Source organism: Carya illinoinensis, chromosome 3, assembly GCF_018687715.1.
Source record: "Carya illinoinensis cultivar Pawnee chromosome 3, C.illinoinensisPawnee_v1, whole genome shotgun sequence".
Classification (NCBI taxonomy): Eukaryota; Viridiplantae; Streptophyta; class Magnoliopsida; order Fagales; family Juglandaceae; genus Carya; species Carya illinoinensis.
This window is the reverse complement of record NC_056754.1, coordinates 25,068,299-25,140,387: the sequence shown is the minus strand read 5'-3', so window position 1 is coordinate 25,140,387 and position 72,089 is coordinate 25,068,299. Positions and strand designations below refer to the sequence as shown.

The window sequence follows — 72,089 nt, the reverse complement described above, 5'->3', positions numbered from 1 at the left end:
ATGAGCCGTCTCCTATTTCTTCGTATTCTAAATGAGGTAGAGTCTTACGAACTGTACTTCATCCAGAGAAGAGATAATGCCGGAAGACTTAGTTTATTTTCTATGCAAAAAATAACCGCAGCACTTAGAATGCTGGCGTATGGGGTTACTGGAGATTTTATGGATGAATACATATGTATTAGTGAAAGCACTGCAATGGAAAGCCTCAAAAAATTCTCTGAGATAGTAGTAAGTGCTTTTTCAGATAAATATTTGGGGTCTCCAAATGCTAATGATATAGCTCGATTGCTTGTAGTTTGTGAACAACAGGGATTCCTAGGAATGCTGGGAAGCATTGATTACATGCATTGGAAGTGAAAAATTTGTCCCGCAGCCTGGAAAGGTATGTACTCCGACCACATCTGTGAACCAACTATTATTTTAGAAACAGTTGCTTCATATGATCTTTGGATATGACATGTATTTTTTTGTATGCCCCGGTTCACATAACGACATTAATGTGCTAGAGAGATCTTTTATTTTTAAGGAACTTGCCCAAGGGCATGCTCCTCCAATCAATTACACTATCAATGACAACAACTACACTATGAGATATTACCTTGCGGACAGTATTTATCCCAAGTGGCGAACTTTTGTGAAAACGATTACATCATCACGAGTGAATAAGAAGAAAAATTTTATGAAAGCACAAGAATCTGCAAGAAAAGATGTCGAGCATGCATTCAGGTTAATTCAACAACAATTTGCAATCATTCGTGGACCTTCTCGAATGTTCAAAGTGAAGGAACTAACAAATATAATAAAAGCATGTATTATTATACATAATATGATCATTGAAGACGAGCATGATGATAGTAAGAGTCTAAACATTGAGTATGATCAATTTGATGATGATCTCCTAGAATTATCGTGCGATCATACAATTGAGCTTATGGACTTCATCCAACGTCATCATCATATTAGAGATAGCTCGACACATCATCAGCTCCAAGAAGATCTAATTGAACATCAATGGCTATTATATTCCCAACATTAGCCATGTCGCATTAAAACAATGGGATTTCCTTCATGTTATTTACTTTTATGTTTGAGTTAATCTGCTTTGCATTTGTATTTCCTTAACGTTAGTAGTGACTGTGTTAATGGTAATCAAATTTTATTAATGTATTTCCTTGAGTATAATAGTGTTCTATATTTGAAATTTTAATTTTTAATTATTTTTGAAATTGTAATGGCCAATTTACTTACACAAAAAGATCAAGGGATACTACAAATGCTGAAAAATATTTACATTACTTTTTACACATCTATCATTGTCCGAAAAATAAAATAAGAAATACAACTAGAAATGGTAATATTATCAATCAATGTTCAATCTCCTACAGCATTGTGTCTCGCCATGATTTCCCTCTAGAGTTTCTGGAAATATAACCGCTGCATTTCTGACATGGCACTCACGTCCATCATCATAATGTGCTGATCTTGATCTTTCAACACGAGCTCCACTTTATGTGCCTCCAACCTCAACCTTTCGTCCTCTTGATGGATTTTATTTAGCTCTTTTTCCCGATCAATTACCATCTTTTCAGCCTCCAACCTTAGTCGTCCATCCTCAAGATGTAATTTTTTTCCTCTTTTTCCTTATCATACTCAATCTTCTCAGCCTTAAGGCGATAAAACTCTTTCTCCTGAGCGCGTGACTCCTCCAAAAGAGTATACTTCATCTTCCTGAGTTGGAAATTTTCCCATGCTTGCCTGCCTTGGGCCTTTCGTTTTCCTTTCTCAGCTTTCCTTTTAATTGGTCAGTCCAATTCGATAATTTCATTCTTCATCACATTATCCGCCTCGATATCAAAAATTGAATCAACTATAAGACCAGAACATCGAGTTGGGGTCAGGGATGGGGACATCGTCTTTCTTAGCTTTGGATCTTCCTTTGTGGCGCGCCAAATCCACTTAGGTTGGTCCTTCAACAGGTGCCAACAATGCTCGAACTGGAAGGAGCATTTTTCTAGCTATTGGTACATAACGTTGGCCTTGTCAAACTTGCATGGAAAAAAAAAAACCAATGTTAAACCAATGTAGGAGACAAGAAATTTTAGAGTAAAACAAGGATTTGGAAATTCTATCTTGTCTTGCTCGATCATGCCACTTTGATTTAACCCTTCAACTTGAGTTAGTTTCGCACAAAATTTTTTTGTATTCTTTTGGATAACCAACCACCAATGAATTAAAGACTTTATTATACACTCATTTGTGGTTTCTTTAAATTGCTGGAAGTACTCAAAAAATTTTTCTCAAAGTTTGGAGTATTTTTGATCTGTTCTCTGGACAGGATCAAGGTTATAATTTAGTCATGCGGAAACAAGTAACTTGTCTTCTTCAAGGGTGAAATTCGCACCCCTAACTGATTTCCTAACGCCGATAAGCTCGTTAGAAGGTAGGGGTGAAGAGTCATCAAGGGTCAACAGAGATGTTCCACTTTGCCCATCGTAAGTGGGGTCGAGTTGAGGATGTTGACTAAAGAGGTTGGTGAAATACATATGTCCAGGATCTTGCGAATCCATCTTTAAAAAAACATTTATATGTTAGAGCCCGTGTCACTTTGAAGTTTGGGTTTTGGTCGGGGCTCAAGAACCGAATGGTGACATCAAGAAAAGATGACCACCCACTCATGACTGCAACAACCAGTTGCCAATACTTGTTGACTGTCTGGGTTACCTAGTCATTGAGGAGATGGCCATAAATATCATGTATCCTCACATGCGGTTGTCATCATCACAGTCAAGGGAGTTTAGTTTACACATTATTTCTCTATCACAACATAATACAAAACACCAACCAAACAACATGCAAATCACAATAATTTATATAAGAGCATCCCCATTCGATTTATATTTATATATAAAATATATTAATAAGTGCAAAGGCTTAGAATTGTGTAAATATTGTCAGCATGCGTAAGTAAGGCACCAAACATTGAATGGCTGCAAAACCCCACCCGAATCCCGATTGCCTTTTGTGAAAAGTACTACAAACTGCAATATGGCCATCCGGATGAGGATTATCCCACCATATCGATAGGTCCTCATTAACACTTGTGAATTAACCCGCACTATAACATCATCATCATAGCCTAATAACAACTCCCATCTCCCAAGATATATGAAACATTGCAAATGATCCAACAAAATTGAACAAATATTAATTAATATCACTTATTATTATTATTATTATTATTATTATTATTATTATTATTATTATTATTATAGTATGGTTTTTATCATATTTTGTATATCTACCATTCATATCTTAATTTATAATGCAATTATATCATCTAATTGCACCAAAACAAGCACAAGATAAAACTCATTTAATTCCAAGCCACTAAATTATATTAAACCTAGACAACCAAATAATTAAATAATCCAAGTCTTTCATAGCATTTTTTACTCATACAAACTAAAACATATAGTCCCAACCACAATACTATAAAAAAACAAGATTGTATTGATCATAAGAATAGGCAAGAGCTCCAGTATATGGGACATAGTGCAAATCCCCTCTTCTTGCATTATTTTCTCAAATGTGGCCTTAGAAAGTAGCTTAAAGGCTTAAATTAGGTAAAAGTACAACCACTTTGAGCGTGCATTTTCCTTTTTTAATGATTATATTTTTTTGACTTACTCAAAAAATTGATGCTTATACAAGTGGAATTGAAGGAGGACCACAAATATACATTTATATAACTACATATGTTAACCTCGTAAAGCTGAAAATTTAATTGGCTCAAGTTCGAAAAGGGGCATATCAACTGGGAAAAAACACAAACAAGTGTAGATCCTGTCCTTAATGGGCTCAAGTCCAAAAGTGGGCATATCAAGTGGGAAAATTTAATTGGCTCAAGTCATGATTGATATTTTCTTAAAATGTTGTAAACATTAAAACTTCAATCCATCACATTTCAGAACTTCATTCTCATTGACAAGTGTAGATCCTTTTCTACACTTGTGTAGATCAGGTAAAAACCAACTCACCATTTAAAGATTTTTGTAAACACAAAACCAGTTGTTGGAAACCATGCTCAGTCGATTATATAGGCTGATATATTCGTTCTTTCACCACGTATCTCTTAGACCAGATATATATATATATATCTATATATATATATATATATGTAAAAGAAATGCACAAAACAACATGACAAAGTAACAAATATCAACCCATAAATAAGTCTAGATCTCTAAAGGAAAAAATTGAACATCAATAACAAAACAGACCAAAAATAACAATGTAAAAGAAGTAAACACATAAAATGGAAATCCAATAAAAACTGGGTTGTCACCTTTCTAACATCTCAAAAACATTTGCAACGGCATTATGCCAATTAGATCTGATCAATAACAATAAGGAAACTAACTGCATGGTTCTTTCACCACAATTTAAAAGAAAAAAAAAAACTGAACAAGAACTACAAGAAAAAGAAAAGCAATGTGAATGTTAAAAGAATCTGTAGATTCAAAAAAATAATACAAAAAAGACATTAGTTATTGATTTTACAGTAGGGAGTGTTTCAAGAATGTTATCCTTGAAACATTCTGTAGAAGACATGAGTTTTGATATGTAGAACTCATACAACCTTCAAAGAGATGAAGGAAAAAAACAGAGAGGACATAGAAAAAGAGAGCTAAGCTGGAGATTTTTTTTTCCCTTTTTGATAAGTGAGCTAAGCCTATTGTTACAAACTCACCATCTCTATTGATTAATCATTTAGAAATTATTGTAATGCATGAATACAAGTTTATGGCTAGTCAACTGCTTTACACATGCACACTGAATTTTAAAAGGATAATGTTTTCGTTTGACAAGCAGCAAACACCTGAGTAAAGAAGAAACATACATGAAGAGGTTCCACAAGCATGTGTAATTAAAACAAAAGAAACCAAGAACTACAAAAGAAACCAAATCAAATTCATGAAACCAAGAACTACAAAAAAAAAAAAAAAAAAAGAACAAGAACTACAAGGAAAAGCAACCAAAAAAGTGTAATTAAGATTCTTAACTACAAAGGTCCACAATATCTAAAATGAAGAGGTTCCACCAACATGTGCTATCAATCAATCAAACCTCCAACTCAAAACATCATCACTGCCTATTTCAACAGAGTGTTTAGTGACTATAAATCCATGCATTTTATTCATGACAAATACACCACTCAATTCATTTTTCCTCCACCACACAGCCAAGACATGAGATATATACTAAATAATCAAACAAGTAAATTAAATGATCCAATTCTGAAAAAGAAAGATATCGTATAGGATCTATTATCAGCTAACAAATTCCATGATAGTTTTATAATAGCTCCATGAACTGCTCCATGCACTCAAGTTTCCAGTTTTAAGACGTATGGATGAAGTCAATGATAATCAATTTCTCTAAACTTGGCACACATCTATACATTAGGAAGTGAATATCATTACTGGAAAATGGTATTTCGTTATCAGTAATCTTCCCACCCCATAGACCATTCAAAAAGTGAGCTTCATTTCCTTGCCCACTACTTTTCACTTAATATGCATGTTATTGTTTTAAACCTCCCCTTTTCCTCAAGTTAAGCCTTGGAAGAAAGCCAACAAAATCACAAAGTAGCGCGCACACAGAGAGAGAGAGAGAGAGAGAGAGAGAGAGAGAGAGAGAGAGAGAGAATCTGAATCAATATACCTGCAATTTGCCCCCAACACCAAGATCAGAGAATGAGAAGAGCTGCGATAAAGAAATAATCAAGACCAAGAAATTTCATCGATTACACAATTAAATTCATTAAGTCGCGTACCTTAATACGAATTTTCAACTCTCACAGCTTGATCATGGCATCAGGAGGAAGAAAAAAGAGAAGAGAGAAATAGAGAAGGAGAGAGAGAGAGAGAGAGAGAGAGAGAGAGAGAGAGAGAGAGAGAGAGAGAGAGAGAGAGAGAGAGAGAGAGAGGAAAAGAAAAATAGACCTAAAATTGAGGAAGACAAACAACTAGAGAAGATAAATTCAACATTTTTCACTTACTTATTAGGCAATTCACTCTGCAATCGATGACGCTTGAAGTGTGAGGGAGAAAGTAAACCGTTTACCCTAACGAGAGAGAAGAAGACGCAGGATGGAATGGGAGGAAATAGGAGCCAAATACACGATGTGGATGTATAGTAGATCAAAAAGATGGGTGTGATATCCCATTTTTACGTGTATTTTCACTGAATGAGTTATTTTTAATTTAATTAATATATATGTTCTTTTATTTTAAATTATTGTATTTTAATTGATTTTATTTTATTTGATGTGGTGTTTAATTTATTTTAGTCGTTTTATATTTTTAAAATCATTTTCGGCGGATCAGTTTTTGGATTCCGGAAATGAGGACTGGACCTCATTTCATTTCCCCCGTCTTTTCTTTTTCCTTTTTTTTTTCCCTTTTTTCTTTTCTTTTCTTTTTCATTTTCTTCTTTTCTTCTTTCTTTCTTTTCTTCTTCTTCTTTTCCTTTCTTTTTCCCGCACGCAGCAGCCTTCCCTTTCTCCCCGTCGCTGTCCAGCTTCCAGCCCCGACCCACTGCTGTCCAGCCTCCGTGGTCGACACCACCCCCACCGGTTGATTCTCCTCCGGCCGGCGCACCACCCCACCAAATCCCAGCCCCATCCGAGCTGTCATTAACCCCATACGCCCCATCTAAGCTGCACGGCTTTTTGCCGTTTTCGGCGCTGTCGCTCCATCTTCGGCCACCACCTTTTCACCACTTCTTCATCTACCTCTTGCCGACCTAACCCACCCATTTTCAGCCCCGATCTGTTGCCGAAGCAGCTCTCATGAGCTCAACTCCGTTCAGCCCCTTTTTGCACTTCCACCGCCATTTCCACCTCCAGCCATGGTCAAAACTCACTTCCTTTAGTTTCATAAACATCTCAAGGCCATTCCCTATCAATTTCGTGTCTTGTTTTGTCCCCGTTCGAAAGTAGGTAATTTACTACCCACGACCATAGTGTAAAATACACTATTACATTGTTTTTCTCCGCCGTTTGTAACGTCGTAAGCTTTCGAAAAATACCTTATAGCGCTGTAAGTATTTTCCAAACTCTACTTTTAGATTTAAATATATTTTGCTCTTACAATAATTATTTGACTACTAGTTGGTTGATTCCGGACTGAGTCCAAGGAGTTCGGGGGTCGGATGGATTGAGGACGGAGTTTATTGGTTTGTTGATTTGTGATTGGTTGGTTCGTTTGTGCCTTGAGGTTGCATTTACATGGTGCATTCACGTGCATTTTATTTAATTGAGAAAAACCGGTGTTATATGTGTCAATGGATTTTCGGGTGCGTGTGTATCACGACCCCAAGCCGAGATGGGGTATTATCTTATTGGAGCTCCTTTAGTCACTCGAGAGTAGATAATACTGAGTGACATCCCTTGGGTTGTCACTAGGCGACGACCGGATCACACGATACGGTAACGCTGTCGTGTCGACTCCGTGGTCCCTAGAGTGGCAGGGACTAGAGGATGGCCTGGTCCAGGGACGAGCTGGGCACGAGTACTGGGCATCGCTCGTTTAGGTGTCATACGCGTAGACGTTACCTGCGGTGTGGCAGAGCCAGAGTGTGCGATGATCCCTAGGGGAGATCATGGTGCATGCAATAATTGGATCGGTTTTATGGTTTTGGTTACGAGCCATTTTCTAGGAAAAATGGCGAGATTTGGTTTGAGGCTATGTGATCTATTTTCTGGGAAAATGGTAGTTTACTGATTTGGGCCATTATCTGGGATAATGGCGAGGAATGATTTTAAAGGTTATGTTTTTGGGCCAAATGGGTTTTTTGGCGTGCGTGGCAAAATATAGTTTTACGGGTCATGTGCATTTGCATTCTTTTATGCATATTGTTTGAGTTTTAATATGCTTTTATCTAGTGGCGTTTGGATCTTACTTACCTGCGGCACCATTTTTTGTACCGTAGATTTTGATGCAGAGATCGAGGAGGAGGAGGAGGCTGAGCCCGAGGATTAAACAATAAAAATTCTGATACTTAGTTTATGACTTTGCTATCCGCTGCGTGTTTCTTTTTGCATATTTGTTGCTTATGCACACACTTGGCACTTGGCGATAGGGTGGTGACCCGTGTTGTCATCATCCAGAAATTTCGATTTCCCCTTGTCTGTATGTGGGAATTTGGAGGCGTCACAATGGAAAATTCCTGTATAGACCGAAAACATATATCGCAAAATGGGGATCGGAATGGGGAGGGTTTTTTGAGCAAAACCCTAAATAATTTCCTAAATTATAGGAAAAACTTTCATATGCAGACCCAGATGGGGATGCTCCTATGACAGGAAGATATCTACTATTGATATGACATAAATGTGCATGCCAAAAATTTAAAGAAGAAAGCATATAAATAGAAATATCCAATGCTTTATGCTTAATGTTTAATTTAAACATATCATCACAAACACAGCCATTGCCCACAAAAACTCCATTTTTTGTTATAACAAATTTATCGGATACGATAATTTGTTTAAAACCCGCTTTGTTGAGTAAAAAACTTGACACCAAATTCTTTCTCATATATGGTGTATAAAGTACATCTTTCAACGTCAATATACCCTCGGAGGTGAATTTTAATTCAACCTCACCACTCTCAACAACTTTGGTTTTACTAGAATCACCAAGTGTAATTTCTTTATCTATTTCAAAAGGTGTATAATTTTTAAACAAACCTTTATCATAACAGATATGCCTATTACAACCGGAATCTGCTCACCACCCTTCAATAAATTGAAATAGTATATTGAGATGTCCACCGCTTTTCGTGCATTTTTTTATTATAGACTCCATCTGAATTCTCCTTAAAATTGTTAGTTAAATACAAAATAAAATAATAAAAATTACAAGAAAATTAATATTCAAACGAAATCAGTTTGGACCGAGACACGAAAATATCGCTCTCTTTAAAGAGATTCAATTCCTCTTTGGTGTACAAAATCTCAAATTAACCAGTGCAACAAAACTTCTCTTTACTTAACTCTTCCAGGATAACAACCCAACTGATCATCGTATAACTCAAACTAACTCTGTACAAGTGGTTAAACTCAAAACTCAAAAGAATACATTTCTTTTATCTGGAAATAATACTCTAAAAAAATAAAAACTTACTAAGCTTATTTTTCTTATCTCACTTATCCAAGATATATATTTTTTCTTGGTCGTACGTCCAGTAACAACCAAATAAACTAACATATATATAACTTATTGGACAAAAAACCAAACGACCTGGACTAAAACAGGAAAAACAATAAAAGCAACCAACTTAAATACCCTCTTAATAACCTTCAAAGCCAACGTTAAAGAAATAAACGGTAACATGCCGTAAAAACAACTTGAAGATATCTTTATCTTTGGCACTTAAATGCTGCCATTTATGTGAATGAGAGCAACGGTAAAAATAAATATTATTAAAAAATACCAACAATATACACACATAATATACATATATATATATGGAAAAATATACACAGCAGTCTCATATTTTTTCACACTATTGAAAAATATGAATTTATTATTTTACCTTCTTTTATTTTACACTTCAAAAATGATGATATGTTGGATGTGAGGCTGCTATGTAGCAATTTTCGTACCATTCTTTCTTGGACGAAAAAAAAAAAAAAAAAAAACATTCCTCCTTGTAATTATCGAACTCCATCTCTTTATCACTGCAAAAGGACAGCAACAGTGACAGACATCCTAAGCAATCAAATCTACCAGCCAGCCTGACCAACAAGGAAAACATAGATCTTGGCTCCAAAAAGGAATCCCCTAACGCTCCTCTAGACTCTAGTGTTCTCCGCTCGCCTCCTTGTATAAACTCTCCCCCAACCCACAAGCAAAATTCCCCACTTCCACTACAACTAGGCCTCAAGTCCTATACCTTTCCCAACACAACTACGCAGTACGAAAGCTAGTCCGAACTTTTCAACCCCCACCCAGAAACCTTCCCACCAATTTTTGAATATTTTTATCTTTCGGCTCCAGGCAACCATCACCAAACACAAACATGTCTAATTGGATAGAGGGTTACAATCCCTCAAACAATGCATGGCACTAAGTTACCAGAATTCCGGGGCTAATTGAAAATCAAGTCCTAAAAGGATTTTCCATGATTGCCATGGGCATCTCGATCTTCATAATCTGTGGCAGACTTTGTCACAAAATGGTAGGCAATGATGTCGAGGACCCTAACGAGATTGTCGAAGTTGATCTTGAGGTCATCTCGACTAGCACTGTTCATATGGGCCGGGTAAAACCTGGCCCAGTCCGGAATCCGGTTATACCGGAATCCGGTTATGGGTTTCAGCCCGGAATAAACCCGGGTCGGAACCCGCATCATCAAACCCGGGCCCATCCGGCCCGGATACGGTTTGACAAACCGGGTACCGGGTTTTAACCCGATACCCGGATTTAATAAAATCCTTTAGAAACCCTAGCGCCCCCCCCCTCCCCCCAGCGGCTGAAACTCAGACTCTCTTTCTCTCTATCTCTCTTGCGCCCCCCCTCCCCTGAATCTCACTCATCTCTCTCTCTCTCACTCTCAGAAATAGCATTCAAGAACAACATCATTTCTCTTTTTTCTTAGATGGCCACGAAGTTCTTCTCTCGGGGCTCGCCGAAGGTATTATTTCCATTTTCTTCATCCTATTTCTTGGGCTCGAAGGTCTTCTCTCCCCCTCTCTCTCTATCACACACGAAACCCTAGCCAGTGGCCACAAAGGTTTGTTATCTACAATTTGGTTCTGTTTTATTCCGATTTGGGTCTGTGTAGCTTTTGTTCTCTACTACGGATTGTGTAGCTTTTGTTTAGGTCAGATTTGTTGCATCCTTCTTCACATCTTTTAGGGTTTTTTTCTTTTATTACTTTTTTGATTTGGGTCTGTTGTGATGAGAATGTACACTCTCTCACCGATGGCTTGTGGAAGCTCAGCTTTGACATCCATATGCCATATGACATCCATCCGAGCCTTCTAGACCCGGTAATTACTTCTCATTTGTTCGGAAATTTTTGTGCTACTAAATCAGAGTTTTTGGTTGGATTCTATCTAACCCTTTTGGTTTTTTGTCTCTCTTTTGCAGCCAAAGTCCAGTAACTTCATGTGTACGAGTTCAACAAGCGCGATAGTGGAAGCCCTGCCTACCTACGATTGAGGCATAAATCGGTCAATGCCCTCAGCGATCTAGTCCCTTTCAGTAACAAGGTAATTTTGATGAGCTAGCTTTTGGGTATGTTTTGTTCTCTGTTTGTTGCTTTTGGATTTATTTTGATGTGAATGTTTGAATGGAATAATCTTTTAGGAGTGGTTTTATGGGTTAGATATGAATTTGTGAGACCTAGGAATGGTTTTATGGGTTAGTATGCATGGTGAAAAGATAAAAGCGGTCAAACTTAACATCACAGAATATCACTGGTATTTAAGAATTTGAGACAGATTCATTCAAAGCTTACTAAAATATAAGCTCTTCTCGTTTATTTTCTGGACAATGACCATCATTTCTTTACTGAAGTATTCCTATATAGTACTAATGGCTGATGATGATGGAGAGGGTAATTTCTCTTTACCACCAGAATTTTTTTTATAGGGTTTTCTTCTATATTTTCCTTGCTAAGTAATGTGGTTTTGTGATTTTAGGAGATTAAAAAAATTGTGGTCTTTGAAGGTGCATTGGAGAAGATTTTCAGCATCATCAAAGAGGAAGGAGGAGGTTATGAGGAAGGAGGTCTAGAAGATTTTTCAAAGTTGTGTTTTGTAATTTATATATTATAATTTTGTGTTTGTTAATGTAATGTAATGTATAAATACTAAATAATCTAATATGTAGTGAATTGTGATGTATGTTGCATGTAATATGGATATATTTTCTTTTACATACATTTAGTTAGATAGGTAATTAGTTTCTAACTTTAGTTTCTTTTACATGATTTTCTGAAATAAATGCTTTTAAACAAAAAAAAAAATTGTCTTTTTTTGGGTAAAAATTGAACAATGTTCAATGCTATTATGCTTTTCAACATAGTTTCTTGAAATATAGACTTTTAGGTTAAAAAAAAATGTTTTCTACATTTTGTTTTTATTAGAGAAAAATTTAACCAAAGGTTTGAGGTTTCTGAAAAAAAAAATAAAAATAAATAAATAAATAAAATAAAATCCGGGTTCAACCCGGAATCCGAAATACGGGTTTTATGAAATCCGGATCCATCCGGGTTTCGAACCAGGTCTAACCCGTGTTAATCCAGTCCGGATTCCGGCCCGGATTTGACATCCGGATTTCGGTCCGGGTATACCCGGATTCCCAGGTCGGAACCCGGATGAACAGTCATTCTCGACTGTGCTACGTTACGATGTTCGTGACGATGCATGGTTCAAATGCGCACCGATGCACACACCACAGTTCGATTTTGCATGCACGGTGTGTGATAACAAGATTTACGTGAATGGGGGACAATGCACGTTGGCTAATGCTAGGGGGATTTCATTGGCCGAGGTGTATGACCCTGCACAAAACTTGTGGACAACTTTGCCTAACATGAGCACCTCGAGGTATAAATGTGTTGGGGTGAGGTGGAAAGGGGAAGTCCACGCGGTAGGGGGTTTTATGGGCAATGGAAAATCATGGGACACCATGGAACGCTCGGCCGAGGTCTACGACTCCGAATGTGCCAAGTGGGGGGACGCAAGGTGGGGATGTGGCAACTTGAGGTGCCACCTAATCAAATAGTAGTAGGCCCTAATGGCAAGCTTTTTAGCTCCGGGGATTGCCTAAATGCTTGGAAGCGTCAAATTGAGGCCTACGATGAAGGTGTTAACATATGGAAAGGAATGGAGGGTTCACACTACCAAGCCTTATCATATCCAACATTTTCCAGAGGCAGATTCGTCAGCACTACTCCAACGACTTTCCCTTACTATGGCACCAATAGGGAACACTTTTACTTCATGGCAGGCTATTGTATGCCCGGGGACATATCGGGAATGATGTCAGTTGTTCATGTGTTTTGACATATCAGCAAATGTCCGAGAGGGATGGAGAAGTTTTTAGCCAGTGGAAAAGGATCGGGAAAAAGAACTATGCAGCCACTGTTGTACTTTTGATGGTGATCATGAGAGCAACATGCTTTCTTAGATTTAATTTGTTTGAGATTTATTTATGTATTAAATTTTATTTTTTCTTCCTTCTTTTTTTTTTTTAACTAATTAATCCTGGTGGATTCATATATATGTATCATGATCATATTAAAATATGTATATATATAGTTCTATAGGTCTACAAGAATTTTCCTGCATGCATAATCTCCTAGGAAACTTTTAAGGTTAATCGTACGTAGATGTAATGCCAGACATTAAATATAGATGTGATAGATTTGCCCATTCGGATCGATTGAAGTTGTTGCAATATCCGAGTATGATCATGAATTAATTTCCCCCTACTTTCCAAGTGGACTTTCCATTGCCACCGGAACTCAACCGGCTTCATGATCAGTACTGTGGCCATGGCCCATGTTAGTTAAAGCTGTCCACATTTCGTACCTCAACGTGCCCAACTTAGGACACCCTGACCCAGACCCAGAAGACCAAGACACAGGAGTTTTTAACTTTAGGGGATTGAACGCTTCAATCATGCATACATTGCTTTGCTAATATATTCATCATGATGATGGCTGCTGGGTCCATTCATTCCATATAAAAGCCACTAGATCTGACGAAATCAAAATCAAAGAGCCTAATTCTCGATTTTAGACTTTATTCCATTATATTATTGACTCATTTCTCATAATCAAAGATTGGATTATGCGACACAAAATCAGCGGATCAATATTCTAACTTTTAACTCTCGAGCCAAACTCCTGTTTAATTTAATCTCTTTTTTAATTAAGAAATGCATATATCAAAAGAAAAAATCTATTCTCACATCAGTTTGTAGAGAATATATAGTAAAATATTTATATGGTATAATTTAATTTAAAAAATAAATTTTAAAATTTAAATATATTAAATTTAATTCATGTTCAAAAATAATATAAATATAGGTGGTTTTGAGCCACCAATTAGGATGTCTCAAAAATTGAGCCCAGGTCTGTGGATTTACAAGAACATGTGGAGCGTAATATAAGGTTCGGTGTGGTAAGTGAGATAAAAATTTTGAGTTTTAAAATAAAATATTAAAATATTATATTTTATTATTTTATTATTTTGATATTTTAAAAAATAAATTATTTATTATATTTTATATCAAAATTTAAAAAAATTATAATAATAAGATGTAAATTTTAAATTTAAGATAAAAAAATTTTATTACAAAGCCGAACCTAAGACTATATATAAGAGGTGATTTCAGAGCACAGCTTCTAAAACATCCGTAAACACCATCAAAAGGAGAGAGGAAAGTTAAAACAATAATAGAAAAGGGGGTAGTTCACGTGAGCCCAAATAAAGCAGGCCCAGCTCTGACTCGTGGGCTGTGACCTGTGGACCACTACCTGATACTCATCTGACACGAAAAGATCTGCCCAATTGAGACACGACGAGTGGAACATAAATTTGATACTGTTTCTTACCTGAACACGCGTCGAATGTGGTCCCATCGTTTGGGGAGACCCACAAACACAGAATGCATGTGAGTGTTAGAGTGGGGACCACAACGTAGAGAGGTGCTCTGTCGGACGCGTCGTTGGTTAAATAGCTTCAGGCTTTCTTTGGGAGTTGAGTTGAGATCATCTCACACGACTTGTTATTATTCATGGACAATATATTATTATAAAAATTTAATTTATAATCACTTTTATATTTTTTTTATAATCTAATGATGTAATTAGTTTAGTATTAAAAAAAATTAATATAATTAATCACATTAATAAAATATGTAAAAGTGACTTTATATAATATTACTCATATTCAAATATATTTTAGACTCATCTTGACCTTAAGAGAAGTCACAAACCCAAAGTTCTATTTAGATGGTAAAAATATTTCCTATCGTCTAATTATTAAAAAATATTAAATTTACACATAAAATATAATAAATAATTCATCTTTTCAAATGTCAAAATAATAATAATATTAAAATTTAATATTCTAATAATATTTTCTTCAACTTACAATTTTCATCTAATATCATCTCATCTCATCTCACTCTCCAAATCTCACATAAATCTAAAATAAGAATTTGTCTTGCCTTGGTTTAAGAATAAAATGAGCCCACCAATTTATTTAATATTGGCTATTTATGAATTACATGGCCCTATTTATTTGGTTCATTTTTTTTATATTAGGAATGACATTTTTATGCCTGAAAACGTTTTTACTGTGTAGAACATATTTAATCAAATGTATTTATATGACATAATTTGATTTAAAAAATAAATTCAAAAACTAAATTATATACATATATTTAAAATCTTGAATTTTTGAAGAATTTCAAGAGATCCCTACCAATTATTTACCAATGATAAATTAGTAATTATGTAGATAGCATTCTCCTATCTCTAGAGTCAAGATGTTTCCAATTTGGTGTCAATAGGGAAAGTCCTTATTTATTCTCCTATCTCTAGAGCCAAGCATTCTCCTATCCCTAGAGTCTCTGGGTTGCAACCATATTTGCACATAAAACCAGTTATAAAAAACACATCAAGTTAATAATCACAACATCACTAAAGTATAATATTGAACATGGTTAGTTTTAAGATGTGCAAATCTTACATATTTGTTTTTTAAAACGAAAAAATAAAATAAAATGCATAGTAAAATCGTTAATTTTTTCATCTATCTCGGATTTCTTATACTTTTTTGGAAAAAAAAAAAAACATTCACAAGATATATTTTTTCTAAATAAAAAATAATGCTACTAGTCATCTTAATTCTCACCCATTAATCTACATCTTTATATTAGGTTAAACTTTAAAAAAATGTAAATTTGATTACATATATAATATGAATAATGTTACATACAGTCGTGAAGTTTGTTAGTATCTTACAATCACTTTAAAAAAAATAAAATTTACTATTAAAAATTTATTTTTTATATAAATCTTGTATTTATTTATTTATTTAAATAATTATATAATAATTACGTACTCACTATTATAACTATTATTTTTCATATAATATTATTGACAAAATACATGCATATAACGTAAGCAAAAGATGGTATTTAGTATACATCCGATATAAAAGCTGCAGCTCCACCCGAAACTTCTTTAAGCCCAATAGCCCAGAGCTCTCTCTCTAATCTCTGCTCATCCCTCTCTCGCCTTCTGTGGAAGCACCGGTCTGGGTGTTAACGTCATAAAGGCTTTGAAAAAAATAGATAATTAAAATCCCTTTTTCTCTCCTCTTCGTTGTTCTTTTTGTGGCAGTCCTGAACCTATTCTAGGTAGGCAAATATATATAAGTTCGATCCTCGGCGAGCTCACCACTAAATCATTTTGAAACAATGACTTGTTCTGGCCGGTTTCACTCACTTCTCTGCCTTTCATCTGCTTCCTCAGCTTACTGCTAATGAGACAAAGCGAGAGGTTCAGTTAAAGTAAGCCTCAGCTTCTAATGGGTGGCGACGAAGATAGATGGGGAGTGGTACCACCAACAGTGGCTCCGCTAAACGGAGAGAGAGAGGAGCAATGGAAGCACTTGTACAACTCAGTGAATGCTGTATCTTTTGGGCTCGTGGCCACTGCCATTCTCATATCAATGTTCCTTGTTATGGCTATCTATGAGAGGTTTCTGAGGGCCAGATCAACACCTTCCGCCGAAAGGCCACGTACGGATCTCGAGGCCGCCCAGACGGTTTTCCATGGAAAGCTTGATTACCCTTCTCCCAAAGTATGCTCTCTCTCTCTCTCTCTCTCTCTCTCTCTCTCTCTCTCTCTCTCTCTCTCTCTCTCTCTCTCTCCTGTGTGCGTGTGAACTGCAAAAGCAATGTGCACCTGCTAACATGATTGTGACGGTTCATGGTTCCAATACTGTTATCTTGTGCGTAATTACAGCTCATTTATGCATATTGACCGGTCATTCTTCCTGAAACTGCATGAATTGGATTATGAACTTACATGATTTCTAAAGCAGAAATTTCTGCTATCTATATCTGTCATTTATATCTATTTATTAAAGCCATTCAGCAGTTCTCTGTGTTTAAAGGAAGCATTATTACACATATATTATTACTACAAACACATAGAGATCATATCTGTGTATGTGTATTGATTACTACTTTATGCGATTGTTTTCAACGGGGGTCAGAAGAAAAGGAAAGAAAAAAAGTTGTTTTCCAGCGGGAAAATTAAACATATATATCTGAAGACACAGAAGCAATTCCAGGGCCCTCTCACTCACTGACAATCAGATGGTAGACCACCCTATATTGAATTGTCCATGTTGCAATGACCTGATGTTCTTTAACAACTGATATCTCATTTCAACATCAAACATGGGCTTTTAAATCAGTCAGTTCCTGTACTCAACCTTGTTCCTAAAGAATCGACAGTTTTTGACTTATTTGATTGGGCAAAAACTTAAATTTTGGCAAAAATCTTAACAATCAGATTTAAATAGAGAGGGTAAAGTGAAACCGACTAAAAAGGCAAGAGTATATTATAAAAATCTTTCAAAATTTACGGTGTATTTTTTTTTTAAAGATGGATGACATTTGGACTGAGAAGTGACAAGGAATGTTTGGTAAGGAAAGTTTCTAATTCTTATAATTCTTGACAACAGTTTTCTATCGAGTTTTGTGAAAGTGGATGAATAGAAATAGAAAATTTTTTAGATAAAATAATTTTGAGGAGAAGTAATTTTTGAGATTTTCTATAAACTTTATTTTGACTTTTTATTTTTTTATGCCAGGAATTTAAGCAAATAACTAGGTGAAAAAGTTTTTGAGAGAAGATTATTTTGGTGTTTAAAATATTTTTGTCATAGAAATTTTTAATAGTTAAAAATTTTCTAAAACCAAACAAAAGGATTTTCTCATTAAAGGAAAATTTATCAAAAAGAATGTAAAGTTATAATAATCTATTTATTTTCTGATGATCTCCGAATTTCCCTCCTACTTATGATGGAACTGGTCATGTCGTTCATTTGCTATTGATATATAGTTGGTCTGTTTTAAAACCAAGATAGATATGACCCTTTTCTATGAGGTAAGAGGCCCCACTTATGGCAGTAGTACATATTAATCTAATATCTCCTCGTTTAAATGGAAGATGATTCAGACTGTTTGGAGCTTCTGTAGTGGGCTGCATGTAATACTGCACTGTCTTAATATTATAATAATTACAATGGTGCTGCTCATTTGATAATCGAGATCGTGAAATCATAGGATATCCAATAGTTTATGCTATAGACACATAATATCTGTAGACTGTAGTCCCAACCCATTCTTCATAAATTACAATGCTCCCTTGTTTTGTTCTTCTATTCAATCTAGAATGTTTATATCAATCTGGCTGCAATGTCCAGAAGTTTTAGATAACACCATTCCTCACATTGCGGTTGTCACTGCAAAACAATATTCGAACTGAAAATACTGTCTCCACAAAGGGCTTAAATCCAACATAGTTGTGTATCGAACTATCCTACTCTGTTTCGTGTATGATAATTTGTCTGTCCCCTACACTGTAACTGTTAAAAACATCTATCCTATATGTTTACACACAAGGATCAGGATTTGAGGTTTGTCTTCTTGCTTAGTTACAAACAAATCACGAACTTTTGGTGCAAGGATGATCACATGCTAGGGTCCTATGTGCAAAGTTACATTATTTAGGAAACTTAAAGGATAGGGTTCAACATTTTATAAACCTAGGAAAGTCCAATTCCAACTATTATGTCATGATTCAATTGGTTATAAATGTGTTATTGGTTTAGCTTGGTAATGTGCACTTGGTGGATGTCTGCATGACGGGGTTCACCAGATCTCCACATGAGATTTTGTTGTAAGAAACCCATGGGATATGGGAACTGATGCGAAATCTGCAGACAAGGTGCTATTTTTTTTTGAAGCAGGATTGGTTTACTAAAATTATAGTACAGAAGAAGGGGTGGAGGACCTTAATCTCATAACAACAATTGCTTTGCATCATAGGAAAGTATAATGAAATGGAAATTGGAGTCCGCTTAAGATAGTTCGGTCCCATGGATTTTTTAAAGTCCAACTCAGGATAAAAGGAAAGTCTAGTTCTTAGAAATAGAATGGAAAAGACAAAAACGCCGCTGGATGGGATGGCCCATATATGTGCCTCACATGCTGGGTGGAGATGGTGAGAAAACTAGCAGTAGGATGGTTGTGGGCCGATGGTTGGCAGACAGCTAGCGACAGATCTAGCTTCTCACATCCGGAAAAAGTAGAGGAAAATGAAGGAAATCTCAGAGTGAAAGAAAGAAAGAATAAGAACAAGAAGGGAGGGGAGAGAGAAGTCTAATATTCTCCCTTTCCCGACTACTCTCATAGGTGAGAAGCTTTAAGACTGTTCATCCAAATTTCAGATTAGATATCCGATGAAAAATATCTCCAAAAGGTGAGGGATCAAGTAACTTATTGTACAATCTTCAAGAGCCTAATGGCCTAAAGGCATATGACTTAATTGTCTAAATGGAGAACTTGGATTTCAAAACGCTCACCCCTTATATAAAATTTAAAAAAGAAAACAAAAAGTAACTCAAGGGCATTCTCATCCGATTCTCTATAATTTTTCTTAAATTTTAGCTAGAAATCACGTTTTCTATAATTTTTTCTTAAATTTTACTTTTCTTTAAAAAACCTCCTACATCTTATTCCCTATCATTTCTTTAAAATAATCTTTTTCTATTCTTTCTTTATTATTATTTCTACTACTTTATTTCCACATCTTTAACTACTCCCAATAAAATATATATAAAAAGTGATTTAGGGGATGAATAGTGGCTCCCCAAATATAGGGAGACATTGTTCACATCCTAAACCTTTTTCTTAAAATAGGAAATTGGATGGAGAGATAGTTTTGTCAAAAAAGTTAAGTTCAATTCCTAAAATTTAGAGATTTTGAGAGTTTAGGGACCGGATAGGAATGCTCAATACAACACTAAAATCTAAAACACGAAATTTGGGATCATATAGAGCACCAACAACCCATTCCCTATAACCAATTATTAGCCAAATTTTAAAGAAAAATATATGAAAAGTGGAAAAATGGGAGCTACATCCCATAACCTAAAATAAGATGTGATTTTAGGATTGTTACAAGTTCCTGCCATAGCAATTCTAAATAATTCTTTATATTTTTTTATTCTAAATTTATATTTTAATAAAATATAAAGGGAAGTGAGAGAAAAATAATAATAAAGAAAGAATAGATTATTTTAATAGAATAGGAAAATAATAGAGACGTAAATGTATGAGGTTTTGAAAAAATGAGTAAAATTTAGAAAAAGATGATTTTTAACTAAAATTTATGAAAAAATTGTTTATCCAGATATGGATGCTCTTAATTGGGTCTAATTCATCCCCATATACCCTTGGTCAAATCAAGAAGGAAGCCGCCTTAAATGGCGATTTCTTTGTCAGAGACTAGAGTTGGAGATCACCACTAGTAGTACAATGCTACACTTTGTTGTTCAAGAAGATACCCACTTCCTCTTGCATTTAGATCGTATATGGGAGAAGCAATCATATGGGAGCATAGCTTGCTTTAGATGGATCAATTCTCTAATGGCAAAATGCACACACATCAGTAGGAGTGTAAAATAATTTAGAAAACCAATTGAATCAGACTAGGGGTTGCACACCGAACCACCCGAGCCAAATTTAGGTTCGACTCGACCTGCAGAGATTTCTAAATAATCTTGACCCAACCCGACCGCCAAAAGGTCGGATCGGGTCGAACCTGTTCTTCTTCTCCTCGTTCGTTCTACCATACACATTGGAGATTTGGATGGGAAAAAGTAAAAAGACCCATTCTGGATCTCATGCCTTGTCTTTTTGGTAGATCACCAAGCCTTGCTTTACTTGGTCAACAACCCATGTTTGATGGAATTTGATTGAACGATTGTGACGAGAAGAAGCTTTGTTCGATAAATGCGCAGTGGACACAAGAGAACAAGTTTTGGAATTCTTCAACAGACAGACAAAGAGAAAGAGAAAGGCTCTTCTGGGCTTTTAGGTAGGCTACTCCAGAAACCATCACTGTCTGAAAAGAAAATAAAGGGAAAATTGATGAAAAAATAATAATAGTAATAATAATAACATGAGAAAAATAAAGAAACTGTTAGTTTTAATTAACTAAAAAAAAGCAAGAAAAGAAAAGTAAACAAGTCACCTGTGGAGAGGAAGAAAACCCATTAGAATAATCTCCTTGCCCTTTGTTTTGCTCAAATTCACTTGTTGTTGGGATTTGTTTCAAATCCTCAATAGGAAACAAGAGCCTTGCACCAGTATCACTCTCTTTCACCCCTTGATGAAGAGCATTATTCCCAAACCCACTTTTGAACCCCTCAAGAGAAATCTAACTGTTATTACAGATGGTACCGGCCTGCTGAGAATAAGTCTTGGAACCTCTAGTGTCGGCCTTGGACTTGAAATGATGCTCCTCACTGTTAGACATGGCTCTCTGCGCTAAGGAGCACGAAGAGATTCAAAGACTCTGTGTTTGGAGAGAGGTTAGGGTTTGAGGAAAATAGCTGAGTAATGAGCGCTTGTTGTTTTCCTTAGGTGATCAGTTTTAACCGATATTAGGTGTATTAAACCCATGACCCAATGAACCTGACTTTAGTCGAGTGGGCCCATGTCGGGCCTTTCGAATTGATCAGGTCTGGGCCTTACATGCACAGCCCTATGGACAGGACCAAATCAGTGAGTTCGATCCGGTTTGTAATCAGTCTAGTGCAATATCGGTTCTTAAGAATTGAAACTAGTTCTAAACCAGTGAGGTACCAATTTTTATATTTTAAAAATTGGTTTAAACCGAATTGGACCAGCATATATATATTTTTAATTTTATAATTATAAAAAGTATATATATTTAATTTTTATATTATATATATTGTATGCTAAATTGTTAATTAATAAAATATAAAATTCTAATCTTATTATTCAAGTCTATAAATCTTATAACATTAAATTAATATAACATTTAATGTAAGTTAGACACTACTTATAACAGTATAATTAGACACTACTTATAATATTTTAATATTATTATTCAAATTTTTTAATCTCACTAATAAGTTAGACACTAATCATATTATACTAATTAGTGAATGTTAATAGTAAATACTAAATTCTACCAATCAAAAATAGTAAATACTAAATTCTAACAATGAAGTTTAGTATTAAAAAAGAGAATTGTCACAAACACAAAGAGATTAAACAAAAATAAACCCACAAATTGATGTGATTTCATGTGATGTGTTAGATCTATATGGGTTGATCTCTTAGATTTGTTGTCCAAATTGTAGACCTTTAAATGGAAGAAAGTAGACATATAAAATATATATCGTAATATTTATTGAACAAAGAATCTTCTTCAAAAAATTTATTCAGACAGTTAAAAATATTGTAAGATTCATTTCATATGTTTATCTCTCTTCGAATATTGTTTTAAAATAAGAAAATTAAATAAACAATTAGCACCAAGAGTTTTGCATTGAGGCTTTTTATAACCATTGCACCTCCACGCTTTATGAACCAATGCTCATTTACCACAATAAAATATCATAGAAATTTTTTATGCTCCTTAATATGGCTGAGTGATGGTCATAATATTTTATGATGTAAAAAAAGTGTTAAAACTCTTGAGTACACTTCCTATACTACATTTATTGTGTAGGCGTTTCAGTCTTGCAGTAATGGAATTGGTTATGGCCTTGTGACATGGGGATGACTATCCATTATTACATCACTATACTTTGTACATGTCAAAGGGTGTTTTATCATTTCTGTCTACTGTTTTCATGTTACTTTTTCTCCTTTCTTTCCACAAAATCCTAAGTCTATGGATAATAATGTGGCCTTCATGTTGACTCTTTACCCCCCATTTTGCTTTGATTTACTAGAGGATAAGTGAAAGAGAAGATATAGCTCCTTTCCATATCATTAGATGTTGTTCTTAGGTTTCCTATTTTGTGGTTTAGTTATGCATATTCACCTTCATTTCCATATTTTCTATAAAATGTCTACATGTTTGTGTTAAATCTATTTGTCAACGTTTTGTGCAGATGACAGTATATGAGAAAGGTGTATCAGTTTTGATGCCTGGTGAGGAAATGCCCACTTTCATTGCACACCCTGCTCCGGCACCACGTCCTCCTGAGCACATCCCACTGTCTCTTCATCAACACAAACCATGATTCGGTTCTTTCCCAGACTCATTATCAATCTTAGATCACAATGAGACATGAAATAAGATAACCAACTAGAACATTAGGGATTTCATAATACTCGAATCAAGTTCACATTCTTGTGAAAATTCTGAATCTGTAGCACTGTTGGCTAAAATCGCAATCACTTAATGGAAGGCTGGGATAAACCCAATTTCATCATACAATAACCATTTAGATTATGCAAAATAGGCTTTGCTTCTGTAAACCATGTTGTATAAACAAAACCTTATTTCCAAATTATCTCCCAATAAATATATGACTTTGCTCTATAGCTTTTCCTAAATAAATTTGAGCATAATTTCTTACAAGCTTTAAAATATTGAGATTTTTTTTAAACAATTTAAGGAAGAGAATAGTATCTCAATTTTGTTGATTACCCTTACCTATGGCAAAGAAATGTCTTACAATGAGAAGCAAATTTATAAAAGGCTCTAAAAACAAGTTCCTAGAAAATATAAAGACCTTAAAAAATCATATTACAATGATCCGAACGAATAAAAGAGAAAACTAGTACGGAATAAAAGGAAGACATGCACGATCCATAGAGAATAAAGTAATCATATGCTTAAGAAAATGAAGAAGAGATGAAAAACTTGTTGTATGTCCCATGACACCATATTGGGTTAGGTTGTCAATTAACGCATTACCTTCTTTGTAAACATGGTAAATATACTTAAAGGTTAGACATTAGTGCCTTACCTAAGGCCCAAGCATAACTCCTAGCTGTAATGCTAGGCATTATACACCCGAGAGCCGAATGGAGAGGGGCATGCCCATATAGGCTCCCCTCATTTTCTTACATCTCCCACGTGCACATAATGAGCATAGTTTTAGGTTAATAGCTCACACTTTATTCTCAATCTTATTCATACAAGTGAATAGGTCGTGTGACCACCGAGTACACTTGAAAAAAATATGTGAGCATATTATACCAAATCTCTCCTAGAGAAGATCAACACAACGACATTCCTAAAATGTCTTGTATGCCCTATACTCATTCGATCGCATCTAATCAAGTATATTTGATCCCTCTCGAGTTCCAAAACAAACTTAGAACTATGCTTGATTACTTATAGACCATCATGATGTGTTCATAAATTTGGTCACTACCACATTGTAGCACCTAAGTTTGACGTTAGCAAACACAACTAATGATGTGTTGTCGAATAGTTTTTCCTTCACCCTCATGTCAATCAACTTTAGTTCATCCACTTTTCCAGCAATGTCTCTTTAAACCGTATCAATCATTGCCATAAACAACATGCTAAAGTAGCAAACATTAGAACCCTCATCTAATAACATAGTCAAGGGTCAAGAAGGGCACTCAAAAGTAAGAATAGGACTCCCACAGTGAAGAAATAGAAAACCATTTACTCACTTCTACATCTAGTTGATTAAGCACATGTAGTATGAAATACATGCTATGATCGATTTCTATTTCTTAAAGAGTGTATGTCCATATCAGGTACAGTATAGATCTTAGTCCAAACACCATTTATACGTCTAATCCAAGTCTCTATTTGCTCACCTCCAAAGTGCCAAAGGGGATCTTGCATCTGGCTAGCTACAAGCTACATGGATTCTAGTGTGTCTATATACGATCTTCTTAAATATAATAAACCTTGTCTTAGCTACAAGTTATATTTTGTGTCATGCAACTTATCACAAGTGTCAAGAGACAAAATGTCTCATCTTTGCTTTCTATCTCTTTGCAGCGCTAAAAGTGATCGCTCTTGTGAGTAAGCCAATCTAAACATGTTGAAATACCTTGTGTGTTAGAAGTCATGTCATATGATAAAGAGAAAAAATATCATATTGCATTAATATCTCAAAGAAAAGTTTACATTACTTTGTCAATTGGAAAAAAATTATAACTACAATCTAGGCTATCCTAAACTATTTACATGAGTCATAAAAGTGTTTTTTGATATGGGCTTTGTCAAGAGATTAGTAACCATCTGACTTGTAGAAAGTTTTTTCAAAACCAATTCCTTATACACCAACATATCTCTGATGCAGTAGTATCAGATATTAATTTGTTTGGTTCTTCCATAATACTTTGGGTTCCTAGTATATACGAGAGTATGTTACAAAAAATTGTCACCAGATCATAGGTATTCACACTTATGTCTAGGTGTTAAAGGAACCTCCTCAACCAAACAGCTCCCGAAACTTCTATTGAACATGCTATGTAATCTGCATCCTTAGTGGATAAGACTATACAAGGTTGTTTCTTTCTCCTACATGTAATGGTGCAATTCTTCAGCAAGAAAACATACTCAATTATCGATTTATGCTTGTCTAGGTCATTACCTCAATCATCATCACTGTAACATTTCAGTTGAAAATCTGAACCTTGATAGCACGATACATTGTCTGCAGTCCTTTTGAGGTATCTCAAAATCCTCTTGACTATTTTCCATAGGTCAGTTCGGGTTAGACTAGAATCTACTGATCAAATCAACTGCATAGCTTATGTTTGGTTTGGTCAAATTGCATACACCAAGCTACCAATAATTCTAGCATAAGGAATACGGGTCATCTTCTCTATTTCAATTGGAGTTTTGGAACACATTTCTAGGCAGAGCTCTCTCCTTTGGCAATAAGGGTGTCAATGGGTTTACAATCACTCATTTAGAAGAGCGCAAGAACCTTCCTTATGTAAGTCTGTTAAGACAAACACACAAGTTCTCTAATAGGTCTCTATAAATCTTAACATTCGTAATGTATTCAGCTTCACCCATGTCCTTCATCTCAAAATTGAGGAATAACCACTTCTTAGTGGCAACAATCGTCATCTTGTCATTTCCAGCCAATACAATGTAGTCAACATACAATGACAACAGTACAAAACACTTCTTGGACATTTTTACATGGACACAATAGTCTTATATGATTATTGTAAACTCATTCGAGAAAATGGCTCAATGGAATATGAGATACCATTGTCTAAATGATTGTTTTAGATTATATATAAATCGCTTGAGTTTGCACACTTTGCGCTCTTGACTTTTTACCACAAATCTCTTCATTTAGTTCTCCATTTAGAAAATCCATCCTAACATCCATCTGGTAGAGTTCTAAATCTATATTGCTACTATGGCCAGAATTAGGAGGGTTGAGGCAAATCTTACTACTGGAAAAAAAAAAAAAAAAAAAAGGTTTCCTTATAGTCTACACCCGCTTATTAGGTATATTCTTTCGCCAAGAGGCGAGCTTTGTACCTCTTTAATGACCCATCCGCTTTGCATTTAACTTTTGAACCAATTTGTTCATAATGGCCTTCTGCCTTGGCAGAAGGTCTATTAGGTCCTAGACCTTATTGATTCATGTAGATTCCAATTCATCATTTAATGCTTTTATCTATTCATATTTTAGTAGAAGATGAGAAAACCTCTTGAATAGACATGGGGTCATCGTCATCTTATGGAGCCACTATAAAAGTTTTCCCTTCAATTTTAAATCAACGATAGAAAACATTTTCTCGTGAGATTTTTACGTGGTTAAGGCCATTGTAGATGACCCTTAAGTGGTTTGCTACAACTCGGAGCCAAGTCACTTACATTGTTCCTATGAGCTCGATAATGTTTTCTCATTTTTAATTAGATATTTGGAGTGACTTCCTCTTGATCCACACTCTTAGAGTTCATCTCTTTTTAGAAAGTCATCATTGATGAAATTCACATCTCATGACTCAATTTTAGACACATTTTCATCATGTTGTTCACCAATCAATACATATAACTTAGAATGGTCAATGTACCTTATAGTGATATACTACTTTTCTCTACCGTCCAACTTTTCATATTTACAAAAAAAATCATAGACATAGTCTGTTGAAACCCATAGCCACAAGTTACTCAAGTTGGCTTGCTGATCCAAAGTTCATACAAAGTAGAATGTATTGATTTGGAAGGCATTCGTTTAAGGATGTAAGCTGCAGTCAAAAGTGCATCTCCATTATGAGTTTGACAGGCTTTATGGGATGATTTCTTTGGAAGAATGGAGTTGGCCTAGGTTATGCCTACTAGTGTGGTCGAGTTTCTAGCTAGCTAGAGGAGTATTTGTTGTACTCCACAAATTGCAGCTTTGTGGAAGATGGTTCCTATTTATATTCTTAGGCACATATGGGAGGAACTCAATAATCGGAATTTGAAAACAAGGAAAGCTCGCAGCTCACTGGAGGAGATTAAATTGTTCTTTACTAATACATTATTCCCATAAGCTAAAGCTATTGACTTCAACAGACTACATGATTTTCTTGTATCTATTTCTTCCTCCTAACTAGGTGTTTCCTCTTGTATACTTCCTAGGTTCTTGGGTTATGCCCATTTCAATATTATTAGCTTTACTTGTGCTATCATCGACCTAACCATTTCAAGCAGTATCTTATCTCTCCTTTCTTTCATGCCATTTTGTTGTGGCGTATACAACATTATCAACTATCTTTTGATTTTCATCACAGACCCTTTTTAAACTACTCGTATAGATATTAACGTCCATGCTAAGTTCTCTGAGCCTTTACACTCTTGTCTAATTGATTTTCAACAAAACTTCGTATTGTTTGAAGCAGACTAATTCTTCAAACTTGTGGGAGATCAAATAGACATGAACATATCGTGAAAAATCATTTTTAAATGTGATGAGATAGATAGCCATGTGTCTTGCCCTCACGTGAAACACAAATATCTGAGTGAACTAATTGCAATGGAAAAGATGCCCACATTGATTTTTCAAATGGTTTTCTCTTTATTTTTTTCATCAAACAATATTCACATATAGGCAATGTGATTTTAGAGAGATTGCCTATTAGGCCTTCTCTAAATAACCTAGTAATCCTTTCTTGCCCAATATGGCTAAGTCAAGCATTCCATTATTTAGATATAGATTATTATATGTAGTAAGAAAAATAGTAAATTCATTTACATTTGAATAATCCAAATCCAATATCATTAAGTTTTCTTAAAATAAAGTATAACCATAAAAAAGCATTGTCCAAATATATAAAAGCACCATTGTTTTTAAATAAAATACAGAAACCAAGTCCAACTAAAGTAACTACGAAAAGTAAATTTTGTCATATTCCGAGAGTGTATAGCACATTGTGGAGTAATAAAGTGCGACCATGTCACAAGTCTAGCTTGTAGGTGCCAACTCCCATCATCTCCATGCTAGCTTCATTTCTCACCTTGATATCTTTACTCTTAAATGGGATTCGATGATACTCCACAAATTCGACTCTATCTTGTGCTATGTGTTCAGTCTCTCCTGAATCAACAGTCCACATGGGATAGGAGTTAGCAATCATCACATGACTTGTTAAGTAAATAAAAAAGAATATTCATATTGTACCTTCTTCAGCTCAACTCGATCATGAGTGAAGTGGCATTTCTTTTCATTGTTGAAATAGTCTAACTTAGACTTGTTCTTCCCTTACTTGCCTCTCTTACCATGCTTAAAAGGTCCTAGCCCCTTCCGCACACTTCTAGTAGCTACCTTGATCTTGGTATTCTTGAGTTTGGTCTTAAATGACTTATGCGAGCCAAATTCAACCACATAGGATGAATGTTTGGGCATAGTCTAGGTGCTCAGCCTCAAATCTCAAGTCGCAACACATCAGCAAAGGTGTAGTGACCGCTTAGGGTAGGTCATTGTGTATTCAGAGCGCATCTTATAAGAATCAAATCCAATATTTTGAAATTTGTTTTGTTTCTACTGGAATGGCCAAAATAGTGACCGCATGGGGTAGGTCATTGTTCTGTACCAGATCAAATTCCGGCTGGTTTCGGTCCATTCCAGCTGGATTTTAGTATTCTGGCCAGAATGAAGATTTCGGTTCAAAATTGAAAGGAACGGATAAATAAAGTTAAATCAATGATTTTTGTGTAAAGTAACTCAACAATAGGGACAAATTGGTATTTGTATAGCCCAACTACCCCCATTTTCTCCACCCCTACATGATTACCATGTGAAATCTCCCAAATACCCCCAGAAAGGCAAAAAGCCTATTAGCTTATAAGCAAGGCAATCATGCCTCTTGCTTTTTATTTATTTTCATTAACATTTATGCATTGTCTTTTCTTTTCTGCAAACTTCTGACATTCTATTACATTATTTACACGCAAGTTTTTGACATTTTGTTGTATATAACATTAACGTAATATTAGGGTGTGTATTAGATGTGTCTATTAAATGTGCACACTCTACATTTTATTCAATTCTATTTAGCTTTGTATTTTTAATTTTTGAGTTTCTCACTATGTATATTTTTAAGATGTTATTTTGAAATATAGTTTCTATGTATATTTATATATATATATATATATATATATATATATCTATCTTATCCATTTAATGTCTATCCTGAAATATACCAGTACCAAAATATTCTGTTCCAGTACCTCAACCAAAACACTCACCAGAATGGATTTCAAAACTTTGATCAAACCTAATGGTCAAACCGTGCAACTTCATGGCAGAAGTTCTCCTAAGCTTCATTTTAGTAGTAATTGTCACATATTTTGAATAGTATTGTACTCCTCAAACTCATTGATAAGGTCATTGTGCATGCTGCTTAACATAGTAAATCACACACATCGATTCTTCTTGAGCTAATTCTCAAAGGCCTCGTGATCATTCATGTATTGTTCAAAGTTCCCTTTCTCAAGCTCAATCAGTGAGTGAGTTAAAGTCTCCAAAACCTCTTGCTCGTTCCAGACATATTAGATCTTGTGATGCCAAATTTCATAGTTCTCCCCTTTTCAATTTCTTCCATTTCTTCAAGTTTGCAACAATACTCTTGGATTCCATTTTAATACAAAATGGCACAAATATGATATTATACACATATCTTAAGAAATTTGTCGTGTCAATCTATGTTAAAGAAAAATAATTTAGACATGTTGCAAGATCGAAAATTCATTAAACTTTCTAATTATCTATTGCGCCACAATGTTTTATTATTTAACTTTCAAATTAACTTTTGTGCAAATTTAAATTGTATGAGAGATAAACCAATTTAATCTCAACCACACTCTCACTATTTATCACTTCTTAAAAAAATTTGTAGCCCATAATAAATAAATAACCTAACAAATCTTGCGATAAAACAATTCCATAAATCATATGTTATAAAAAAAATAATTATTATTGGATTTTTTTCACAAAATTAATAATAAGTAAATAAAAAATAGCCCACTTTTAAAATATGGCTGCAACCAAATGTGCACCCACCTCTTGCTTTCAAAACCCATGGATGTCATTTGTTTGTTATTCTTGTTTTGAAAACTATTGGACTTCACAGATTAGGCTATAAATGAGTCCAAGCTCAAACAATGGGCTTTGCAGCTTGAGCTAGAAAATAAGTCCAAACTCAGGTAATGGCCTCACAACTTTGGCCAAAAAAATGGGTCCAAACCTTTTAATCGGTCTCACATCTTGGGCAAAGAGAAAAGCAGGTCCAAACTCAAGTAAAGGGCCTCACAGTTTAGGCTAAAAACAAAAGTCTAAGTTAGGGGATGAAACCAGTCTGGTTGGATCCACTTTTAGACATATTTTATAACCAAACTGATATATACCAGTTTTGAGATTTGAATAATTGATATCACACCGGTTACACTTCTAAATCGGTATTTTTGGTTTTATCAGTTTGGGTTCGATTTTTTTGATACATTATATAGTATATATAATATAATGGTAATATATTGTAGTATATTATAATATATATTATAATTGTATTATAGAATATAAGGATATATTATAATATATAATGATATAGTATTAGTATAACTATTAATACAATAAACTATAGTGATAATATATAGTTATTCATATAAGATTTTAAAATTTAATATTATATTAATTAGTAATTTATAATATAATAAAAAATTATTTTATATATAATTATATATATTATTTATAAAAAAAATTATGCAATATAAAAATATTTTATATAATATAAAAAATTAAAATATATATATATATATATATATATATATGAATTAGTCCGGTATTAGAAAAAGAAAAACAAGAACTGGAACAATTTCGACCGATTTCAAGAAAAATTGAACAAGTACCAGACAAGACCAAACCCACCTATTTGGTCTGGTTCAGTCCAGTTTACCGGTTCACCAATTTTTACTAGCCTAAGTCCATATTTATTCTTTAAAAAACATAGGAATAGGCTGGTTTTAATTAAACAAGCCGGCCCATGAGCTGTTTAAACACAGATGACCTGAAAGGTCATCTTCTTCTGTCAATTTTGGATATGAACAATAACCGAAACAAAAAAAGACAATTCAACAACGCCAGAAGCCACCATTGTAGCCACTGCATCTAGACGATGCACCGAGTGGACAGAGCACCCATTGATGTGCAATGAACTCAATGGTGTTAGCTCGACCTCCATAGTGCATTGTAACACACAGGCATGCAATGCACCACAATTGCTTAGTGAGCATTTGCATTTCCTTTTCTTATTATAAACAAAAGCTACAAAGGCAAGGACATCTGTAACTATGGTAGTTCTTATCAAAACAAACATTTAGCCATGATTAGAATGTCAAACATAAAAACACGGTCATCTTTTCTATTGCTCGACAAACAGAGACTCAAAAGCATAAGAAAAGCATGGGCATCCAACATGTAACCAAATACAAGCCAATAATAACATATTCATGTTTATATTATGAAAAAAACATAGGCATGCTTGGTAATAAAAAAGAGTCAACCTTTGCTTGAATAGAGGCGCAAGTTTCACTAGGAACAACATTTAGATGTACTATGATATCAATGTTGGAGTTCATAGAAATCATTCACAACGAAGATAATGTAGTTGTTTCACGAGTGAGTCTAGTGTACTAGTCTCCAATTGATCCGAGTTCTTCACCCTATAGGTGAGTGTGCTACGTAGACAAACTAGAGACACACTTGAACCACCCCCCAACCTAGATGTATCTTTCAGGCGAGAATGCTGCTTTGGACAAATGATGCTTTTTACCCTAGTTCAGAGCACCAGAAGAGAGTTCCTCTAAAATCCTTTAAACAAAGAAATTTTATTTGGCAACATACGACTAGCCTTAAAGACTAGCCATTAGTGCTCTAATGCCAAGCGTTGCGCTTGGCCATAATGTTAGGCGCCATACACCTAGGAGCCAAATGGGGAAAGTCATGCCGATATGGGTGCCCCTTCCTTTTCTTATAAATTCTAAACAAAACTCGATGTAGCAGGTCTCAAAAAAGTTTCAAGCAAATTTAGAAAAAAACTTACCATCATGAGTATGTTTCTAGACTCTTATATCACAACCATGCTTAAGAATGAGACAATAATGAGTAACCTTTCGAAAGAGAGAGAGTGGTCACCCAAGGTATGGGTAAACTTAATTTATGTTGGCTGGAATGGGAAGTAAACAACATATATAATTTTTTTTCCTAATTCCAAAAATTGCACAATAGGCCAGAAATAGAAGAAATAATCATTCCTGGCCTACGGTGAAGAAAGAATCATTCCTGGCCTACGGTGATGATTCGGGCCTTGATTAGTGTGGTTAGAGCCCCTAGTAGTAGTCCGGAGTAGTTTTTCTGTGTCTGTATATACATCCATAGCAATGAATAGAAAATAAATATAAGAAATATAAAAAGAGATAGAGACACATATTTACGTGGGTAAACAGGTAATTTAGAGGGCAAGTCTCCTATAATATGAGTATTTTACAATCTCTTATGGCCTCTCATTTCTCACTTTATAATGGAGGTCGAAGACCCATTTTCTGGAGAAGATCCACTATCTAGAGCTCTCATAGTGAGGTTGAAGAAGTTTAAGGAGTCTGGAAGAAGTCCCTTTTCTCATAAGGTCTGATCATTTTTTATCCTGGCCTTGGAAGTGGTGTGGAATGACAGTTTTATCCCACTTGTGTGTCTGACTTGCTCTTCCCCTTCTTTCTCCTTTTTCTCTTTTTTTCCCTAACGCTTGCCTTCCCCTTTTCTGAAATTTGTTTTACTTGCCTCCTCCTTATCTCTTCCCACTTGCCACCTAATGATGGTGGCTCTTTGATGGGCTGGGTTTATGGCCTAGGAGGATTTTACTCCCTAACAGATGCCCGCGATTTTTAAGGCCATCTTGTTCAACAAGAAGGCTTCGAGAGTCTTTAAGTTAAATTTTGATAGAGATAATTTGTAGAAATCCATAGAAAAATAAATTCCGAGAGCGGGTTTTCAATTTTCTATTTTGTTTGTGTTTAAGTGATAAAGATTTCCCAGTGTGAAACTAGACAGGAGATGTATTCGACCACATTAAGTGCAAGGGTGAAGCTTGGCTTGGGCAAGAGATGTACTCGACCGCATTAGTTGCGAGTACGGTGCTTGGCTTAGGAAGGTAAGTGGGAGATGTGCTCGACCACATTAGTTGCTTAAGAGAAACTCAGCTTTTATGTGGGCGAGAGAGCTCGGGCCGTTAAGTGACTTGTCCCATCTTTTGAGCGCGAGAAAGATTGGGTAGTCAAATGGCTTGTCCACCTATTAGTCTGCGGTGAGTCCAGTGACTTGGTTTTGCTTGTACAAAGGCCAGGCAATCAAGAGACCGTCATTGACCATTTTTCATGACAAGTTTAATGACTTAGTTTTGAGTTCATTTGTATTAATATTTCTTTTGATAGGTTGCATAATACTTTTTATCGTTAGCAAAGAGTATTTATTCTTCCGATATTTTTGTTCTTGATAGCATTAGCATATTTTCACCCCTTTATGTGAATTGTTGTTGGTGTTTCCATTTTATTGTTTAAAGTTTGTTTGTAGTAACCCACACTAAGTGGCCAGGTAGCATGTTGACTTGTTCTCGAATGTAGCCCGCGCGAGGCGATTGTGGAGCTCAGAGGCTCGTTCCGAAGGTTGTCAATTGGCGATGGTTATGGCACGAGTCTAAACACTCGGTGTTTTCTAAAGAAGATGTTGTGCTAACATTACTATCTAGGTGAGAGAGGTCAGGCAATTAAGTCCCCCATGTTGAATTGTTATAAGGGAGGTTCGGTAACCAAGTGATTGGTCCCACCTGTTGACTCTTGGTGAGACACAAGTGAGGTCGAGCATTCAAGTGACTTGTCCCACCTGTTGACTCATTACAATGTAGGTCAGACAGTCGAGTGACTTGTCCTACCTGTGGACTCATCACGAGAGAGGTGGCCAATTAAGTGACTGGTCCCGCATGTTGACTCACAACAAGATATAAGTGACGTCGGGCAATCGAGTGACTTGTCCCTCCTACTGATTAGTCACAACAAAGATCAAGCAATCAAATGACTTGTCCCACCTGTTGACTATCAACAAGGTGTAAGTGAGGTTGGCAGTCTGATGATCTGTCGCACCTGTTGACTTGTCATAAGGAGGTTGGGCAGTCGAGCAACTTGTCCTGCCTGTTGACTCTCAGCGATGAGTGAGTGAGGTCAAGCAGCCTAATGACTTATCACACCTATTGACTCATCACAGGGGAAGTTGGGCAATCAAGTAACTTGTCCTGCATGTTGTCTCTCGACGAGGTATGATTGGGGTCGAGCAATCTGATAACCTGTCTCATATATTCACTTGTCATGAGGGAGGTCGGGCAGTCGAGTGACTTGTCTAGTTTGTTGACTCTAAGCGGTCAAGTATATTCATAAGAACCAAACTGGTTAGCTTAGATAATCCAAATCACAAGTGTGGAGTTTGCAAACCTGAATCATTTTGCTTGAGCATGGCAAGGGTTTGAGCTGTGACAACAAGGCTTGCGAGCAACCATGTTTTGGTAATAATGAAGACCTTGGATGCCCGCGAGATAGGGTATTCTATTCTAATAAAGACATATCAAGATGTCCGAGTGGTGCCAGTGTGGGGCTAAGTAGCCGACGTCTCGTGTCATGGGAGTGATTTCAGCAAAATTTGTTCCAGGGGTGTGCTGACACTAGAATTCCTGTGGAACCTCAAGGGATTTTTGTGGAAAAAGTCTCCAAATATCAAATTCATTAGTAAAAATAAAATTTAAATGGCAAGTGTGAGACAGATAATACCAAAGCGATGAAACCGTTGTTTTTTGCTTGGCTGAGTTTGTCCATTGTCGAATGATTTTTTTTTTTTTTGGCAACTTCTATAGGGTTGGGGAGCTCGTGGTAGTTGATCATCACTGTGGGAAAATATAGATATGAAACGTTACATTGTGGTTACCCACGAGAACATGCAACTGCTGTAGTGGTTATCCGCTAAAAGATTTGCATAGGAGGTACCAACGTCTCATCGAGGTGGGCAAAAATTTACTTGCTCATGTCAAGATGGTAGCCCGCCATGGGTGAGGAAATTTCATGCCAGGCAAGAGGTGGCAAGCATCGTGCCCCCCATGCATGTTCACGTGCACCCTTTGCCTCGCCACTTCCAAGCCGAGGAATGTGAGCATGTTGCATGTTCCTATGCACGGTGCATGTGACTGAGAAACACGTGGTTGGGAAACTTGTAGTTGGGCAGCATATGGTTGTGACCAGTGATGCATGTGGTCGAGCAACTCCAGGTGGCTGGGGAACTCCAGCAAGCTCGAGCAATGTATGTGGTGGCTAAGCAAGCTGTTTATGCTAAGCTACCTGCAGCTTGTGTCTAGGAAAGTTTGTGGCTGGGGAATTTCCAATCAATGGAAAAGTATGTTGGGCCGAGCAAGAGGGGAGGACCTACCCAGTGGGTAGAGATGGAGCTTTTGGGCGAGTAGATTGCCCTCCTATGTGGCTGGATGGATGCCCACCTGTGTGGTGGGGAGGTTGTCTACCAAAGTAACAAGATGGATCCTTAGGCCGAGCAAGCGCTCAAGCCATGTATGTTGACGGGTGGCTACCCGCGTGCATGGCTAAGCAAGGATTGTGGTCGAGTGGGCTCATGGAACCCCATCGACAATAGATATTGTTGGCAGTGCTTGTGATGGCTGATGGTGGCCTCATCGGCCCACATACACCATAAGAAGGGCTCCTCTAGGCACACAACAATGTGCATCCTTTGCCCGTTGTACTGTCTCGACAGACGAAGACACCTTGACTAGGACAAATGACACCAGCGACCCACCATCAGCCCACATGGTGGGCCTCCAGTACCCCTAACGTGCCACAACTGGGCCAAGCTAAGTGGTTTCGACCACATGCAATCCTATGCATGTGGTTCGTATGGTGGACGCCGCCTCCGTTGGGAGTGGCTCATGGGCAAAGACAGACAACATCAGATGTTCACATGGTGGCCACTAATCCTCCCTATCATGCCATGGCTCGGTTGTGACCAAGTAACCTCGACCACGTGCAGTCTTGTACATGTGATTTTCATTGCCAACGCCGTCTCCATGGGGGCTGGTCAATGACTACTCGTTGGGTGGCCATCAATCCTACAAATTGGGCTCACAGTGGGCTGTTGTGACTCCCTATGCATGGCAACATGCACCAGTTGTACAGTGTTTAGCACTATGCACTTAAGTGCATGGTGTCTACCCGCCTGTGTATGTGTATGTGCGTAGTGTATTTACGTGCACAGTACTTACACTGTGCATTTAAGTGCACAAAGCACTTACAGCTCAAGTGGTCGGGTAACTTATCTCCTCGAGCATTACATGTTGGGTGCATGCATTTTATGCATTGTGCACTTAAGTGCATAGTTCACTTAACTGCATGGGCAAGGAAAGGTTTACTCGCCCAATTTTTTGCAACAATGTTGTTAATAAAAATAATAGATGAAAGGCTGAGAATACTTACCTAGTAAAAAATTTATCTTCTCATTCAAAGATTATTTCGCATGCTGAAAAACATCATCCTTCCACTTCTATTGTAAAAAGTAAATCGATCCCACAGACGACGTCAAATATTAATGCCAAAAATCAAACTACAAATCGAAAAGATGAGAAACAATTATTCCCAACCCACGGTAACAATTTGGGCCTCGATCGGTGTGATTTGGAACCCCTGGCGGTAGTCTAGAGCAATTGTACAATGTCTACATATATTCATAATAGTGAATAGAAAATAAATATCAAAAATATAAAAAAAGATAGAGACAAATAGATTTATGTGATTCGGCACCATGCTTATGTATACAGGTCGTTTGGAGGGCAAATCTATTAGAATATGAGCATTTTACTGTCTCTCATGGCCACTTATTTCTAATTGTACAATGGAGGTCAGAGACTCTTTTTTTGAAAAAGATCTACTCTCTGGAACTCTCGTCATAAGGTTGAAGAAGCCTTGTTCTCATACGATCTGATCCCTTTCTATCCTGGCCTTGAAAGTTGTGTGGAATGGCAGTTTTATCCCACTTGCATGTCTGACTTGCTATTCCGCTCCTTTTTCCTTTTTCTCCTTTTTTTTATTTGACGTTCGCCTTCCCTTCACCTAACATCTACTTTCCTTGTCCCATACTTAATTCTTCTTACTTACCTCCTAAAAATAATTGCCCTTTAATGGGTTGGGCTAGTATGGGCTTGGGGTTTTTACTCCCTAACAGTTTTGTTTCATGTTGTTTCTTCTTTAAAATATCACATCTCAAATACATATAGAGACGTGAATAGAAATTTATGACTTTAGAAATTCTACAACTCAATATTTTCAAACCCTCATAGATCAATGAACATCAAAATAAATAAAATAAAATAAATAATCACAGATAAATTTTGTTTGACAAAGTGAGAACTCCTTTGAAAAACTTTTCAAAACTTAAATTTACTTGGGATTCTTAACCACCAAACATCAGTTTAGACTATGTCAACCTACAATAATATCTTACCACTTTTCTCCAATTTAGGACGTACTTTTCTATCTTTAAGGAAGAACATGGACTCATCTAAAGATATTTTCAAGACAACTTACAAAAGCATACACTTTCCGTAATAGTATTCCATCAAGCAAATCAAATCAGCCTGTTGTGAATAAAATATACACGATTCAAAAAGCCTATTAGGTCCAACCCAAGGGGAGGTCCCCCACTAGAAGACAAAAAAAGGGAGAGGAAAAGGGGACAAGCAGCAGAAAGGAAATGTCACAATGAGAGAAAAACAAAGTGAAAAGTAAAGGAGATATCAGACACGCAAGGGAATGCAACAATTTTCATTACTCCTTAGGGGCACGCAAAAAGAGGGAGCATATAAAAGAAAGCAAGCAAACAACTTGAAAGAGATTTTGACTTCTACTTTAGCTTCTTCAGCCTCAAGAGAGGAGCTCTAACAAGAAGATATTTTCCAGTAAATATATTCAAGATATCTATTGTACTGTGAGAAATGAGAGGCTATGAGAGACTATAAATAAGCATATGATAGTAAACTCTCCTCCCCAAAAACCCCCTTATGGACGTAGATAATATGCCGAACCACATAAATCTATGTGTCCATCTCTATTTTATATTCTTAATATTTATTTTCCATTCACTGTCATAGACGAATGCACAGTCGCACCGGATCAGGCCGATGGCTCCTGACTACATCGAATGATCCCCAGATCGTCATAGTGGCCTAAGAATAACTCTTTCTCTACTTTTGAACTGTTGTACGATTTTTGGTATTAACACAGCCATAACTTACTTTATGTACAACTGAATCAACTACCTTTATAGCAACCATTTTATTGGCACTTAATCGACCAAAGAAACTTGGGACCGAAGCATTAACTTGCCTCCATCTAACACTTTTTTTCTTTATTTTTAGTATTTGTAGTTAGAGTAGTATTATATATATTTACATTTTTATTTATAAAACTCATTTTGTTAGTTTTGTTTTGAAATTCAAATTTTGAGTTTTAAATTTCATAATTTTCAACAAATCAATAATTGATATGTGAAGAAATAAGTTTATTGTAAATTTTTTTTAAGTATATTTAACATTTTCTTTGTAGTTATGATATGTTTAGAGCACTGGCATTGGCCTAGCCAATTGCCAATACATCTTCAAATTTTGCTTAATTATTGTTGAAATGTTCTGCATTAAACTAATCAAAAGTCCTTAGCTCCACTTTTGAGCTACAGTAATTTCAAAATTTTCTTCAAGTTTGGCTCAACACTGTTCATCTCTTTTTTTATTCTAAAATTTCTTTATCCCCACCATAACACGTCTTCACAAGACTTTGTCTGTAGAGTCGTGTAGACCATCATCTGGACTTCTTATTTTATATTCTTTAGCCCGATTACATGTATCTTTATCTTCTATAGTCGAACGTAGTTTTGTTTAATATTCTATGTTTCATGTGAAAAAAAAAAGAACTTATAAAAAGAATTTCCATTGGACAGTTTTATGCATATATTAGACAGAATTGTGAAGATAATTTCAGATTTTTCAATAGTAGTTTTAGGTAAGATAAATTAATGTCCCTTTTGCAAAAGAGTAGTGCTACAGGAAACCGCCGCGCGCACCCTTTGGGGAATCGGCTGACGTGGTATTATGCCACGTCAGCCGATTTATTAAAAAAAAAAAAAAAAAAGGGAAGAAAATCGAACCGAATGGAAAGGAGGGAAAATTTGTGATTTCAGAAGCCAAAAACCAAAAGAAACGGGTCTGGAGGGAAACGTTTGTCACCGTCGGCTTCAAGTCTGGAGGAAAATTTTTGGTTGCCATCGTCTTCGGGTTTGGAAGAAGGAAGAGCTCTACCTCGTCACCTTGTCCTCGTCATCTTGTCTTCAAATCTCTGTTCGTTACCTTCTTGTCTTAGTGGCTAGCTTCAGGTAAGATCTTGGTTTTCCTTTTCTGAAATCTGAAGGTGAAATCTTGGTAAGATCTTGGTTAGAATTCCTTTTCCTTGATTTTTAGCTTTTGAAATATGAACAATAAGACACGCAGACTCGAACAACATGATACAAGCAAAAGCATGCATTTTTAATTTTTTAAAAACTTCAGTGGTACTGCTTGGAAGGTATGGGTATGTTAGTAGAACTTTTAAAATGGGCTCGTGTTGCCCATGTCTTTAAGATGAAGGTGTTATGGTATTTAGTTGTATCTTGTTGTTTGGTAAGTGATTGAAGTTCTATATCTGGTTTATTGGATTGGATGGAAATGGGCTTTTTAACTCCATTAATGTTGCTTGGATACGTAGAAGGCACATTTGCAAGTCCTGTTATTGGAGATGCTCCCGTAATGGTTGGCCTGGCCAGTTGTGCGACAGCTAGGAATATATATGGTCTGACCTTTTGGATCTATTGGGTAATAATATTTTAGTCCTGCAGTCCAAATGTATGATTAAAAACACAGCTATGCACCGAGTGACATGAATAGATGAAAATGAGAAAAGATAAAGAGTAAATTAATGAAGTACTGAGGGTGTTGATCAAGGTTTCTGATTAGAAATTAAGTGGGTCATGTAATGCATCATGTCTTGTTCAAAATTTCACAACATGCAGAAAAATAGTAGTGTTCATTATAAAGACCCTCATTTCTCATCTCTTGGAAAAATATAGGTGGTACAATGGATGTTTTATACAATGGATTTCATGCCACGTAACTATTTAGATCATGTGGTAGATAATCCTTGATAACCTTCTTTTAATTAAAATTAATAAATAAATAAAAATTTTTAATTTCAAATGTCATTTAGGATGTGATTAGGATCAAAGTTACAACTTCCAAATAAAGCAGCTAAGCTTGCTAAATATATATTATTTCCATATTAATAGTGCAATAATTTCTTTTCTAGTAATTGCAATAATTTATGTCTCTACACAGACCCCACAACAAACATGAAATGGTTACTTTCCATAATAGTGTTCATTGATAACTACTAAACTTCCATGTCTAAACTTTTACACGGCTTCCACTTATGTTTCACATTAATTATTCTTTTACTGTTTGTATATATAGTTTTTCTTGGGATTGTTAGCATGGAAAAAGGAGAAGATCACTCATCTCGGCTAACACAAGTGGGCTCATTTGTTGGTATTTTGTATATTGGAAATGGAAGCCATTTGTTGGTATTTGTTGGTATTTTGTATATTAGAAAGGGAAGCCATTTGTTGGTATTTTGTGTATTGGGAAGCCATTTGTTGGTATTTTGTATATTGGAAATGGAAGCCATTTGTTGGTATTTTGTATATTGGAAAGGGAAGCCATTTGTTGGTATTTTGTGTATCGGGAAGCCATTTGTTGGTATTTTATATATTGGGAAGAGTGTTCATTTGTTGGTATTTTGTATATTAGCAAGTCTATTGGCAGGGCTAATATTGCAACAAATATTTTTAGTTGTAATACTAGAAACTAACTTGATGTACCATTTTTTTGGTTGCAAGGCAGACTTGTACATTAGGAGTCAAGTTGTTGTTTGTATTTATGTATGGGCATTTCAGTTGTTAATATTTCTGTGTTTTAATCTAATGTTGGTATTTATGTATTGGCAAGCCATTACATTAACCTGCTACTCAAGACCCTATAAAGCCCTTACAAACTGCTCAATACATTAAAATACAAACTGCCTCTCAAATTACAAACTGCTCAATACATTAAAGCAGCTTCTCAAATTACAAACTGTTTAATACATTAATACTGCTTCAATGTAATTACAAACTGCTCAATACATTAAATTACAAACTGCCTCTCAAATTACAAACTGCTTAATATATTAAATTACAAACTGGTTCTCAAATTACAAACTGCTCAATACATTAAAACTGCTTCTCAAATTGCAAATTGTTCAATACATTAAAAGTGTTTCAATGTAATTACAAACTGCTCAATACATTACAAACTGTTTCTCAACAACAAACTGCTTCTCAACAGCAAACTGCAAACTGCTTTTCAACAACAAACTGCTTCTCAACAGCAAACTGCAAACTGCAAACTGCTTCTCAACAACAAACTGCTGCTCAATACATTACAAACTGCTTCTCAACAACAAACTGCTTCTCAACAGCAAACTGCAAACTGCTTCTCAACAACAAACTGCAAACTACTTCTCAACAACAAACTGCAAACTGCTTCTCAACAATTCTCACATTTCCAACCAGAATTATAAAATGACAATTCTCACATTTTCAACCAGAATTTACAGAGCACATCTCACATTTCATTGAAATTTCATTGTTGCAAGCAAGATAAATTATGATCTTTATTATAATATCATGTCTTTTCTCTTTTGGAATTGTTCAATCTTTATTATAATTTCATTGGAACATTCACAGTACTGCATGCAGATTTAGGGACAATTTGAAGTACATCATGAGTCAGAATCAGACACTATAACAGTAGTACTATTAGTACCACATCTGATCCAATTTTGATGTTTTTATTAGAATTTCTATTGGTGGATATTGCACAAGTCCAAAATCAAGATTTCCTACTATTGAAGTACAATACAAAATTGGTCACAGCTCTTTTTTTCCTCATTTTACACAAATAGATGCATAGACTTAGTCATACAGGTATACAAGCACAAATGCTCCTGAGGTACACAACTAATCCAGTAAAGAAACATGCAATTCACTCTTACCATCCCCAAAAAGTCATAAGATGGCTATTATCATTTGCTTAGGAAAGATCATGAAATACATATAAACACCTCATCGTGAAAGGAGCAAATAGGGTGAGATGAATTTGGATATTATGCCAAATTATTATCCAATATTGATTGAATAAGAGTATACACCCAGTCAACAAATATGGCTGCCGCCATATGTAAAGACATATCTAGATAAAAATAAAACAGAAGGAACAAGGCTACCACTAGAAAACAAAAGCTTGCCTGAAGAGCTTCGTGGACATCAGTCACTATAGGAATGTGATACGCTAGTCTTACCTTCTCAAATATCTGCAGATAAAGAGTAGAAATAAAAATAATTTTAATCTTGGAATTTTACTAGGTAAATCTCACTGTAATTAATCCATGTACAATAAATAAGAATAATTTCCTTATTAATTGCACTATTTGCTACAAGATGTACACAAACTTGCATGAAACGAACCTTTACTAGAAGATAATGACTTGGGTCTGCTCGATAGGATGAATAGGATGTTGCAGAGCAGAAAATCAGCACGGCAAACAAAAATAAAGAAGGAATTAAAAATCTATGAAGATTAGAAAAACGCCGTGGATCACAAAGTGTTAAAAATATTGTTCAAGAACTGAGTTGAGTTATAATGAAAAGCACATACCAAGCCAAACAATTGAAATCCCCCTCTCTCTTAAACCAAAATAAGCTTTCGACTTATTGAACACCAAAGTTCCTCCATTCAGCATCCGAGATATCCTGCACCAAGGAAAATTTCTATGAAAAATAAGGAAGGGGGAGGGAGAAACACAGAGCTTGGTTAGGGTTTCTTTCGGTGTCAAAGGGGGAGGCAGAGCTTCAGTGTCTTTCAGCTTCAAAGGGGGAGCGAGAGCTTCGGTGACTTCGGCTTCGAAGGGGGAGGCAGAGGATTGAAGGGAAGTTCGGAGTATCTCGGTTTCATGGGAAGAGAAAAATCGGCTAAAGAAGGTCCTTCATCGTCGGTTTTCGTGTGGGGATGGTGGAAGACGAATGCTTGAAGATGAATGGGAGATCTAGAAATGGGGGAAAGGGGAAGACGAAGGGAAGATGAAGAAGATGGGGGAAAACTTTCAAATGGAAATGAAAAGGGGAAGACTGACGAAGGAGGGAAAACGGCGTCGTATTCATTTTGCCACGTGGGACGTGGTTTCCCCACGGTTCCCCACGCCGGTTTCCTATAGAATTTTCCTTTGCAAAATATGGAAATTAACATTGGAATGTATTTACAAAATATTAAAAAAAATTATTATATTATTATTTTAATTTTAAGATAAATAATCTACGTGGATTAATATCTTAAATAGCTTTAAATTTTGCCAAAAACTCTAATTTTAACCAAATTTTATCTTTGACGATGACTAAACATAATGACTAGTGTGACGCCCCCAAATCCCCACGCCCGAACACGGGAAAATCGAGACGTCCGGATGGTGACAACCCGGGTCACCATCCCATCGACGGGTGACAAGTGTGTGCAAAGGCAACAAGTGTGCACGAAAGAACATGCAGCGGATAACGAAAGTCATTACTAAGTACCAGAATTTTCTTAACGTAATACAAGCTGTTTAAAACGTACATAGATAAAATATTACAAGAAACACAAATACAGTTTTAAACAAATATAAAACATAGCATCAGCAACCCGGCGGAGCCGCATCCTCGGGCTCAGCCTCCTCCTCTTCGTCCTCTAACTCTGCACCAAAAGCTACGGAACCAAAAATGGTACCGCAGGTAAGTAAAACCCAAACACTACCAAATAATAACACATATAGAACTCAAACAATATGCATGAACCATGCCCAATGCACAAAACCCAAAGACACCGTTTTCCACACACGCCAAAAACCCATTTGGCCCAAAAACACATCCTTTCCAGAAAACACGCCAAAGTCACATTTTATCCGTATGCACCATGACCTCCCCTATGTGTCATCTGCACACCCTGGCTCCAGTGCCACACCGCAGAGTATCACCACGCATGTGACACCTAACGAGCGATGCCCAGTTCCGTGCCCCGCACGTTCGTAGCCAAGCATCCTCTAGCCCTCACCAGCGAAGGGCCACGGAGTCGGTGCGTAGAGCGATGCCCGGTTCCGCGCCCGGCGCGTTCGTAGCCAAGCAACCCCTAGCCCCCGCTCCCGTCGTCTAGCGACAACTCAGGGGACATCACTCAGTTTATTCCGCTCTCGAGTGACCAGAGGAGCTCCACCGGGATAATACCCCATCCCGGCTTGGGGTCATGAGACACACGCACCCGTAAGACCACTTACGCCAATACACAGACTTTTCACACATAAACAAAAACACACGTGCATGGACCATGTAATGTCATAACAATGCATAATAAATTAATCCAACAACATAAAACAATAAAACAAGCAACTTCATCCTCCATCCATCCGACCCCCGAACTCCTCGGACTCAGTCCGGAATCAACCAACCAGCAGAAATAATAATTGAATGAGCAATATATATTTAAATCTGAAAATAGGGTTTGAAAAATACTTACAGCGCTATATGGCAATTTTAGAAAACACGCGGCGTTGCAAACGGCGCCGGAAAAGCAACGTCACAGTGAAAATTCACTGTGGCTGTGGGTTGTGAAAAACCCACTTTTGAACGGGGACAAACTAGGACACGAAATTGATAGGGAATGGTCTAGGGATGATTGTGAAGCTATTGGAAGTGGTGGTTGGCCATGGGTGGCGGCGGAATCGCCGGAAATAGGCTGGAAGACGCAAATCGAAGATCAAGCTCGTAGGAGCTGTTCCGGTGGTCGTTGGAGGCCGAAAATGGGTGGGTTAGGACGGCAAGGGACCGGTGATGAAGTGGTGAAAAAATGGTGGTCGGAGGTGGAGCGACGGCGGCGGATCGGACGAAAAACTGTGGGGCTTTGAGGAGGATTTCCTGCCAAACGGCCGGCCAGCAGGGGGAGATATTTGGTGGGAATGTGCACCGGAGGGAGGGGGTTCGAACGAGACCGGCGGTGAGCCAAACGGTGGCCGGACGACGGCGGTCTGGGCTGAAGAAGATTCCGGCTGTGGGTGAGGAGAGAGAAGAGAGAGAAACCAGGGGGATGCTCGAGCGGGAAGAGGAAAAAGAAAAAAAGAAAAGAAAGAAAAAGAAAAGAAAGAAAAAAAAAAAAGAAAGAAGGAAAAAGAAAAAAGAAAAAGGAAAAAGAAGAGAAAAAGGAAAAGAGACGTAGGAAAGAGATGATGTCCAATCCTCACTCCGGGAAAACAAAACAAACCGCCGAAAAGGGATTAAAAACTACAAAACATCTAAAAGAAATAAAACACAACATCAAATAAATTAAAAAACTAAATTTTAAAATGCAAATAAATTAAAGTAAAAAACTAATATATTAATTAAAATAAAAATAATTATTTCAGCAAAAATATACTCAAAAGCGGGTCATCACAACTAGAATATTGCTCGTGCTCTTACAGCAATGTTTCCTTGCAAGTCCTATTGCACAATGCGGCATGGTTATGGATTTTATTTGTTTTCGTAAATGAAATGAAATTAATGGAGATAAAAATTAAAAATTGAATAAAATATATTATTTTTATTTTAAAATTTAAAAAATAAATTATTTATTTTATTTTATATAAAAATTTACAAAAATTATAATATGAAGATGAGATAAAAAATTTTATAAAAATCAACCACAAATTGTTTAAAAAAACAACTTCATGCGTCTCTCTCTGGAAGCCCGCCTTTGCAAAGAATGGGGGTAAAATGGAAGTGCCTAGTAGGTCATCGTGACCAATGCCAGCAGTGTGAAGCCCAGTTTTCCAGGTATCCAAACAGCAAGTAATGCCGACAAAAAAGAAAAAACTGCAGGAAATGAGACGAAATTTCCGACAAACTTTCTCTAAAAGAATGGAGAGTAGTACCATTTTACACCCACGCTCTTAAAGTCCAGCCCCCACCACAAGACACTAGCCCTCGTATATGTACAGTTCGCAGCATAACCGAGAACAGAAATGGGGAAAGAAAGAAGTCTATGTACTGCCCATCCCCGAGAGAAAAACTAAAGTAAAAGACCCCCAATCTAGGACCATTTCAATTGCATATATCCCCGTGACATTGTGACAATGTACAGTCTTAAGAAATACTTAGCGAAAGGCTTAAGAGTTAAGAGAGTATTTCCATCCTTTTTTATCTTCAACCAAAAACAGTGATTTTATCATAAAATTTACATGATTACATTGATGATTTACAGAAGAAATTTTGAAAGCCAGGATGAGCCACAAAGACCAAATTCAGAACACACGTTTTATGAAGCAAGAGAAGTAGTTCCAGAATCAATATCAAAACCAAAATCAAAAATCAAAACTAAACTGTGCCAAAGGCTTCCTGAAACATGAACAGAGTTCTACAGAAAGATGAAGCACTCTAACGAAACTAGTGGGTTCTCGAGGGACTCATTCCCCAGCTGCAAATTGCCCTCCTTTAACTCCTCTTCAGCACCAGTGTCCTGCTTACTCTGCACCCCTGATTCCAGTGACTGGCCACAGGTTCTTCCCGTCCCCTTCCCCGGACTCCTCCCCACTCCACTCGTTGTCCTCGTCGCCGGTGACCTCGACCTCCGGCCGGGACCCTCGCCTGGATTTCTACGTGCTCCGGCTGTCCTTACGTCAAGCCTCCTGGTTCTAACCTCACTCGATCCCTTCGTCGGGATAACTCTCCGGCTGGCGAGATCGGTGGTGTTTGGACGCTTTCTGGGGCCCCTCGTTTGAGCTCTTTGAAGCACATTTTGACCCATTTCTATGCTCCTCTTACTAATTGCCTCGTCTTCTTCTTTCTTGTCTGTGATAGTAGTGGTGGTGGTAGTCGATAAGGAGAAACTCTCTGATATCTGAGAGAATTCAGACACCTCCTCCCTTTCTGCTTCGTGAATCAGACACAGACCCTTAGTTTCAATGGGAAATTGGGTCTCTTTCTCCTCTGCTGGAATTGGGTTTTGCCGCTTGGAGACAACGGGTGTTTCGGAAAGGACCTCTTTGACGAATTCTTCCTCTACTGGGGGTTGTGGTGGAGACCTGTCATCTCTGACATGAGACTGGTCGGAAACCGGAACCGGAGACTTCTCCTGGAATTTCTGCTGGAACAACCCGGTTTTTTGCTCCGGTTGGCTTCTGGTGGTGCTCGTACAGCAACCCATTTGTTTGTGGACGAAAGATTCAGCCCTTTTGGATCGTATGTACGAATATTACAACATCCAAAATTTTGAAAATTTTGAGTTCAACGGTTACAAACTTAAAAAATAATAAAATTGTACGCTAGCGGTGATGGAGATGTTGGAGTAGTTGACAAGGTGGGTAGAGAGAGAGAGAGAGAGAGAGAGGTGGCTGAGGCGGAGATATTGATGATAGGCTTAATATAGCGAGTGTATGGAATTGATTGGGGACAAAGTACTGTAGCTGCGGCTGTTTGTGGGTCTCCTTTTTCTCTGTTTTGGTGACTACATGAATTTTAATGGGTTCCCCAAAAGCTTACAGCAATTGCACGTTTTGTGTTCATTGTCCCCGGGGGTGGCTTCTAAACAGTAGTAGTCCCATCCATTTAATTTCACATCTCCCACTTCATATTATGTCCTCAGTTAAAAGGGACCAACAAACATCTCGGACTACCTATGTGTCCTCAAATAATATGGGATTCCTACTTCAGATACTACTGCTCCTACACTTTCAGCTTTTACACTTCATGTTGAGTTTCAATTACTATATTACCAACTTGAAAGTTTTAAGATTAGACTCACTCGAAATGGAACTGGAACTTCGGGAGGGAGGGAGAACAGAAGCAAACCTTATGCATGATCATAACCAGGAAAGTTCCACCAAACAATTCTAGAGAAGAGAAGGTGAGAGGGACCCATCAAACCACTTTAAAATTATATAGGGAAGCCTAATGATGCAAGCAAACCACTGCAAAAGTAGAGAAAACTTGGTGGTGATCCAAGGACCATCATCGTCCCGTATGCCTGAAACGAGGGAACCTAGAGGTCCTAGACACGGACCACCTGATTTTTCAAGATTATAAATGCGCAGGGCTTATAGCCCTCACAGTGCAGAATCTTAGAATCTGCCCGTGGGTAGTCGAGGGAAGGACCCCAACCAGTCTGGCAACACCTTAAAGCTAATAAACACTGCCCACCTAGGATGATTACAACACACAAAGTTATGGACGAAGTACTTTATGCCAGCCGAGCTATACGCTTTTGGCATGCTATGTATTACCATCATAGATTGACGACACATTTCACAACATATTTCATAATATATAATATAAAATAAAATTTCACTATATACAAACGAATTTATATACCAATTTACATACCAATATTACTATCTTCATATTTAAAATTTAAATTGATACTATTTTTAATAAAATATACTTTTTAACTAATCACATAAAATGAATACGTGCGCAAAATTGCTTGCAACTATATTTTTCCTATAAAATAAGAGTGTTTTGATTAAATAATGTTACTTTGATAAGATAGTTTACAAAAATACCCCTCCTTTTAAAACATTATTGTGTAAAATGTTATGAAAACTGATGTGTATATCTCATTTTTCATTACCATCAACTACACCAAAATGCAAGGTACAAACATATATATATATTCTTTTATAAGTACAAGGTTTTAGACAATGAGCAGAAATTTATTTTTAAACAAAATAAATATATTGAAAATCAATCAAAATATAGAAGGGGAAATGGGGGCTTCGAGCCTTCGACAATCATCCCGTATTAGCAAGTACAGTACAAGATAATTTAAAGAAATTGAAAAAAGAAGTATAAGGGAGGGGTAATGGGACCACAGGTATGATCTGTTCTCATGGTTTCTAGAGATAGAGGTTTCTTGAAAAATTTGTGCTAGTACGAACTAAATCTACAGCAACTATAAAAATCGAAATCGGCAAAGAAAGAGCAGCAGAACAAAATTGAATAATTACAATAAATTGGGTGCACAACAACACCAGGTTGAGACTTCAGTGTGACTTGAGTGTCCACACAATCCAATACTTTTACACAAAGAATTTGGCACCCAGGAGAAAAGCCTTCTCGTCTAATTTATTCCCGTCTATTCCACTTTATATGGGTACTAAGCAGATTGAGCTTAAGCCAGGTAAATCATCACTTAAATCATACACCGGAAGTGATGAATTTACGATATTCAACGTAATGAAGGAAAAAACACTCAACATGAAACAGACTGTGAAGCAGCAGCAGCACGATCGGATTCAATCATAGATTTGATGTAGAATTCACCTGCTTTGTAGGAAGATCTGACCATCGGACCAGATGCAACATATCGAAACCCCTGTCCATCCAAAGCATACATTTTATTATAACTATACAATCACAGTAAAAGACATCAGTCAACTTTTATGCATGAAAAAGAGAGGGATGATGCTTGATAATATATATAACACACGACCAATAGGAAATCTATATATATTTTATGCAATCAGAAGGTATAAACATGGAGTCAGATGTCTTAATAGTTTCAGGAGCATACCAAAAGGGATGCATGTTAGTCATTACTCGAGTATAAATAATGCTGTCGGATCATATTGAAAATTTGAACGAGGGTACATTTCTCCATAAAATAAATGTTTACATCCTGCCCATTTGGAACAACAACAGAAGAGCATATAGATGTAGGATTGCACAATCACAATAGAACTATTCAGAATATACTGCTAATAATAATCATGGCCACCATAAAATTTCTATATCGGCCGCTCCATTTAAAGATACTGAAAGGTTTTATTTGGTGCAGGGGGGAAAAACTATGGCAGCCTAATGCGATCCGATCACAACATAGAGATAGAATCACGTCAATGCCAAAGGTGAAATTTGGGTTCAACTAAACCTGCCAAGCGAACATACCTACAAACACATGCACAGGCATATATTGGGGGGCCATTTACTAAAAAGCCTGAGAAGCTATTTGGCTAAACAGTTGAAAAAATAGACTTGTATATGGACCAGAAGTAAGAAAAATTATGTGAAAGATCCCTTGGAAGGAGTGGAGGGAGGATTGAGAAGGATGTAAGTCAGCTAATTGCCAATCTTTCTGATGATAATACAATTGAGTTGCAGAATGGGTGGCATGAATTCTGTAGCCAAACCCAATCACGTTTAGGATGGAGAAAGTGCATCTTCTGCCCAATGGACAGTGACCAAGATTACAGACTTCTATTAGATTCAAGCCAGCTAAAGAAAGGTTGGAGTAACAATCTTTTTCATCTAGGGCTGTAAGTAAGCAAAACTACTCAATAGGTTGTTCAGGAATGGTTCAACCAAACTTGAATCTGGCTCCGTTAGTTTATTAAATAAGCCTTTTTTTTTTTTTAATGTCGGAAAACTTCTCCAAAGCAGAACCCTTTGTGCCCATATAAAAAACATAATTCTTAAAAACTCGATTCAATTTGCAAAAAGCTCATATAAACTTGTTAACTTTGTATTTATTATTCTTATGGTATTATTTTTAACTGTAGATTGAGAATATCTCAAGTATTTAAAAAATAAGAGGAAATCATATCCCTTTAGGCCTCGTTTGCTTACACGGATGAGATGAGATGAAATGAGAAATATGTGAATAGTAGTGAAATGATTTGAGTTAAGATGTTTTATGAGGTTTTGAAAAATAAGTGAGAAAAAGTTAAATAAAAATGTTATAAAATTAAAATATTGTTAGCACATAATTTTTTAATATTATTTTTATTTTGGCATTTGAAAAAATTTAATTGTTTTTTGTGTTTTGTTTGGAAGTTTGGGAAAGTTGTACTGATTAGATGAAAAAATTGAAAATTTAAAAATTTGAAATTGAAAAATATTTGTGTTTGAATTGTGTTTGGATGTTGAGATGAAACGGGACAAAATGAGATGGGTTGAGACCATTTGTAAAACCAAACGAGGCCTACTACAATACATGTTGTCTGAAGATAATCGTTGATATGTAAACCCTGAGGAGTAGCTCAGTTGGTCAGGCCTTAGGTTTGCTCCCTAATGGTCACCAATTCAAGTCCCCTTAGGGCCGCTAGAGGTTTAATTGGCCGTTAACTTCAATTCTCCGTGGGATTAGTCGAGGTGCGCGCAAATTGGCCCAGACACCCACATATGCTACAAAGCATTACGATCCTGTAGTTCTTAATGAAAATCAAGAAACTGGAAAATTCAAAGCATCCTAACAAACTGCTACAATTATCATCACATTAAAGGGGCTGTTGTAAGGGGGACGGCTGAAGTGTTTTTTTTTTAATTGGTACCAGGTGTATGCAGAAGTCCCAACTAATTCAGGGGATGCACAGATTCTCGGCAAAGAGTTTCTAGCAAGTGCACCTCGGGTAATTCAAAAAGGATATTCTCCCAAATTCAACTCTAGACGTCTAGTTTATACAACTCACCCCAGCACCACTATGCAAATGAGGGAGAGAGAAGAGCAAATGGTGTAGCACTTGCCAATCCCAATTCCACTTATCACAATCACTTGCATGAGAAGTATAACACAACAAAATATAAAAATTACGAACTTCAAAGACAGATTGTCAAGCAAAACTACAATGAAGTTGACCAAACAAGTCATGCATATATACATAGAATGAAATAAATTTTCCATCACCAAAGTTTTCAAGGGAAAAAATGGAAGCATACCATCTCCATGCCAAGAGTCTGATACTTCTCAAAAGCCTCAGGTGTAATGTATTCAGACACTGGCATATGTCGCTTTGACGGTCTCATATATTGACCAAATGTCATCACATCAACACCTGCTGCTCTCACCTTCTCCATAGTTCTCACAACCTGATCGGGTGTCTCTCCACAGCCTAACATTATTGAGGTCTTGGTAAGTGTCCCAGCAGGAGCGCTGTACTTGGCCGTCACTAAGACATCCAAAGATTGTTTGAAGTTAGCACGGCGATCCCTCACAGAACTCTGAAGCTCTTCAACTGTCTCAATGTTATGAGCAAAGACATCTAGCCCTGATTTTGCAACCTTCTCTACACAGCCAGGATCTCCTCGAAAATCCGGAACTACAGAACCAAAATAGAGCAAGCAACATTACAGAACGAACAAATACATTAAAAACGGCTAGAGACATAAAAGAACTTAAAGATACCTTCATAATCTAACCAAACCTTCTAAATATAAGCAGAATCAAATCACATATAATCCAAATACAACCACCTATTACACGGATATGTATGATATATACAAAGCTTCTAAACAGGGTACTCATACGCCTCTCTATAAACCAGCAACTAGGGTAAATGAGCTGCCATATGCACAAATTTAAACATATAAAAAAAAAAATTGATAGGTAATTTAAACATAAAAATTAAGCGACCAACTAGTAGAAGCTCTGGAACCATCAATGGAGATAGCACAACAAGCTAATTAAAGAGCTTGCATGGCTTATGAACCACATTTTCCCTCGCACCGAATTATTCCAACTGCTGAACAAAAGACAGTCACTAAATTAAAGTTTAGAAAAACGTTACTAAATTAAAGTCATGCCAGTTCTTGCCATCCGGGCAGACTTCGATAGCAATCACAGAAACGGGCAAAACATCACCAAGCTTGTGCTGCATTACCCTTGATGTCTATTAAAACTGTAGACTTACATTAAATGAAGAACAATTTATTGCTTTTCTTGCTAACATCTTTTTTTTTTTTTTTTATAGGTATTTCTTCTTCTTCTTTTTTATAGGTATTAAATGAAGAACAATTTTTTTCTTCTTGCTAACATCTAGCAATACTTTATCACAATTTGAATTCTGGCGTCTATAAACTCATTCATTAATTCTCACACAATGAAAAATCCAATAGGTCCCATACCCAAAGCCTCTATCAACATACTCGGCTTCAGCGCCTTCAACTTTTGCACCGTCTCAGAAAAATGCCCACTACCTTGGTCGGGCAAATCGTCCCGGTCCACACTCGTGATTACCACATAATCCAAACCCCACGACGCAATCGCCTCGGCCACATTGCCCGGCTCATCCGGGTCAGGAGGCGGAGGCGTACGCGACGTCTTCACGTTGCAAAACCTGAAAAATATTCAACGAGTTCACCAAACCCGTCAGAATTTAGTCACAACACCAAAAAAATATGACATTCTTTCTTTATCAAGTCCCGCCCTTTGCAATCAATGAATTCAATCATGAAAACAATTAATAAATTAATGTTTATTGATCACTTCACCGGCAACCGCGAGTGCAGGTATCGCCGAGGATCATGATGGTGGCGGTGGCGGTGCCAGTTTCGCCGCCGGACCAGCACTCGCCGAGATTTGGGCAGCGGGCCTCCTCACAGACAGTGTGGAGGTTGAGCTCGCGGAGCTTCTTCTTAATCTGAACATACTTTTGACCACCGGGGACGGACTCCTTCATCCACTTGGGCTTGGGGAGGGGTTTCTTCTTGGTGCCAACCTCAACGGAGTAGGCGAAGTCAGAGAGGGTCGGGGATTCGAGCGCGAGGCGGGCCCGGAGACCCTCAAGGGTCTTGGGGAATTCGGTGGCGGTGGTGGAGAAGAGTCTACCGATCGTGGCAATGGCTTTGAAGCGGGTCTGCATGGTTCTCTACTTTCCCTCTCCCTCCTCTGCGAGCGTGAGATCGAGAAGTGAGAGGGCGAGATGAGGTTGGTGGATTTGATTTCGGTGGTTGTCGATGACTCGATGGCTCGATGGATCTGGATCCTCTCTATTTTGGGCCTTCAAGTCCAAGTTCAGGACATGGCAAAATTATTTGATTTTTTAGTTTCGAACAACATGAAATTCTTTAATATATTTCTTCATATTTCGAAATTATATAATAATTATTATTTACTATTAAGATGTGATAAAAGGAGTATTAAAAACTTTTCAATTATTACATATAATTCTAAAGTATATAAGTCTTGTGTAATCTATTTAAAATTAAGATCCATCATAAAAAAAATAATTTTTTTTGCATAAATTCAACGTATATCCTTCTTTTATGAAAGACTGTATAAATAATTTTCTTATATTTTGTTTTAAGTATTCTTACAATCCGCAATATCCCATGATAATTTTTTAAAGATATTTTAGTACGTAAAGTTTTGCCGTTGCGTAAGGATTCTCCTCTTGTGGGTGTAGTAGTATCACCCTTATTTTACTAATGAAATTTTTATTGATAGATACAATTTTATGGCACGGTAGCATTAAAAAGAAAAGTGAGGCTTAATATTAAAATAAATAAATTTTTTCATAAAGATTTTAGGTGGATGGAGGGACTATTCGGATCAAAATGTTCGAGACATCAAAAGAAGCCCATTATATTACAAAAATCCAGAGGGCAGATCCAGGGGCCGCAATGAAATAAGTAAGAAGAGTTTAAGAGAAAATGCGTCTCTCACTATCTTTTACGGAAAGATAACGACATCAGGAAGTAATATGATTGTTCAAAATATCAAGTAATGATCTGCACCGATAAATCTTAGATAAGATAAGTATCGCAAGTAGGTCTATATATACAAGGTAATTTTTGATAATTGAGGAAGATAATTTGACTGTTGTTTCCTTTCACTGACTTGCATCAGAGTGTTTTTAGATGAAGCCCCACCAACCTTCTTGAGGATTTTTTAGGAGTGGCAATATTTTACATTACCCGTTAACCCAATACGAACACGACACGATAATAGCAGGTTAGGGTTGAGTCTTAATGGGTTCGGGTCAAAACAGATTGACCCGTTAAGATACGATTACTTAACGGGTTGATAACGAGTCAACCCGTTATGACACGTTATAACCCATTATGACACGTTAAGAAAGTTAAAGTTATAATTATACCCTGATACTTAAAAGTAAAGTTGTTAGAAATTTAATTTCAATATTTTTATTATTTGAATTGTAATTTTAGACTTGTATTTAACTTTATAATTTTTATAAATATTGTGATTTTAAAATTTATATACAATTATGATAAATTTAATCGGGTCAAACTGGTTAATTTCGAACCTATTCAGCACATTTACATAAATAATTTGAAATGGATCGTATTATGTGGTGTTGTTCACGAATGTGTATTCTCTTTGTACAAAAAGAAAAACAAAAGTGTAAAAATAAAAGTGTGTCTAAATATTTAGATAAACAAAAATTAAAGTAATAATTGCTACAAAAGAAGTTAACAACAAGAAGATATGGTTTTATCTTAATTTAGCATGAAATTTTATAATTATTAACGTATATATATTAGGCAATGAGGCACGAGATCTGAAACTGATCATAGTATTTTGGTCATTATTTATTTATATTTTTTTAAAATTACAATAATCAATGTAATATTCCTTTTTTACGTGTATTTTTACTGAAAGAGTTTTTTAATTAATATATTAGTTCTTTTATTTTAAATTATAGTATTTTAATTGGTTTTATTTTAGTTTGATGTGGTGTTTAATTTGTTTTAGTCATTTTATGGTTTTTAAAATTGTTTTCGTCGGATCAGTTTTTGAACTCTGGAAGTGAAGATTGGACCTCATTTCTTTCTCCATCTTTTCTTTTCTCTTTTTCTTTTACCCTTTTCCTTTTTTCTTTCTCTTTTTCTTCTTTTCTTTTTTCTTTCTTTTCTTTCTTCTTCTTTTTCCTCTCCTCCCCGCGTGCGCTACGTCTCTCTTTCTCTCTCCTCTAACGCCATCAGACTTGTGCAGCCCAAACCACCACCGTCTGACCGCCGTGACCTGCACCGCCCCCACCGGTCAACTCCCCTCCGGCCGGCCCACCTCTCCACCAAAAATCAGCCCCTCCCGTGCCGTCGTTAGCCACCTAGAGCCCATCTAAGCCACACGGCTTTTGGCCATTTTCGCCGCTATCGCTCCACCTTCGGCCACCATCTTTTCACCATTTCATCCCCTACCTCTTGCCATCCTAACCCACCCATTTCCGACCTCGATCCGTTGCCGAAGCAGCTCCCACGAGCTCAACTCCGATTTGTCCTTTTCTCGCTTCCACCGCCATTTCCACAACCACCCACGGCTAAAACTCACTTCCATTAACTTCATAAACATCTCTAGGTCATTCCCTATCAATTTCAAATCTTGGTTTTTCTCCGTTCAAAAGTGGGTATTTTACAACCCACGACCACAGTGTATTTTACACTGTTACTTTGCTTTTTCTCGGCCGTTTGCAACGTCGTGATCCTTCGAAAAATACCTTATAGCGCTGTAAGTATTGTTTTAAACTCTATTTTAGATTTAAATATATTATTTCTCTTACAATTAATTATTTGACTGGTTGGTTAATTCTGGACTGAGTCCAAGGAGTCGGGGGTCGGATGGATTGAGGATGGAGTTGTTTGTTATTGTTGATTTTGTGATTGGTTGGATGATTTGTATCTTGGGGTGTGTATTTCATGATGCATTCATGTGCATTTATTAAATTGAGAAAAATCGGTGTTATTTGTATAAAAAGATTTTCGGGTGCGTGTGTATCACAACCCCAAGCCGAGATGGGGTATTATCTCGGTGGAGCTCCTCTAGTCACTTGGGAGCATAATATACTGAATAACGTTCCCTGGGTTGTCGTTGGGCGACAACGGGAGCAGGCGGGATGGTAACGCTCTCGTACCGACTCCGTGACCCTTCGCTGGCGAGGGCTAGAGGATGCTTGGCTACATAAGCGCGGGACGCAGAACTAGGCATCGCTCATTACAAAGTCACACACATGGTCATTACTCGTGGTGTGACGATGGGAGCCAGGGTGTGCGAATGACCCCTAGGGGAGGTCATGGTGCATTCGAATTAATTGGTTATTGAATTGAGTTGGATTTGGGCCAAATGAGACTTTTGGCCTGAGTTGGAAAGTAATACGTTTTTTGGGCCAAATGGAATTTTTAGCGTGCGTGGAAAAAATGTGATATTATAGAATATGTGCATTTGGTATTCTTTCATGCATATTGTTGAGTTTAATATGTTTTTATCTTGTGGCGTTTGGATCTTTACTTACCTGCAGCACCATTTTGGTACCGTAGATTTTGATGCAGAGGTCGAGGAGGAGGAGGAGGCTGAGCCCGAGGAGGCGGCTCTGCCGGAGTATTGATTTGGAGTTTATGCCTTGTAGTTTGGTTTGAAAAGATATTCGTGGCTTGTAATATTTTATTATGTATGTTTTGAATAGGTTTGTATTAAACAAAGAAAAATTCTGGTACTTAGTTATGAAACTTTTGTTATCTGCTGCGTGTTTTTAATTGCACACTTGTTGCATATACACACACTTGGCACTTGACGATAGGATGGTGACCCATGTTATCATCATCCCGAAGTCTCGATTTTTACGTGTCCGTACGTGAAATTTGGGGACATCACAATCAATATATATATGATGCCTAGATGACTAACATAAAAGAGTGGTGAATTACGTTGTATTTAAAAAATAAAAATTATAAATCAAATACACAATATAAAATATAAACAAAATAAGAAGTAGGGGAGTTCATTTGGATCAGATTTTTTTCTGGTCCAGTCTGAAAATCCAGAATCTGGGTGAATCTAGGCAGATAACCACCCGAATTACGCATCCGCTTTTTTTTTCCTCCCTCGAAAACGATACCGTTGCTAGATTGAATCCATCGCTATCGAGAGACGTCTCAAATCCTCTTCACTTTTCATTCCCCCTCTTAACTACGTCTCAGTGTCTCTCATCTCTCGCCGCTCATCTCTCAACTCTCAAGTCTCTCGAATCCTCTTTAGTCAATCAATCTTCTTTCAGCTCTCGTCTCTCGTCTCAACTCTCGTCTATCTTATTTCAACTCTCAAGTTTCTTGAATCCAAAACCGTAGCCGTGACATTGCAATTGTGAAACCTACTGTATGTTACTCTCTCTCTCTCTCGGTTTAGTTGGATTTCTTTTTTCTAGATTTGTGTTTGATTTTCGCTTGGGCCTGTCTGAGTTTGTGTTTGATTTTCGCTTGGATCTGTCTGGGTTTGTGTTTGATATTCTGGGTTTAGTATTTTGTGGTTCATATTATGATTTTTTCTGCTTTTGGTCTCGCACCCATCATTTGATAAAGTAAAATACCTACTGGTATAATGAACCCGTTTGTAATAGGTGATGTGATGTAGTAAATCCTTTTATGTGTGCGAATAAATCACAAAACACCTGCGAATAAATCTACTTCCTTTAAGATGCGAAATCTCCTCAATTTATCATTTCCACTTGTAGTATAAGACTGACTTTCTTCCCAACTTGAGGTGATGATGAAGGGTGATACTAAGGAAACTTTGTTTGCCTAATTAACCTCGCACAAACCCAAGGACCCAGAGCCTGGCCTGCTCGACAAAATATGTCCAAACACGTACTGGTGAAGTATTTTGCTAAATGAATGATGGGCATTTCATATACAAAGAAAATCTAAAGAAGAGCTCATTAATACTCGTTGGACTTTTGTGGGTTTGGAGCATGATCAGGTTTAATTTTCTATTGAAATTAAATACAAAGAGTACTGCTCAGCAAAAGAAAAACAATAAATATATATATATATATATATATTGTACACAAATCCATGAACATTACATAGGAATTAAAGTTGCATAATTTGACCGATTTAATTATGACCCTCATACAAACAGAGACCTGTCAAAGCTACTCTGTAATTAAAACACTTCAATACAAAATTTGTTACAAGCCTATAACAGCTTACTGCTTAGCCACCCATTCACATCACACGTACCAAGTAGTTTTTAATCTTCACATGATGAGTTAGTACAGTGTTTATATACAGTGCTTATGGGGTGTGCAATCACAACCTGTAAGTGCAATTTAATCTTATGCACATATTCTATCATCTTTTCATTTCCAAGCTGCCTTTGGTTAATTCATATCATTTTTTGTATTTGTTTGGATATATATATATATATATATATATATATATATATATATAAATATATATATTTCTATTGTTGTTGATTTAATTTTTATTATATATTTTTTTTCTTATGCTTAAAACAGATGAAATGTAATTTTAGTAATAGTGTTGGTGGTTCTAATTCAGCTCATATTTCATTAGACATGGAGGAAGACATCAGTCCTTTAGTGCCTTCCTTCATGAATACCCCAAACCCCAGGCCAGCACCATCTCTCCCCGCAAAGTCAAATAGAGCTAAGAAAGCTACCAACCAATCTCATGTATGAAATCATTTTATAAAGATTAAACATGTTGATCTCATTACACCTAAAGCTCAATGCAATTATTGTTTAAAGGTTTATGGATGCCATTATAAAAATAGTACTTCATCAATGTCACACCATCCAAGATATTATTGTCCAGAGTCTCCCATTAGACAGGATAAAAATCTTGAGAAGAATAAATTACCATCACACACTAGAGTTAGAATGGATAGTAGAAGATCTAGTTCTCAAATGTTAGAATGGATAGTAGAAGATCTAGTTCTCAAATGTAAGGACAATATGATCATGAAAAATTAATGACAATGAATTCTAATTTGTTTATACAGTGTGAATTGTCAGTGAAGGTTATAGAGCATCTAGCATTTGTTAAACTCTTGGGTTATTTAGAGCCTAGACACAACTTGTCATCCCGAACCACCTTCCAAAAACAGCGTATTGGTTTATACAAGGAGGAGAAGCAAAAGTTGAAAACTTTGTTGTGCAATCAAAGAGTTTGTTTGACCACCGATATATGAACATCGGTGCAAAACAAGAATTATATTTGTGTCACGTGTCATTATGTTGATCAAAGTTGGGTATTACACAACAAAATCATAATGTTTTCCAAGATTCCTAATCATAGAGGTGAGACCATTGCTTGAATGTTAGAGTCTTGCTTGATGGATTGGGAGATTAACCGCTTTTGTACAATCACTGTGGATAACCTCTAATGATGTCGCTATTGATCATGTGAGGAGAAATATAAGAGAAAATGAGTTTACAATTTTGGAAGGCGAGTTTATACATGTGTGATGTGCTGCACATATTTTAAATCTCATTGTATGTGATGGTTTAAAAATTATATATAATGCTATAAATAAGATTAGAGAAACAATAAGATTTGTGAGGTCATCACCAGCAAGGCTTGATATGTTTAAAACATGTGCAAATGAGCTGAATATTGTATGTGAAAAAATTGTGTGTCTAGATGTTCTCACTAGATGGAACTCCACATATCTAATGCTTAGTATTGCTGAAAAATATGAAAAAACTTTTGTGCTAATGAGAGTGAGGGAGTCACAGCTTGCAGCGCCTCCATTTAAAGATTGGCAAGGGGCTCGTGTTTTTATTAAGTTTCTAAAAGTTTTTTATGATGCCATTTTGAAAATTTCCGGCTTATCTTACATAACATCTAATATGCTATTTCAACAAATTTTTACAATTAAGCACAATTTGAACAAAATTGATTAAAGTGGGGATGATATGTTGAGGAAGATGACGTATAATATGAAACTTAAGTTTGATAAATATTGGGAGAGCATGAATAAGATTAACATGATTGTTTATGTAACTTTTGTCCTTGACCTTCAATATAAGATTACAACCTTATCATATTGATTAAAAAAGTGCAAAGGGGATGAATGCGGAGATAGAATTGAGGCCAATATAATATTGCTCATGAATCGTTTAATTGAGCAATACCACAAGTTTTATAGGCTAGATAGTGTAAGATCAAATATGCCACAAGTTTCAAGTTCCTCAAGTATTATTGGTGACGACTTGGAATATGAAGATTTTGATATATCTCTAGATCGATATCTTGAGGGGCAAAACAATTCTGTATTTAGCTCAGACTTAGATAAGTATTTATCAGATGTAATTGAACCAAAAGTATCTGGGTTTGAGATTTTGGATTAGTGGAAGAGGAACTCATTTAGATATCTATCCTTGAGGAGATCGCACGTGATATATTGGTCATCCTTATTTCCATCATTGCATCCGAGTCTGCATTCAGTATCGGTAGACGTGTAATAGATCCATACCAAAACTCATTAGCGCCAGAGACTATCCAAACACTAATCTGCACGCAAAATTGGTTGAGTTGTGAACTGCTTAGTTCTTGGGAGGTGAAGGAGCATGTAGAAGATGTTGACATCGAAGATAAATGCTTTTATTTGTTAATTTATGATTTTTTATTTCTAGTTTATCCATTTAACTTAACCTCTACATTTTTTTCTTCTTAAGGTAACCATTTTCCTTCAATTTCAGCAACTTAATTTTTTGTTCTTGATGGTGTGAACTTTGGAGCTTCTGACAAACCATCTGTAACTGTAAGTATATTATTCTGTTTTGGCTTGTCTGGGCATTCTTAGATCTTTTTATTCTACAAGTTTTCAATGCCATCACTTATTGATATTACTTGCAACTTAATTCTGAAGTTCATTATTTATTAGACCACATATTGCCAATGCTTTTGTCTCATTTAAATTTGTGAACCAGGTATGCCTGTCAAAGGGTCTGGGTGTTGCAGTTGGATATGTTATTATGGGCTATAGCCCAATACTTCTACAAAGGTCAGAAGCTATATAAACAGAAAAATATTTCTATATTTTTTAGAATGTTGATTACTCTATATATATATATTGAAAGCCACGAGATGTCTTTATGGTGGGTGTTAATTCTTTCAGTCTGTTGTGTTATGTAACTATTGAACCCAAAATTTCAAATTTTATGTAATTATATATTTACACATGGATTTTGATGATAACAAATGAATTCAAAGAATAAAGAAGTCTCAAGCTCAAGTTGTCTACACAATGGAGTCAAGCACATCAAGAAAACAAGCATGAGCAAGAAAGGAACAAATTCACATTAAAATTATAGAGTAATATTGTAAATCTCTACAAAATTCAAAATTAGGATTAATGCTCAAAATTAATATTTTATCATAAAGCATTAAAATACATTTTCCACATGTGCATGAATATTTTTGAAAATTTTGAAAGATGATTGATTTGCATCTTTTGCATGTGCATGCCTTGATTAAAGGGTTGAATTTTGAAAATATTAAAGATGATTGATTGTCATCTTTCACATGTGCATGTTTTATTTGAATATTTTCAAAAGTGATTGATGCTTTTTTAGATTTATACAAAAGGTAGATGATTTTGTTTGAAAAATTTGAAAAGTAAAGTGTGCTCATTTTGTCATATACAAAAAGTAAAAGATTAGGTTTGAATTTTTCAAAAAGGAAAGTGTGCTCACTTTATCATATGCCAAAAGTAAAAGATTAGGTTTGATTTTTTTTAAAAAGTGAATGATGTTGTCTTTGACAATTGAAAAAGAAGAACCTTTTATTTGAATTTTTTGAAAAAATGAATGATGTTGTCTTTGACATGTAAATCTTTTTAAATTTGAATATGAAGTCTCATATACCTATAAATAGATCATTTGAGAGCTTCACATTCACAACATCAAGAGCATACAACATTCATTCAAAGCTTTCATTCTCTCTTCTCTAAGCATTGAGCCTTAATCCTTGTTCATTTTGAGATATATAGTTTGCACTGTATTGTTCTTATTTCACTCATTGAGGAGTGTTTTCTGATAACCTACTCACTATCAACTTTTGTATCAGAAAAATGGTGTGTATAACCTTTGTGTGTGTAGAAAGTATTCTACACTGGGAATAGTTGAATCACCATGTGTAAGGTGATTGCAAGTGTAGAGGGTGTTCTACACGGATCCTTTATAGCGGTGTTGTTCAAAAGTCTAATAGGTTTCTATCTCCACCTGAAGGAAGTTGAATAGTGAATTTGGATATCCTCAAGGGGTAGCTTCAGGCGAGGACGTAGGTAGTGGGGCCAAACCTCGTTAACATACTGAGTTTGCTTCTCTCTTACCCTTACTCTTTATATTTATTATTATTTCATATTTTGTTTATATTTTATATTATATATTTGATTTATAATTGTTATTTTTTTTAATACAAATCAATTCAACCCCCTCTTGTGTTAGTCATCTGGGCAACAATTGGTATCAGAGCTGAGAGCTTTATTATAAGACTAACTATCTTTTGAGTTAAGATTTTATGGCTAACATTTCAGCTTCGTTTGGTGAAGATCAATCTAGCAGTCGGCCTCCACTCTTTTGTGGAGATAATTACTTATTCTGGAAAGTTAGAATAAGAATATTCTTTCAGCCTCAAGGTCGAGAAATCTGGAAATGTATTGTAAATGGACCTTATATTCCAAAAGTGGTTGATGGAGTAAAGGTCAAAAAGGAAGAAGAAGAGTTTGATCGTGAAGACGATAGACTTTATACTTTGAATTTAACTGCTATGAATTTATTATTTAATGCTCTCAATGGAAATGAGTTTAATAGAATAATGACTTGTGCTACGGCAAAAGAAATTTGGGATAACTTGGAAGTTACTTATGAAGGAACTTCGCAAGTTAAGGAATCAAAAATTTATATTCTTACTCATGAATATGAAATGTTTAAGATGAATGATGATGAATCTATTTCTAGTATGCACACTCGTTTTACTAACATCATAAAAAGCTTGACAGCTCTTGGCAAAGTTTATTCCAAGGTGGAGATAGTAAGAAAAATTCTCAACTCTCTACCAAAACGCTGGGAATCAAAAGTGACAGCGATTCTTGAAAGTAGAGACCTCAAGAAGCTCGAAGTTAATGAACTCATCGGGTCACTTATCACCCATGAGTACACATTGAAAAGAGGAGAAGAAGAAGGAAAGCCAAAGAAGAGCTTAGCACTTAAATCTGTTCCTCATGAAAGTGAAAGTGATGAAGATGAGGAAAATGAAGATAAAGATGAAGAAGTTGCGATGATAACAAGAAGAATTTAGAGGTTCTTGAACAAAAATAGAACTCCTCCAAGGAAATCTTTCAAAAAGTTTTCCAAGAAAGATTCAGGTAAAAATGACACTTTAATTTGTTATAAATGCAATAAACCTGATCATATCAAACCAAATTGTCCTCTGCTAAAGAAAGATCGAAACAAGGGCAAGAAAGCAATGAAAACTACATGGGATGATGATTCAAGTAGTTCAGATAGTGAAGCAAGCAATGGAGAATCAGCAAATCTTTGTCTTATGGCTAAAGATGACATTGAGGTAACAAATTTTGATAACATTGAAGATCCTTCATATGAAGAATTGCAAAATATTTTAGAAGAGGTATATGAGGAATTTGAAAATTTGGGTATCAAGTATACTGCTTTGAAAAAGAAAAATTCTTTTTTAACAAACGAAATTGAAATTTTAAGAAAAGAAAGTATCATTTTGAAAGATGAAAATCTTGAATTAAATAAGAAGAAAACCGATTTAGAAAATATTGTTGAAAACTTTACAAATGGAAAAAGAAATTTTGAAAAACTTCTTGATAGTCAAAGATGTGTTTTTGACAAGGCAGGTTTGGAATATATGCCAAAACAAAAATACAAACCTTATAAAAATTTCTTTGATAATCATTCTACATCAAAGACTAATATTCAAAATTCTTTTCATAAAAATAATTTTGTCAAAAAGGATATTATTATAATCATTCAAGTTTTTCATATATGTCACATGCTATTTGCAATTTTTGTAATAGAAATGGTCATAATTATCATACTTGTCCTATTAGAAGAAATCATACAATGACTATTAGGGCTATATGGGTACCTAAAAATCTTGTTTCTTCTAATACTAATAAATAAATGACCCAAAGAACTTGGGTACCAAGAAAAATCATTTTAATTGTTTTTATAGGTATGCATGAAGTCTTCCACAAGTAAAAACAAATGGTTTTTAGATAGTGGATGTTCAAGACATATGACGGGAGACAAGACTAAGTTCTTTGATCTTAGATCTAAAAAATAAGGACACGTGACATTTGGAGACAACTCGAAAGGGAAGATCATGGGAATAGGTAAAATTGGTAATGAATCTTCTCTCATAATTGAAGATGTTTTACTTGTTTAAGGTCTAAAACATAATCTTTTGAGTATAAGTCAATTATGTGATAAAGGACTTACAGTTACTTTCAAAATGGATAAGTGCATTATTTTGAATGATCATGATTGTAATATTTGTTTTATTTCTTTTAGAAACAATAATGTTTATACAATTGATTTTGAAGAAATTACCTCACAAGATGCTATTTGCTTTTCAGTTCAAAATGAAACTAGTTGGTTATGGCATAGAAGATTAGGTCATACCAACATGGAACTTATTTCCAAACTTTCAAAAAATGATCTTGTGAAAGGTTTACCAAAAACATATTTTCTTAAAGACAAAATTTGTGATGCATGTCAATTTGGTAAACAAACAAAAACTTCTTTTAAAACTAAGAAACATATTTCCACTACTAGACCATTGCAACTGATACACATGGATCTTTTTGGACCAAATAGAGTTGCAAGTCTAGAAGGAAAATATTATGCATTTGTTATTGTTGATGATTTCTCTAGATATACTTGGGTCATCTTTCTTGCTCATAAAGATGAGGCACATAATGCCTTTACCAAGTTATGCAAGAGAATTCAAAATGAAAAGGGCTATACTATTTCAAGTATCCGAAGTGATAGGGGAAAAGAGTTTGTTAATAAAAATATTGAAACATTTTGTGATGAAAACGGTTTTGTGCATAATTTTTCTGCTCCTCGAACTTCTCAATAAAATGGAGTAGTAGAGAGGAAAAATAGATCTCTTCAAGAGATGGCAAGAACAATGCTCAATGAGAATAACTTGCCTAGTTATTTTTGGGTCGAAGCGGTAAGTACTGCATGTTATGTTATAAATAGAGTTATGCTAAAGTCTAAGTTAGATAAAACCCCCTATGAGCTTTGGAATGAGAAAAAGTCCAGCATTGGTTACTTTCATGTACTTGGATGCAAATGTTTTATTTTGAATGACAGGGATAATTTAGGCAAATTTGATACAAAATCTGATGAAGGTATCTTTCTCGGGTATTCTACTAATAATAAAGCTTATAAAGTATTCAATAAAAAGATTTTGACTGTACAAGAATCTATGCATGTAGTATTTGATAAATCTAATTCTTCACTCTCCAAGAAATCTATTGATGAAGAAACAGGAGGTATAAATAATACGGAAAGTCTCAATCTCAATAAAGAGAAAACAATAGAGGAAGTTCAACATGGAGCCATCAGGAAAGATCATCAAAATTTAATACAAGATGCAACCAAACAATGAAAATTTGTGAAAGATCATCCAGTGGAACAAATTTTGGGAGAACCTTCACAAGGTGTAAGTACTCGATCATCTCTTAGAAATATTTGCAATCATACTGTTTTTCTATCTCAAATTGAACCCAAAAATATTGATGACGCACTTCTTGATGAATCTTGGATTCTAGCTATGCAATAAGAGTTAAATCAATTTGAAAGAAATGATGTTTGGACACTTGTTCCTAGACCCAAAAATCATACTATTATTGGAACAAAATGGGTTTTTAGAAACAAGAAAGATGAGTCCAGAGTCATTACTAGAAATAAGGCTTGACTTGTAGCCCAAGGTTTTAATCAAGAAGAATGAATCGATTATGATGAGATATATGCACCTGTCGCAAGATTAGAAGCTACTCGAATGCTACTTGCATATACTTGTTATAAAGATTTCAAACATTTTCAAATGGATGTTAAAAGTGCTTTCTTAAATGGTTTTATAAATGAAGAGGTATATGTTGAGCAACCTCCAAGTTTTGAAAATCATATTTCTCCAAATCATGTTTTTAAACTCACAAAAGCACTATATGGACTTAAACAAGCTCTTAGAGCTTGGTACGAAAGACTTAGTGGTTTCTTGATTGAAAAAGGTTTTTCAAGAGGAAAAATCGACACAACTCTTTTCATTAAATATGAAAATGATGATATTCTTTTGATTCAGATTTATGTTGATGATATAATATTCGGTGCTACTAATGAAAATATGTGTCAAGTTTTTGCTAAGACTATGCAGGAAGAATTTGAGATGAGCATGATGGGAGAACTTACATTCTTTCTCGGATTGCAAATTAAGCAAGCAAAAAGTGGGACATTCATCAATCAATCAAAATATATTAAGGAATTATTGAAAAAGTTTGGGATGGAAAATGCTAAGGAAATTGGAACACCAATGAGCCCATCAACTAAACTTGATAAAGATGAATCCGGTAAGTCAGTTGACTCGAAGATATATCAAGATATGATTGGTAGCTTATTATATTTAACAGCCAGTGGACCAGATATTATGTTTAGTGTGTGTTTATGTGCACCCTTTCAATCATCTCCAAAAGAATCACATTTAATTGCAGTTAAGCGCATTCTTAGATATCTTAGTGGTACAATTAACCTAGGGTTATGGTACCCTAAGCACACATCTTTCGATCTAATCAGTTACACAGATGCATATTATGCTGGCTGTAAAATAGATCGAAAAAGCACTAGTGGAGCATGCCATTTCTTAGGTCATGCATTAGTTTCCTGGTTTAGTAAAAAACAAAATTCTGTTGCACTATCTACTGCTGAGGCAGAATATGTTGCTGCGGGTAGTTGTTGTGCTCAAGTTCTCTACATGAAGCAACAACTTGAAGATTTTAAACTCAAGTATAATCACATTCCAATCAAATGTGATAATACAAGTGCTATAAATCTTTCAAAGAACCCAATACAACATTCTAGAACTAAGCATATTGAAATAAGGTATCATTTTCTTCGAGATCATGTGCAGAAAGGCGATATAATATTAGAGTTCACAAACACACACAATCAGTTAGTAGATATTTTCACAAAACCTTTACCAGAAGATAGATTATGTATGATCAGAAGAGAAATAGGTATGATGCATGCTATGAATATCTCTTAAAAGATAGACCAGAGTCAATAAAAATAGAGATAGATTTTTTAAATACTTTTACATAAACTTGAGATTCTTAGCCTCATGTTTGAGACGCTCATTCTCTTCATACAATATCATGTCATTCTTATCCATGGGAACCGGCAAGCGGAATGAAGAATCTAATAAAGATTTCAACTGTTTATTCTTCTGTCGAATGATTCCTTCCCTTGTATGAGACTCTTGAACAATTCGTTGAAGTACAACAATTTGTTCTTTGAGCTTTTCAACTTCATGATTTTTGGCTTGTAGCCGCTGAGAAAAAGCAACAATAGAGGAAGAGTAGCGAGTCTCAAAACTCACCAAGTCATAAATAGCATCAGAATCTGACTTATTAGTTAGATTATTATTTTCCTGCTGCAACATGGCACCAATGGCAACTGCAGAAAGAACAGGAGGTTTAGATGCATAATGCCTCATGGATGGATCTAGAGAAATGTTAGAAGAATGAGCCATTGAGAAAAGAATAGAAGGCTTAAAACGAGAATGTTGAAGGAATGCAGATGAGTTATAGAGATTAGATGAAAACTTGATGCGGATTGGATGAATTTCAGGATTGATTTTATAGAGATAGCATAAAGAATAAGACAAGCTATCATCCAAGTCAAAGAGCAATGTATTTTTTTCCCGATAAGTGAAAATGACATTTTTTAGAAACTCGGAGCCTTCAATCTCGTTTGTCAACAACATCAGACGATTTTTTCAAATCTCTAGCCACACTTGTCGGGTCACGAACAGATGAAATTTATTTATTTATCTACAGTGTCTACTAACGCACCGTTTTCTTCAGATCCATTTACTTGTTGCGGATCCTTTTTAATAATGCCAAAAGGGGGAGAAGTGTTAGACTAGAACATTAACATTGTTTGAATCGCTAAACTTATTATATATATTTGGAATTATATTTATACTTTTACTTGAAAAACTAACGCACATTCTCAGGGTGAGCTTAAGTATTAATACAGGTTTCAGGTTCTATCAAGTATTTGTCATCATCAAAAAGGGGGAGATTGTTGAACCTAAGATTTCAAGTTTTATGTAATTATATATTTACACATGGATTTTGATGATAACAAATGAATTCAAAGAATAAAGAAGTCTCAAGCTGAAGTTGTCTACACAATGGAGTCAAGCACATCAAGAAAACAAGCATGAGCAAGAAGGGAACAAATTCATATTAAAATTATAGAATAATGTTGTAAATCTCTTCAAAATTCGAAATTAGGATTAATGTTCAAAATTAATATTTTATCATAAAGCATTAAAATACATTTTCCACATGTGCATGAATATTTTTGAAAATTAAATTTGAAAATTTTGAAAGATGATTTATTGTCATTTTTTGCATGTGCATGCCTTGATTAAAGGGTTGAACTTTGAAAATATTAAAGATGATTGATTGTCATCTTTCACATGTGCATGTTTTATTTGAATATTTTCAAAAGTGATTGATACTTTTTTAGATTTATACAAAAGGTAGATGATTTTGTTTGAAAATTTTGAAAAGTAAAGTGTGTTCATTTTGTCATATACAAAAAGTAAAAGATTAGGTTTGAATTTTTTAAAAAGGAAAGTGTGCTCACTTTATCATATGCCAAAAGTAAAAGATTAGGTTTGATTTTTTTGAAAAAGTGAATGATGTTATCTTTGACAATTGAAAAAGAAGAACCTTTTATTTGAATTTTTTGAAAAAATGAATGATGTTGTCTTTGACACGTGAATCTTTTTAAATTTGAATATGAAGTCTCATATGCTTATAAATAGATCATTTGAGAGCTTCACATTCACAACACCAAGAGCATACAACATTCATTCAAAGCTTTCATTCTCTCTTCTCTAAGTATTGAGCCTTAATTCTTGTTCATTTTGAGAGATATAGTTTGTACTGAATTGTTCTTATTTCACTCATTGATGAGTGTTTTCTGATAACCTACCCACTATCAGCTCTTGTATCAGAAAAAGGGTGTGTATAACATTTGTGGGTATAGAAAGTATTCTACACAGGGAATAGTTGAATCACCACGTGTAAGGTGATTGCAAGTGTAGAGTGTGTTCTACACGGATCCTTTGTAGCGGTGTTGTTCAAAGGTGTAATAGGTTTCTATCTCCACCTGAATGAGGTTGAATAGTGAATTTGGGAATCCTCAAGGGGTAGTTTGAGACGAGGACGTAGGCAGTGGGGCCGAACCTCGTTAACATACTGAGTTTGCTTCTCTCTTACCCTTACTCTTTATATTTATTGTTATTTCATATTTTGTTTATATTTTATATTATATATTTGATTTATAATTGTTATTTTTTTTAATACAAATCAATTCACTCCCCCTCTTGTGTTAGTCATCTGGGCAACAGTAACTTATGTTGATTTTGTACCCTTTGCATTTGCTTGAGGTAAAAATGTTGCTCAATTGGGATATTATGATATATCAAGTGATTAATGCTCTTTATTGGTGATATAAAGTAATTAATGCAAGTTGTTGTTCTGATAACATTTTTATCCTATCCTTCTAATTATTGGTAGGATTATCAAACTGATGTCGAAGATGATGGCCTGGAAGATATGTGGAAGGAGATGTCAATGGTGTTAGAATGTTCAAAGGTATTTAAAGTTTAGTCATTGTCAAGACAGACATGGTTCTTAATTTTCAATCTGTTCATTCTGTCTTATTTTTCTCTAAGATGAGATAGACTGAAGAAAATGATGAATACTTTCAACAAAAAAGTGACTGCCAAGTGATTCTGCTAGATGGACTGCATTAGTGTATCTAAAATGTACGTTACTTGCTGGTAGTTTAAACATAAGCTCTTTTCTCATTTTTCATATTTTATGTTTATCTCCTGTCCTTAAAACTAGAAGTTATGTGTTTTTGTAATGAGCACTAACGACAAAATTTTGCTTATTTATTGTTCAAAGTTACATAAGCATTGTTAATATGAATCATACTCAATACTCAATCCTGAAAATCTAGGTTCCAATTTAAGGCTTTTGTTTGGTATTACCAAAAAACTAGAAAATGGTCATGGTTGCTCAACCTTACTAAGGATGATGCTGCTTTTGTTTGATATTATTGACTATATTAACTTAATTTTATGCTGCTTTCACTAGGATGATGTTGTAGATCCTCCATCTGAAGAACAAGTAAGAGGTGGGGAAGACTGTGATCATTCTTTTGTCTTGAAGGATGATCTTGGTTATTATTTATTAGTTGTAAATAATTAGTTGTATTAGTTTAATTAATTGTGATGTATTATTATTTATTTTTTTCTTTGTAAATTTATGTTTTGCATTGTGATGTAACAACAATATTACATATTTTGTATTTTTTTTAATTTTGTTTTTCAATTTATTTAAAAAAAATTT

General features: G+C 35.7%; 3 protein-coding genes and 3 long non-coding RNA genes across 7 annotated transcripts; 2 read left to right on the top strand and 4 right to left on the bottom strand.

The window, feature by feature from the left end:
* The first annotated feature begins 10,735 nt into the window (after positions 1–10,735).
* Positions 10,736–11,797, top strand: LOC122302939. Its single transcript, XR_006240555.1, has 3 exons — positions 10,736–11,062; positions 11,163–11,284; positions 11,745–11,797. It is a non-coding gene; the product is annotated as an uncharacterized LOC122302939 (long non-coding RNA).
* Positions 11,798–16,261: 4,464 nt separating this feature from the next.
* LOC122303941 lies at positions 16,262–23,700 on the top strand. The gene is made up of 3 exons (XM_043115936.1): positions 16,262–16,454; positions 16,570–16,900; positions 23,267–23,700. The coding sequence occupies exons 2-3, from the start codon at positions 16,625–16,627 to the stop codon at positions 23,396–23,398; spliced, it is 408 nt and encodes a 135-aa protein (XP_042971870.1). The 5' UTR covers positions 16,262–16,454; positions 16,570–16,624; the 3' UTR covers positions 23,399–23,700.
* On the bottom strand, positions 20,586–21,765 carry LOC122303942. Its single transcript, XR_006240862.1, has 2 exons — positions 21,370–21,765; positions 20,586–21,240 (listed from the first exon to the last, which is right to left on the bottom strand). It is a non-coding gene; the product is annotated as an uncharacterized LOC122303942 (long non-coding RNA).
* An 18,313-nt stretch (positions 23,701–42,013) lies between the features above and the next one.
* Positions 42,014–43,995, bottom strand: LOC122303940. Its single transcript, XR_006240861.1, has 3 exons — positions 43,530–43,995; positions 43,340–43,365; positions 42,014–43,185 (listed from the first exon to the last, which is right to left on the bottom strand). It is a non-coding gene; the product is annotated as an uncharacterized LOC122303940 (long non-coding RNA).
* Positions 43,996–47,285: 3,290 nt separating this feature from the next.
* LOC122304655 lies at positions 47,286–48,074 on the bottom strand. The gene has a single exon (XM_043116912.1). It carries the CDS (start codon positions 48,072–48,074, stop codon positions 47,286–47,288), a length of 789 nt encoding a protein of 262 aa, XP_042972846.1.
* Positions 48,075–49,860: 1,786 nt separating this feature from the next.
* On the bottom strand, positions 49,861–54,602 carry LOC122303939 (lipoyl synthase 2, mitochondrial). Of its 2 annotated transcripts, none has more exons than XM_043115935.1 (4): positions 54,131–54,602; positions 53,786–53,976; positions 52,580–52,959; positions 49,861–50,240 (listed from the first exon to the last, which is right to left on the bottom strand). In XM_043115935.1, the coding sequence occupies exons 1-4, from the start codon at positions 54,499–54,501 to the stop codon at positions 50,118–50,120; spliced, it is 1,065 nt and encodes a 354-aa protein (XP_042971869.1). In that variant the 5' UTR covers positions 54,502–54,602; the 3' UTR covers positions 49,861–50,117. The 2 variants fall into 2 exon arrangements, with proteins under 2 accessions (XP_042971869.1, XP_042971868.1); XM_043115934.1 differs by having other exon boundaries at positions 53,765–53,976; positions 54,131–54,598.
* Between the last annotated feature and the right edge of the window lie 17,487 nt (positions 54,603–72,089).

What these genes read in the sequence shown, in the direction of transcription:
- LOC122303939 (XM_043115934.1), bottom strand. Translation starts at nt 54,501, where the DNA reads ATGCAGACCCGCTTCAAAGCCATTGCCACGATCGGTAGACTCTTCTCC. An exon ending in TATGTTGATAGAGGCTTTGG is followed by an intron (nt 52,960 to 53,764) that starts GTATGGGACCTA and finishes TTGGTTCTGTAG; the next exon opens with TTCCGGATTTTCGAGGAGAT. An exon ending in AGACTCTTGGCATGGAGATG is followed by an intron (nt 50,241 to 52,579) that starts GTATGCTTCCAT and finishes TTGGATGGACAG; the next exon opens with GGGTTTCGATATGTTGCATC.
- LOC122304655 (XM_043116912.1), bottom strand. Translation starts at nt 48,074, where the DNA reads ATGGGTTGCTGTACGAGCACCACCAGAAGCCAACCGGAGCAAAAAACC.
- LOC122303941 (XM_043115936.1), top strand. Translation starts at nt 16,625, where the DNA reads ATGGGTGGCGACGAAGATAGATGGGGAGTGGTACCACCAACAGTGGCT. An exon ending in TTGATTACCCTTCTCCCAAA is followed by an intron (nt 16,901 to 23,266) that starts GTATGCTCTCTC and finishes CGTTTTGTGCAG; the next exon opens with ATGACAGTATATGAGAAAGG.